Source organism: Cupressus sempervirens, chromosome 8, assembly GCF_028749045.1.
Source record: "Cupressus sempervirens isolate cs-2001-9-10 chromosome 8, ASM2874904v1, whole genome shotgun sequence".
NCBI classification, from domain to species: Eukaryota; Viridiplantae; Streptophyta; class Pinopsida; order Cupressales; family Cupressaceae; genus Cupressus; species Cupressus sempervirens.
In genome coordinates, this window is record NC_143125.1 from 580,217,262 (window position 1) to 580,289,350 (window position 72,089).

Sequence of the window (72,089 nt, forward strand, 5' to 3'; positions counted from 1 at the left end):
AAATCACCTACTGTAATAAATGTATTGACTGTTAGGGTTGCACTATCAGAGGAAGTCTGGCAATTGTTGATCTCTAAGCCTAAGTTTCTTATTAGTGTCTAACACTTAGTCATTTCCAAGGAAATATTGGATGGTCGTCATTACAACCAAGCCATCTAGGGAAGGCTGAGATGAAAATGACTTGTTTATATCTTATCATAAGCTGAGCAAGTCAGAGGTTGTCGATCACCCTAGTAGAGACCAAGTTAGCATACATGCTAAGTAACACAGAAAAAACTGAGAATTTTTAAAGTTAGTTAATGTCAAGTGAGTTAGTATATGCCAAGCATATAGAGGTTGAGTGGCAACATGAATCTTAGTTATGACAGTGTTAGAACATTCAAGTGTCGAGTAAACTAGTTTTGACATATGAGTTTGTAACTGCACAAAGACTTATGTAAATTATTTCAACCAAATTCTACACAACATTTAAATATTGTAGAGAGATTTAAGGAGAAGATCACGCATTTATTTAGAAGGCATTAGTGCCTAGAAAACTAGATTAACCAATCAGAAAATTAGGAGGGTAAAATGACAAAAGGATGGAATAAGGATTGTTGATTCTAAACTACAATTTTCTACGATTGTCTATTTAAGAAGGATTCTAAACCTAAATCATAATGAGAGAGTGGAAGCGAGTGTGAAGGAGTGAACAAGCCAAGTATAGAGTGGAGGAAGGATAAGTTTAAAATAATTTTAGACAAAAAAATTAGAGAAGTGAAGGATAGAACAAAGATATCAAATAAGGAGATAAGTGTGAGATATTTAAGAGAGGAGACCCATAAATAGCTTTTAGAGAAAACCGAAGGATCAAGTACTAAATCAATTTTAATAGATTGAGTCAAGGAAAATATCTTAATAAAGTGGTTCTAATAAAGCTTATTTAAATCTCCTAACAGAGACATTAATTTATTGTATGTGTAAAATCCTTTAACAAGGTACGATCTAATAGTCTTAAATGCTTTCAACAGAGAAAACCCCTCACAGGATAGATCATCAAAAGTGATCAAACTGTATCCCTAATAGAGGAACTTTGTTGTTGTAGTAGTAAAGATGTGGGTTTCATCCCCACCCTAGTTTTACCTTCAACTTGAAGTTTTTATTGGTTATCAATATCATTCTGTTATGCTTGGATAGATTTCATTTCAACATAACAAGTCTATGTTTATATGGTATGAGATATGAGATATGAGATGGATTAGGTATGAATACATAAATTATTTTATCAGTGAAAAGTTTTATAGATCTCGATTCACCCCCCTCTCAGTATCTCATTTCCCATTAAAATTTCCAACAGGGATTTGGCACTTCATAGAGATAGTGAGCGTAATAATGAGGATAACAACTCAAGAAAAAAAATTTCTTTAGTGGATCATCAAAAAAATTATGTTAATATTGATTTTTATAAATATTTTTCATAAATCTAGAAATAATTAATAGTATGATGTCATATTAGTATGTTAATAAATATAATTTGGTGTACCATTATTGGTCTTACTTAGCACTTGGAACACTTGATCAAAAAAACATATTGATGTGGAATTATATTTGAACATGTATACTAAAAATCAAATTTTATAAATAGAAAAATTCATAAGTGAATTGTTGTACAATATTGACTAGTGATTTGATGTATGCACATGATATTTTGGGAGAATAAAGTTAGAATTCTCTACCACCATACTTGCTGGAAGTCTATTGGGAAAGTAAGATACTGAGAGGGAGGAGGTTATCAAGATCTACAAAAGCTTTTCAACTCTTGAAACAAATCACAAATCAAATGCATTCACCTTTGACCCATCTTATATCTAGATCATAAACCATATAACCATGCAAATTGTAATGTTGAAATATATCTAACTATTCATCAAATCTATGAACTAAAAGTAAATGTGAACACATAGCACACAAGATTTGGTTACTCAAAAACCCTCCAAGGTGAAGGTAAAATTGGGGTGGGGGTGACACCCAAAAATATTTACTACTGTAGCAATAAAGTGTTCATGTTAAAACTACAAAGTTGGATCACTTCTAATGAATTACCCTATGAGGGGTTTTCCCTACTAAGAGCTTACAAGACTTATTTAGTTCACCTTAATTAAAGGATTTGAAACTTACAACTAAGTAAGCACTTTGTTAGGAGATTTACATAGGCTTGTTAGGACCACTCTGTTAAGAGATTTACCCTAATTCACTTGCTAGAATATATCAATACCTAATCCTTCAATTAGCACTCTGATGCTAGATTACATATCTTCTCTTTTTAGTTATGATCTAACCTCCTTGTCTAATATGTTATGTTCTATCCTTCATTTCTAGGTTACTTTGTCTAATCTCTACCTCTAATCATCAAACATAGTCTTCCTTCACTCATGTACACTTGTCTCTTTTCTCTCTCCTAATCCTTCTTGCACACACTTCTTCAATTTAGGACTTGTACCCTTCTTAAATAGCTAATTGATGAACCTCTAGATCAAGATCAACGATCTAGATTCATCTCTTTTGCCACTTAGTCCTTTCATTTTTTTGATTGGTTGATCACCTTGCATAGGGATTAACAATCTCTGACAAAACACATAAACAACTCCTTACCTATCTCTACAATCTTAATTTTTGTGTGTAGAAGTCAGCCAAAATAGTTTACATAAGTGTTTATGCCATCACAAACACATATGCCAAAACTAGTTTACTCAGCACTTGAATACCCTAACGCTCAGTCACAACTAATATTCATGTTGTCTCTGGCTTCTATATGCTTGATGCTAACAGTGTAACTCAACATGACCTATCTCTACTTTGCTTGGCATCTATTGACTTTACTTGACATAAACTGACACTCGTCCATACTGAGGTGCTCGACAACTTAAGAATTACTTGGCACACACTGTAATATAAACAAGTCCATAATCATTCAACCATCATTGGGTGGCTTGGCCATAGTGATGATTGACCAACACTACCTAGGAAATGATTAATTGTTTGACACTAATAGACAACATGACTTGAAGATCAACACATAATCACAATTATGCATGATTGTTCTATATAAAAATGATTTTCTCAATTCTTGTAAAAGTTCAGTTGCGAAATAGTAAAATGATTCCTTCTATCAAGTATATAGACTAACTAGCTAAGCTTGATTGACTCTTATTTTTAACACCAAAAAATGATAAACTGGTAAAATTAATTATTTGTTAATATACATGTTTAAATTTTGATTATATCATTAAATTTATATATTAGAAAAATGAATACAATGAAATAACTAAGTATGAGATGAAATAATTCAAAGTTGATATATTCTCTATATTGTGTATTATGTATTTTTTAAGGTTCATTACCATTGTTATAGTCCTTCAAAAATTTCAATCATTCCATCAATTGTTAGTTATAGCAAGCTTTAAGTTCAATCTTGTGCTTAATCTTAAACTCTTTGTTGAAGTTGATGAAAGTTCAACCTTACAACTCCCAAGAATCACTACATGCAAACACCTATTACAGAAAGAGAAGAGAAAAGTTATGGAGGCTTGAATTCAGATATCCGTAGAAGATGACATATTCTTGATGTGCAAAAAAGAATGGCAAATTGTATTGGATGAATGAATAGAATTACAACTATCATCTTTATAAGAGGAGAAAGGTAAAAAGTAAAATGTAAACCCCAAAGGGAATTATCATAAGTTGCATGATAATAATTAATAAAATAATTAATTTTTAAATGTCCAAAGTTTAACTTAAATTAACTAGAGATAACAAGTGACATTTTGATTTAATTGATAAGAAAATACTTTATTGCTCTAACACTCCTATAATGAAAATAGAAGATAAAGTAGAATGAATTGACTTTTGGAATGTTCATAGACAATTAAAATAGTATAGACCAACACTAATGGTGTTCGGTGACTTGAACATTAAATACTTTTGTCATGCATAGAAGCGGATGTATTAGTGCCATCTAAAGAGAAGATGATACAACATATATCTTTCTCCTCCTCATTCTACTCAACCATGGGTATGAATATTTTATTGAAAAAAACTTATGGAACATAATGAATACAATAATTTAAAATTAAAAAATTACCAATTTTCAATTGTCTTAAAAATATCCAATATATTGGAACAAACCACAAGAGTCAATACTTTTGAACAAACACTCTTAAATATCACACACCTAAGAGAAAATTAACTTGAAAAATATAAGTCAACTTTGACTATTTAACATTTTTAGTATAGGAATGAAGCTTAGTGTAAGAAGAGCCGTCTGCTTTGCGACACCAAAGTCTGGTTTGAGCATATAACTATTCTTATGTAGACCGCTTGTTGCAGGTGTAGAACAAGCCAAAACCTGGACGGCTGTTAACGAAAGAAGTAACCATGCAGATAACAATGATATAACCAGCCACGGCTTCGAACAGTGGGTTCTCAGAAACTGAGCCAACATGACTCTCCATTTGTTTCTGTAGTACTTGTTTGCATCTTCAATTGCTCCGTCTACAGGTTCATATTTGTTTTCCCACGTTGTTTTACTCATTGAGTTCCACATCTGGGCCACCTCAGCATCGCTACCCATATGACTATCAAGAATGCCGCGTTTCTTGAGAATGGCGACATCCCTCTCTGTATCAACCAATCTGTCCATCAGATATGTGTAGCGTGTGAGAGGCTTTTCCTCCGTCTGCAAATTAAGCTCAAAAGCCACAAGATTTCTCAATACTGCCTCTGTAGAATCATTGATTGTTATTTTGGGTAAGAAGAAAGTGGAGATTGTGCTCTGAAAGCTTATTTCGCTTAGGTCTCCTGATTGATACGGTGCAAACTTTATGCCCGCATCACTTAATACAGTTGCAGATGGAAAATTACCGGCTGCTGTAGCAGATAGCATCCACTTAATGAAACGCTCTACAGCTTTTTGTATAAAGACTATTTGTCTATTTGGAATTTTCAGTGATCTCCTATCTTTCTGTTGACTATTTGTCTGTTTTTCAGGTTGAACAAGATGATAGAGACAGTCCAGAACATGACTTCTTTCCTTCAGCTTCAATTGCGGTGGGCGATATTCCTCCGGACGTACGAAAGGATCGAAATGCACACATGCACCCTGTAGACAAGTGTTCAAGTTTCATAAGTGTATACGGACCTCTTTCTCTTCCAAAATTGAAATGAAATAGCCAAGATCTGACATTTTCCTGGGAGAGCGTTCCTTATGCAGTTGCACACTTAAATAATAACTCAAATTGTAATATTGCAATTGGGATTCAATTTTTTTTGTTGTGATAAAGTGAACGTGAACTAATGTTTTTGTTTCACAACTCAGTTGGTCTAGTGGTGGAGAATTTGTACTCTTGAAAGAGAGGTCACAAGTTCAAATCCCACTGGGGGGTAGGGTATGTACGCCTTGTTTGTAGTGCCAAGCACCTCTCGAAAAAGAGTACGAGGTAGTCCCATATCACTGTCACCATATGTAAACTCAAAAACTATGACATAGTGTCGTGGACTATAAAACCCACTTACTTTACTTACTTACCCGTTCTCAATTTCTTTTTTTTCCAAGCATCATATGTCTAAAGTTTTAGACTGATTATTTTTGAATTTATTTAACAAATAGAAAAAAAGTTTTTTCTGATTGAAGAAGGACTATTTTCCTAGAGTATAAATCATATTTTCTGAACTAAAAATTCTGAAAAAAAAATGCAAAAAATAAGAATGCAATGAATATTGTTGTCAGAATTTGTTTTAATATGTTCTACAAACTTCTGCCACATGTCGTTTGGTTCCCACCCAACCTTTCAACTACTCCTCGAACTTATTCAATTTCACTTTAGTTGAAAGCCATTCGCAGAGACCTAATCTAGCTTTTAGAACTTTTTTTCGTTCCTAAACTAATCTGAAATTGGATCTACATACAACAGATTAATTTGTTTTAGAAGAACAGTTCAGAGCTGTTGGAAGACCGAATATGGAAAAATTGGAGGGTTTTATGCTGGTTTCGAGCTCCTGGAGGCTTTTGAAAATAATTATAATTTGGATGTGACATTTATTTCTTTAACACAAGGATTTCTCGGTAAACTAAAATTCTTTAGCATCTACTCAAACATACCGTGACATTTATGATAGTTTATTCACTTAGTTCTCCGACATATGAGTTAGAGAGTCGGTTTAATTGTTTTTTCCGACATATGAGTTGGAGAGTCAGTTTAATTGCTTTTTGAGAATATGTTTTGAAATAATTGAAAATTGATTAAATTAACAAAATCTATAAATAAATATAGATTTAATTTATTGAATAAATTGTTATATCTAAATTCTAATTTCAATATATATATATATATATATAATTAATTAAACTATTAAAAAAAAAAATTTATAATAAATATCTTAAAATTTATAATGATAAATATATGTTAGATATTGTACAATTATATTATTAATTATACAAATAAATTCATATAGAAATTAAAGAATAAAATGGATATTTGTATGCATGTATAATTAAAATTTGATAAAATTAACAAATCTTATAAATAATAATAATTTAAATTTTTGAGTGTGAAAGATGGATATTAGATACAAACATTTTAACTTCTTTCTTATCTTTCACATAAGGCAGGGACTCCAACTCAACAAGAGCTCTTTTTTATTTTGTGTTGTTGTTGTCATATTGTAGGTGGCTTAAAATAATTGAATAAAAAAAGTGAGATGATCTACCTATATATTAAGTTATGTTTGCATGATTCTTATCTTTGCAGAATTAAGGAAAATATTTTATTCAATTATGGGCAGTCCTCATCATCAATAACAACTTTAAAGTTACAATTATTGGTGCAATATTGTTAAATATTGGACATACATCTTAACTACTAAAAAAGTCACATTGGACCTTCTAAAGAGGTCACCTATCCTAACATGACAACAAATTAAGTGCATCTAACCATAGAGTTTCCTTTAAGATTAAGCTATCCTAGCTCACTACATGATTGGCAAAATCTGCGACAAGTGTTGTGCATTATGAAAATGTGGTTCTTTTAGCTTATTAATTGATAAGTATGACTACTTATGAAAAATATTTGCTACTTATCAATTAGATGAGATAAAAGGACTCTACAATGAACACTTCGTAAGACACAACACTTGATGAAGATTGTAGTAGTTGGGTACCAAGATAAGAAGACAGACTCTTAGAAGAAATTTATTGGTTAAGCATGCTCCATTCATTTTGAATTCTTAAAGAACTACTATTCACAAAGCTTAGATCAGTAAATTCTTAAAAACTAGACAATTGAAGAAGAATAATAATAATATTACAATAAATTTATTACTTTTAATTTCATCTTTACATATAAAATTGCTTGCAGGAAAGGTAAAGCGCTTGCCTGTAACATAGCAGCCAGAGTGTCCCCTTCGTGGCTTCTTCCGTCGCCCTGTAGTATCTCTGAATCATTTTGGCTCCCCATTTGTGTTTCTGACCGCCTGTATGTCTTTGTGAGACGGGATGCGTCGACGAGCAGAAGCATTGGCACTTGATTTTCCAGCATGAGTATGTCCTTTCTAATGGCATACCAGAGCGGAGTGTTTCTTATGGACTCTAAAAGCAATATTGGACGGCGCTCATGATTTTTCCTGTAAGGCTGGTAAATAGACTCCAAAAACTGGAGAATGAAATGGGTATCGAGAGCAAGCATCCAAGACAACGTTTCCTGGTTGTGTGAAATACGTCTGTGATAGCAGACCCTGATTGGAACATCCAAGGACTTCATGTGCTCAGCAAGCGCATTTAGCAGTCCAGGCTGAGTCCTCTCCAGTGTATGCGCCATTTTCAGCTTGTAATCGTCTGTCTCCTCGTACTGCCGTAATTTTCTGTGGTGGTAAGGCCCAAGGGAAATTACTTGGGGAATGTATGCTTCGGGTTTTAACATCAAGAGAGGATGAGCTATGCCAAAGATACACGCACTAGAATCTGTTTCAGATGCTCCTTCATTTCTCTTCACGAGGTTGTCTTTAACATATATTATCCATGATGACCTCCCATCGTCGTCTTCACCTGCTCTAGCCATATCAGAATTTACTTGAGTCGCCAGTTGTGGCAAGCTCGGCAATTTTACTAATACACGCTCTCTTGAGGATCCATGCTGTAAATTGCCTGCACATATAACGAGAGTGGATTAATCTGATGGAAAATAGATGGAGGGTGAATTAAAATAGAACAAGAATTGCATCTAACAATTGTTATAAGCAATTTGTTCACCGTTTTTTTTGGGATTCGTGACAAAAGACAATCTTACTAGGTTTGAATTTTCGTACCTTTGGTAATACTGAGGAGGAGATTGCTAGAAATTTGTTCGGTGCTCCTTTTAGATTCATGAGAAGGGCTTACCCACCTCCTGTATAGAGTGGTTATATCGGACATTGACAGAACCGATCTTTTAGTGCAACGACAACTCCACTCTAACAATATTTGACAGAGCTTTATTTTTCTAGAAGTACATTACTACATTATGTTATAGAAGGAGGTTCATAATTTCTTGAGCTACTGCTTATATAACTGTTAGTCAAATGGTGTTGGCTATACTTTGACAAAATGCACTTCAAAGTCAAAATTTTAAAATAAAATAAAAATTCTATGGACAGCTCAAAATCAAATTTTCCAAAAAAAATCTTCAGATCTGTAAGAATGCAGCGATGTTTTTCCAAATTTCATAATGTTTTCTACTAATTATCATTCAAATCAATATAAATTCACTCTACAATTCTTGTAAAAATCTATTATTTTACATAATTTTTACAAAAGTCAAAATACATTTTGTTCTAGAGGATAAGAGTATCCTTTAATACATTTTTTCCTTCTATCATTGATTCTCAATATGTTTTGTTTGGAAGAATATATTTCCTTTAACATTATTTTATTTTGATTAACTCGATCTATTATAATATTATTCAAACTATTATATAATATGCAAGGTGATATTATAAGAATTGTAATATTTATTTTTATCATTATATAATTTTATTCAATATATTTATATATTTGTAATTTCATGCTAAAAATATATTAATATTAACAATTTATATTAGCAAAGCTGTCATAATAAATGAAATTGGAAGGTTATAAGTGAAGTGTCACCCAAATTCCAAGGTTATCATAATAAATGAAATTGAAAGGTTATAGGTGAAGTGTCACCCAAATTGATGTAAATCACTCCTTTTTATTTTGTTAACCAATTTTTTATTAAATAACATGTACAAGATATTTATAGTTATTCTTAAATTGATTGACATTATTTATTATTTTATTTGATCTCCAAGTGAAACTATTATGTGGCAAAAATAACCAATCAAATCTTAAATAAATAATTTCTTTTCATTCATTAAAAATGCACCATATATTAGAACTTTATAGATAGAAAAAGTAGTTGAAAAACAAATTAATATGATTTGACAACTAAAAATTAAAAATTAAAAGGTTGCATTTCAAACAATATGAATATGATTAATTGTAACAGATTTCCACAATCCATGCTATGAATATTTATGCTTCTAGTGAGATTGAGTGAAAGTTTAAAGCATCAACATTTTGGATCATACTACATGATCCATCATCAGGATGGGAGAGCTAAGAAAAAATATGAATATGAGTTATGATTTATGGATTAGATTGTGTCCAGGTTTTTTACCATCAACATTTCGGATCATACTACATGATCTATCATCGGATTTTTTGTTCTTCATCTTCATGTTCTTTGGCATCCTGATGATGGATCATGTAGTATGATTTGAAACGTTGATGGTAAAAAATTGCACACAATCTAATCTAGAAATCATAACTCATATTAATGGATTGTGGAAATCTTATAGATCCAATATGAATATTATAGTATCCTCCTATACAATTACCTCCTTTAGAAATTACCATATATGAAGTGCAACTAAATTAAATTTTAAAAACATTAGATGTTCAGCTCAATGACAAAGTTATAATATTGTATGCACCTAGATGGTGCTCACTTCAATTTTTTCTACAATTCAATAAAATAAGAATATTAATCCTTATGATGGACGTAATTGTAGGACATGCAGTTACAATCAGAAATTTAAAAAGCTAATATTATTAAGAATTATAGAAATCACATAGCTTAAATTGTATTACTAATAATAATTATAAAAATAATAGAAAGCTATTTTCAACTACACATGTTTAGTAAATACAAATAAATTTGAAACTATATATATATATATATATATATATATATATATATATATATATATATATATATATATATATATATATATATATATCCTTTTTCAAATAAAACTTATAGTGAAACCATATTAAGTAAATAAAGAAAAACTAATATTATGAACTATAGAAATCATATACTATTGTATTGTTTCTCCACATTAAAATAAAAATGATAGAACCTTTTTTTTTTTTTTGAAAAAAGAGGGGTAAAAATTTATTAAGACAGAAAGGAATACAACAAGGAGAGCTCAACAAGGAGCTGAGCTCCTGAGCAACAAGATCATCAAATTCTTGCACCATCTCAAAGGACAGTTGCCTCCTATCCCTAATATTCCAACCCGGATCATGACTAGAAGCCCATTTGGCTAAACAATTAGCAGCTCTGTTCCATTCACGAGGAATATACGTGAACCTAATGAACTGAAAAGAGGTAGAGAAGAGAATAATCTGCTTAACAATAGTGCCCAGCTGCCAACTAACATCCTCAAGCTCTTGCGAAGAAAGCATGTTCACCACCACACTTAACTATTCTTAATCACACTTGTTCAATAAATAAAAATAAATTCAATCTGATAGTAAATGTTTCTTGTTCAATTGTTTATATTTTTAGTATCAAACTGCACGAGTGATGCATCAACAAGAAGAAGAGAGTGCAAAAATAGTAATATAAAATAATACAAATTATATACCGTTTTAAAAGTAAAATGTATATTTAATCTTCAATTAACTATTGGAAACATTGATATTTAAGAAGGAAGAGTTCAAAAATAGTAAAATAAAATAATAATAATAATTATATACCTTTTTAAAAATAAAATGTAAAATTACTCCTCAAAAAACTATTGGAAACATTGATATTTAAAAAAAATGATAGGTATCCATTTAACCCAAACTGAATGGACTGGACAAGCCTAAATACATGTTCCATAGATTTTAAATACAAATTCAACCATATATCAAGCAATTCAAACCAACTCAAAAAATAAAAAAGCATAGTGAAACAAACCTGTGCAATTAGAGATCTTTTTTGGAGACTTTGCACAGAGATGGCATCTGCATAAGCCTTGTTTGGTTAAGAGAGAGCCCAGATGAAGAATCAGAAGTGTCCATTATCAAAAGACACGAACACCTTCCTTGGATTTTTCTTAACAACCTCTTCAGCGTTGTTACATCAACCATTCAAGGGTTGTTTTCATGTTCCTTGTAGAAATCCAATATGGGGCTCCAGCTCTTGAAAAGTAGATGCGCATTCTTTTTCATCACTTTGTAAATCCCCACAATAACACACTCACAAAACCAATATACACTTCCTTGGCCATCAAATATCAAACTATAAATTCTTCTTCATCTTTAGACTAATTGTCTGAATGCTAAAATGATCAACTGGATAGCAATATTAATGAACTCTTCTTTATGTGTACTCAAAAAGTTGCGAGTTATTTCTACAGTTATTTTTCAGGACACTTGGCCTTCTTGCTGTGAATGATATAAAAACTCCATCTACTTCGTTAGAGTTTTCTTACCCTCCAATAAATTCTCTTGGTTTCTTGGTAAGTGGTTCAAATTACTTCATTGCGTAGCTTATTTCAGCAGGTTGGGGCTTTATTGTTTTTCAATGGGGTGGTTATGTTTTTAAAACATACGTACTAGTACACAATTGCCCTCTAGCATTATGAATGCCAAATGATTCATCGGAAAATATGCATCCATGTTATCCACATTAGATCTAAAGTTGTTTCAAAGCCGACGTCCTATGACATATGTAATAATTTCTATTAAATATTATTATTTATTGGTCTAGTTCAGGTTAGTACATGAGGTTATTAACAATGTTATTTATGAGTCCCTGGTCAAGGCATGGGACTAGACTGAGTGAAAACATCAAACTTTCACTTATCCTATGATCATTGTGAATGATTTCTTTTCAAATAATTTTTCTAATTTTAATTCTTGTTTTGTGATTGGTTGTGATTGGTTGTGCCTTTTCCTGGTAGTCTTTTTCATTTTTCTACTGAGAAAATTAGGAAAAATTGGCAAATCTGAAAAATTAATATGCATTTGTGTTGGGTTGTTGTAAGAATTTGGTATATCTCTGATATTATGTAAGAATTTCCCTAAGGCAATAATTCAACACCAAGATCAAAAAGCTCAGTAGATAGCACAAGAGAGAAAAATGATGATGAAATGATGATCAAATGAGAATGGATATGAGATAATTGGATGAATGTATCATAGAAGTGCCTGTATATAAAGGCAACTAAAATGACTACGAGTCAGCAAAGAGATAAACATTACAACTAAGCACATGTCCACCAAGAGTGGATTATCCTCCATTGAGCACAAGAGTTTGTGTGATGATGAGAGGACAAGTTTACATAAGTGTATCTCATAAAGAGATGTCATAGACACCATGTGCTCAAATAAGTTGCTAAGTTTTGCATTGTCAACAAGACAACTTATATGACTATGCATATTCTTAAGTGTCTACATGACAACTAATATAAAAATGCATTATGTGTAATAATAATTAATTATTTACATTAACACCCCCCTTAAGTATAATTTAGGGTAATGCACTTAAACTCACAAAGCTAAATGCAAGATGCAATGTGGGTCCCAGCTACTAGGCCATGTTAGGTACCCATGTACAAATGCAATGCTTTACATATAATGTTATGCAATGCAATCTCTCTGAAAGCAGAGAAAAAGGGAAAACCTCATGGGAAAAACCTCCTCCAAAAAGAGAGATGAAGAAATACAAGATGCATTCAAGCATATATCTCCCATAAGAAAAAATACATGATGGTATCCCTACATATTGAATAATCTCCTGCAAGAATGTCATGAAGACAAAAAAGTATACAATACCTACAAATGACATTTGTCCCTTTAGGAAGAAGATATGCCAAGTATAGGTACAAGTATACTTCCCATTGTGGATAGGAAGATGGATGAGAAATCCATATGTAGTATGCTATGGATACTACCTTTGAAGTATGCTCATATGTTGACAAGTCCTTGATGAATTTAGATGTTACAAGCCAATCTAGTGGATGCCCAAAAAAAGGGTGGCAAACAAGGTAACATGTCCATGTATGAAAGTGAATCAAACCCCAAAGACAAGGAATCGTCCTTAGAGAAAGATATGGGAAGAGAAGCAATGTAGCCTCCCCTCAATGATGAATGCACACCCATAAAAGAAGCTCCATGATGACTGAAGAAGTTGTACCATGAAAACTAAATGATGTTCCTCCTTGTAGGAAGAAGTGGTGTCATTGGTCTAGTAGAGAATGCTCCCTAACTAGTAGGAAGAATCCTCAAAAGATATGATGTCTGAAGAAACTGGAATACAATCTCCAAAGACTGATATGTCTCATTTGCAATAAAAGAGTCCTCCTCCAATTGTTGAAAAGAAGTTTCCACAATCATGTCAATCTCAAAAGAAAGATCAAGTGGTTGAGAGTCAAAGTGTTCCCTCACAACAAGTGAAGAAGAATTCTCCTCAACAAAGAGAAGATGGATGTCATCAATAATGTCTCCCACATCTTCAATGTAAGACTCCACAAACAACACTGCAATGTCTGGAAGGAAGTCATCACATGCCACTGAAATAGGAAGACATGGTAATTCCTATTGCACTAAATCAAAAGCATCTATAGCTAGAACTAGATCCCTAGAAGCAGTAGGAGCATCAGGAGTTATGATCTCAACTAGAGTTGTAGGTACCACAGTTGGAGTGGCTGGAGGTAGAATGTCCTTTGGTAATGTAGGGACTCGTGGATCTCCATATGCTTCCCAAAGACACATCCAAATATCACGAGGACTACTTGCCTTACTAAGAGGAGCAAAATATTCCTTGCTCATATTGTTATACATAAAGCGAAGAAGAAGAGAAAGATGTCCCCAATTAGTATTAGGTGGAAATATCTTTGAATATAGATAAGGAAACACTTCCTTATGTTCTCTTCGATGATCAATCATCAAAACACTCCATTTTTTATAGTTCCTTTTTGTCAATTTGAGTCTTAAACCAAAGTGACACTTTTGATGAGACTCCATGAAATCAAATAATGTATGCACCCCCAAAATGCAAAAAAGAAATCAAAGAAACTCCCTTTAATGCATGATTTGGCACTTTATATTTAGTGTGATTACAATAGCCAATTGCCAATTTAGAGCCTAAGTGGACTTCTAATTTTTTCGGTTACAACAACAAATATGAAGCTATATTAGACTCAACAAGATAAGACACAAGACCTCTCAAGGATCTAATTAATTACAAGTGCCAATAGGCCAAAATGAGACCAAAATTTGAAAGTACTATGTTTACTCAAAATTACTCCAAACTGATACCAAATTTGGAAAGTAGATGAAAAAACATGCACTCTTAAAAAAATAGCACTTGAATATGTGTCCAGATGAGCCTGAACTAAGCCTTTGAAGTTGCGAAAATTGGGATTTGAGATTTGCAAAAAAATTTAGGAACATAGATCTCAAACATCCTATAGCAATGTGTAGATCATGAAATTCTACCCCCAAAAAAAAAAGAATTGCTCAAAAAAAGGAGTCTGTATAAGAGAAATATCGTTGTTTGAAAATCACCTCTATAATTATTTTTCGTAAATCGTCATCCTCGCACCTCCAAAAATCAATTGACTCTTGATTTCACCTCAAATGTCCAATTTTGATGAAACAAAAGTCGATTTAAGAGGTTTTTGACCTTCTAAATGTAATATCAATATTTGATTTGCACCAGCAAGCTCCACTCTTAACCTGCAAAAAAAATCTCCTCAATGGCTATGCAATGAAGCTCCCATGGCTCTGATACCATGTAAGAATTTGATATATCTCTAATACCATGTAAGAATTTGTCTAAGGAAATAATTCAACACCAAGATCGAGAAGCTCAGTAGATGGCACAAGAGAGACAAATGATGATCAAATGAGAATGGATATCAGATGATTGGATATGAGATAATTGGATGAATACATCATAGAAGTGCATGTATATAAAGGAAACTATAATGACTAGGAGTCAGCAAAGAGATAAACATCACAACTAAACACATGTCCACCAAGAGTGGATTATCCTCCATTGAGCACAAGAGTTTGTGCGATGATGAGAGGATAAGTTTATATAGGTGTATCTCATAAAGAGATGTTGTAGACACCATGTGCTCAAATAAGTTACTAACTCTTATGTTGTCAACAAGACAACTCATATGACTATGCATATTCCTAAGTGTCTACATGACAACTAATATAAAAATGCATTATCCTAAGTAAACTTAAATAAAGTGTAATAATAATTAATTATTTACACTAATAGTGCATATAAGTAGGTTGTTGTATATTAATTGGTGATTCCTCTAGAGGCACCTCAAAAGTTTTAATCCCCAAGACTTCTAAAAGCAGTCATGCAAGCGAAGACATAAAAAAATAAATTGTTCTCTATATTTTAAAATGTAGATTTGTTAAGAAATTTTCATTTTGTACTAGCAACTGGTGATTATCATTCTAGATCTATACTAATTTTGCCAGTGTGAATGGTGCCAAGACATTACTAAGAGATTTCTGACATTATTTTCATTAGGATTCTATGAACTGTTATCTTTGAAGCATTGCAAATTTAGATGCATCCAAAGACTTTTTTCATTAGTATGATTTTTGGCATTGATATTGTTTTGTATAGCACTTCTTCTCTAAAAATATGTTTTTGTTTTGGCTTACAAGCAGGTAGGGCAAGGGAGAGATTTTGGTATGATTTTTGTAAATAATCTGTATTGTAAAATATGATTCCTTCGATTTCTAAGGTTTTTCAAAATGCGTTCAGTGCATTTGTTCTGAAATTCTCAGATCTTATTTATTATGTTGAAGTTTCTTTTCTAGTGTCGACTATTTTTTTATTGTGCATAAGTTTTATGAATGCACATTGAAATGAAGCATCAGGAAATCCTAAGTTGGAGCATGAAATTCTTACTATTTTTTTTTAAAAATTTATTTATCACCCTCAAACTATATCTAAACACATATAGTCATTCCAGGAATGATGTTTAGGGATTTAATAAAATAAATTTTATTTTTCTTTCAGACACATTTTTATCTTGGTCAATTTAGTTGAATTCTATGCGATAACAAATTGATTAAGAGAAACTGTCAATATTTTAGATTCAATGGTTATTTGAGGGTTGATCTACTTGTATAGTCTTTTCTTTTTTATTCTATTAGTTTTCAGAATTTTTAATCCTTTCTTTTAGGATGGGACTATTATTTTCAAATAAATTTTTAATATTAGTATTTTGTCATCTTTTCTCTTTACGATAGTTGTCAGCATCCAAACTCTAGACCTTGTGGGTATTTTCTTCTTTTCTTTCCCTAAATTTTCATGTGATCCCTATATTACTCATCATGACATATGCAAGTTTATGATTTTTGTATAAATTTCCATGTTAGAATTTATTAAGCTACAAAAGATGCTAGGAAAAGTCATCAAACTCTTGTACTCTAGAATATTAGCCTTCACAAGCTCAAGCGCCCTTTCTTCCACCCCTTCCAACTCTTTGAGATGAGTATACTCACTATCATTTCAGTATTTTATTCATAGCTTGCCTCTTATAACACACATTTGGAAGAAGTGATATTATTATTTCAAAATATATATATAATAATATAGGGAAGGTATCTAGAATTTTGCTAATTGGAATTGCTTGATACGTCTTTCATAAATAGGTTATGTTATGATACTATGTCATGTACTACCATCTTTGGTTTAAGATTTACTAAATATTTTTAAATTATTAAATCATAAAAAATAATCCTGAATAAAGTTTCTCCCATTAAGACAAGCATCAGGAATGTTATAATCTAAAATATTAAAATCAAAGTATATAAAAATTAATATTTTAACATTTATCTCCTAATGTGTTGTACCCTTCTTTGATTTACTAAATTTTTTTTATCTCATATTTTTTCTATTTTTGTGCATTTCTATTGCTAATATCTAAAATGTCTATACCAACATTTTTATCTTGAAAAGTCTTCATTTTGGAATGTAATTAAATTGCCTATCCATAGCTTATATTGTAATACCTAAGGTCTTCAATGATGAGGTTGAAGTTTTAATAGCAACATTGCACACCATAAATCTGTAATAAATCCATGAATACTCATGATATGGCATTGAGCCTCAATTGGTAGGTTGATATATCCAAGATGAACATGCACCTCTAAAATTAGGACATTTTGAGCTTGTATGATTGACTTACTAAGTAGCAAGCCTCTAGAAATAACAACTTTGTACTAAGACAACCCTTATTCAAGAAAAAAAAGGAAATATTTTTGCACAATGTAAGGTTGCTCTTACACCCAAGATGTTATTGCATCAACATTTTTCTTAGAGAGACAAGTGATGTAATTGGACTTGCGAGAAACAACAGACTCTATCCACTCATTGAATGCTTTGGCAACTGACCTATCTATTTTTACCTAATTAAGAAAGTGCTAGTTTGTTGGGAAAGTATCATCTATTATGGATTTTACATTAGATCGAGATTCAGTGTCTCGATGTTATGAATTTCCTAAATATATTTCTCCATTAGTTGAATGGATTGTTTCATCTCCTTTTTCTCCTTCCAATCCTTCAAGATTATATTGGTGACTCTTGTGAGCCCAACATCAAATATTTTCATGTTTGTGGCTCTGCTCATAGGTCCAAGGATAGTCTTTTCTAAGGTATAATATTGGGGCATGATGTCATCTAGGCTCTTATCTGTGGTAGGTTTATACACATTGACCACCCAATTTCATGTTTTCTCATCAATCTCAAGAAAAGTATCTATTTTGGGCTTCTATCTCTTAGGGAATTTTCATAGACATTTCCCTAACATATCTTTAACTAAGACATTCATAGGAACTATGGTCCTTTTCTTATTGACAGACATATCAAACCAATTTATTATGGAAGGATTACTTTTGGATAAAGGTTTTTCAAAAATAGGGGAGGTTGCATTAGGCATTGAAACTAGAGTGTTATCTCCATCCAAGGCTTGTTAGGTCTTCTAATCAACTTCAATCAATTTATCAACAATGGAATCATCCATGACTTCAATATATATAGGTTCTTCACTAACACCTATTGTAGCAACTTGTTGAACCTTTCTCCTTTGAGTGTGTGAAGGGGTCCACCTTGTTGTAGGAATCTCTTCAACTATACTTTGAACCAAAGGTTTAGCTTCAAGTTCTGAGATGGGTGCACCTGCAAAAGAACATGTGATAATTTTGTTAGTGTGACAAACGGAAAGCATGGGCTTAGAACTAGTGGGACCTCTCAAGGAGCTTGAACCAACTTGATCCAGTTTCAACTTTCTTTTGTTTGCCAACCATTTTTCTATCCTTTCAATAATAGGAAATGTTCTAGCCTAAAGATCATCTTCTTCAGGATAATCCCAATCCAGCATAGGTATAGGAAAAGCTTCCACTTGTTGAGCATAAAAAGGGTCTACCACCTCTTCATTCTTGTGTTCTTCAACATCAAAGATATCAATATGTAGGTTGAACTCTTTTACCTATTTCAGAATGAAAGTAGATCACCATCTCTTCTTTACTTCATAACCTTCTTCATAATTAGCCTAGAAATTCTCTATTTGTGGTTCATTAATGAAAGTAGAGTATAGATCAAACTAAGATTATGTGAAGCCTTTACTATCAAATCTTGAGTGAGTGAAGTAGGTAGGCAAGTTAATTGTCTTCATTTTTTTGCTTGCAGGCCTAAAATGTCTTGAATGATTATGTACTTGTAATGACCAAGCTCAATTGGGAAGACATAAACAGATTCCTTTATGGCTTTATATTTTTTTATCTACCTACAAATTTCAATCAAAATATAATGGTCTAGGCAATATCAGGTTAATTTCAAATATTTTCCTTCATAATGACCAACTCTCACCTATGTAAGCTTAGTAAACTAAGTGAAAAATCTTCCATAAATGGTAACAAGTTGAGCTGCCTCATCTATCAATCTCCAATTATCTTTGCCTTGAAGTTTAAAAACTAGCTTGGTGAGGAAAGTGTTTTGTACTCTTTTAAAACCCTTTGGATTTTCATCTTTCTGCAACAAAGGAAAATATTCATATAAAGGCATACTATTTACCCAAATTTGATGTGGCAATCCTTTCCATTCCTGACAACATGCTAGAATGTAAAATAGGTAAGAAGACATGTAGAAGCCATAAATCTTGGATGCTTGTGACAACTCTTCATGTAATCTGTCTGCTATAATATTTTCCCAAGCAATGTACTTATTCCCACTCATGATGGTCTAGACAAAGGAATACATCCAGTTTATCCAAAGACTGCTTTCTCTTTGCCTTTAATTCTTTTAAGCAAGGTTATCATATCTCTGACTTCACAAATCATATGATCATGCATTAGAGGGTGAGAAAGACATGAACCACCCTTCTCAAGGTTGAGAAACCAATTCTTAGCAATGACATTATTGAGTTTACTGGTATCTTTAGCAAAGTGAGAATCAACTAGACCAAATGTCTAGTCTTCATACTCCTCTTAGGGTGGGACTCTCAAGGCACCCATCATTTTTACTTTATTTACATACACAAGCAACTCAAGTGTATGGGTTCTCATGCATCTTTTAGAAATGTTATGCCTATTCCTATAACATTCTATAACCAATTATAGACAAAAAAAATCTTCCAAGAATCCTATAGCTTGTACCAATCCGCTTAGAGACACCTTCTTTTGAATGGACCTAGATTTGGCTTTAGATAATCTTGAGACTAGTTTCTTAATGTCTTCATTAGCAAGGAATGTTTCTTTTAGCTCAGGCAAGAAAAAAATTAGGGTCGAGGCCTCTTTCTCTTTGGGTAATTTGGGATGGTAAGCAGCCATGGAAATTTTATAGGTTAGAATTTTACCCTAAGAGAAGACAAAAATAAAGTAGAACTAATAGGGAAATTTAACTGTAATGTAGGAATAAAATAAGAGTTGGTAGAAAAAGATAAAACTCAATAGAAGGAATGTGTTCGAAATCTCTTGCTAGACAAGACAAGCTATAGATCTTTAAATCTCTAAGAAGCCAAAATTCTTATCACATACAATTATAGAAAGATAGTGATGCAATGGAACCAATGGTGGGTTAAAAACAAGGTCCCCCAAATCCTCTTCACTAAAGGTATGAATACAATAAGTGTCCTTACAAATCCAATTTGCACAAAACACCTATCACAAGTTTTTAATAGGATGGTTATGGTTATCTTAATCTAAGCCACTCCTAGGAAATCTTAATCACAAGGAAAACCTATCACAAAGACAACTAACAACTAGTTGCTCCTTCAAGGCATTAAAAGGTACTTTTGATACATTCACTCCCTAAACTCACATAAGGACCAGGGGTGACTTTAAGACACACTCATAGTATATTTAGGTCCTAAAAAACATGAAACAATAATTTTAATAAAACTATGCAACATTTATCCAATGGTTGCTTCACAAACCCAAAATGAGGCTTGTAGCCCTTGATTCTAAAATCTTGACTTAATTCCAGAAAAATCCATACAAACCAAGGATTTGATTATTGGTTCAAATGCCCTTTTTTGGGTTTACATAACATACTAAAGCATTGGGATCTCAAAATGAGAATGATGTCAGTAAAACTTATGATCTCACTTAGAAGGATTAGCCAATTAGGCCTCCATTTACAAAGGAAGCACCCTAATCTCTGGAAAAAAAATCCAATCAAAAAATTGGAACATGATGGGGTTCACACAAAATAATTATAAATGAGATCCCATGCCTCGAATCCTTTTTTGTAGTGAGTTGTGGAAGTTGTTGCTATGCGTTCCTAGCATGCACATGGATCTTGCATGCCTAGGGCATCAAGTTTCTCCTTGGTTTTTGCATCTTTTTACATGAGACAAAAAGAATCATAAATTATATTATCCACACATGGATTCCACCTAGGGCCATTAATTTCCCATGGTGGAATCTCAAGGTATGAGTAGAAATGTGAGAAACCCTGGGTAGTTATAAGAAATTGTGGCAAAAATCAATAAAACTAAGATATCTAGAGTTAGGAGGCAAGTTAGAATCTCATTCCAAGTGCATTCGAAAGGTGATTCACCAAGATATCCAAAAATTTCACCAATCCATACCTATGTGATGGGTGTGTAGACTGCTTTGTTTTTGTACATTCTTTATACATTTTTGCCTTGTCTTAAGCCTGTCCTAACCCATATTATGCCATTAATTATTAAGGAATATAATGAATTTAATAAAGTCTTAAGGTTTGAAATATTTCTTGAAGAATGGGTGGTTAATGCATAAATATTGATACACCTTGATTCATTGGGCTATAGGAACTAAGGATGTGAGAGTATGAAGCCAACCGTCTAGTTGAAGGAGCAGTTTGGAAGTAGTAGTTTTGCTATATTATTTTAGGCAAGTAGTTCTGAATGACTAAACAGATTTGTTTTTGGCTATATGTTATCTTAGCTAGGTTGTTTTGTAAACTATTATGTGTGGCCAATGGCCAAAACAAATCATTATCTATGTTTAGGGAGTAGGCCACCGACCATTCTAGTTTAGTTATCAATATGGTTAAACATTTTAGACTATATAAGAAAATGTGAATCAAAAGACAAGAAATACATGATTTATGAAAATACTCTACTTATATTATCTTTGAAGTTTTAATATTAAGAGCGCGGTGTTTCAGTAGCAGCTGGTTTTTAGAATATCTCTCACCTTGTGAACTAGAGGAGGGCCCCCTCTCGGGAAACTTGGTGAGATTGCTATAGTTTGTTTTGTAAGTATTTCAGTATTATCGATTTCATGTGTTCTTTTCAGATTTGACTATGTGCATTGATAAGAAGTTTTCCATATATATGTTTGCTAATCAAATCTATACAAAGCTTGTTGACTGATCAACAATTCAATTGTCCAATGGAGTAATTGGTTGTGACAGCCTTATGAAGAAATTGTCTATTATATACCATTTTTCTGTTACTACATAAATCTATTACAGAATACTATTTGTTGCATTCTTCCTACCATATTCACCCATTTATTAAACCTTAGCACTCATAATACTGTTTGTTGCATTCTTCCTACCACATCCATTTAGTTATTGAACCATACTACTCATAATACTCACAACTTCCTATCGACATTTGTAATACTCTTTGTCACCACTTATCATACTTCCTACCGCACTCTATCTTTAGAACCATTTTGTTATAAACAACCTCCTACCGCCACTAAATCTTATGTCGCAATCTAAGCAGATTACAACTCTTAATTAAACCAACTTTTAATCAGATAAAAACTATGCAATAGCATTCATAAAGACATTGTGATTAATTGTTTAGAGGAGTGTGATTATTTTTTTAGAGGTGTGTTAATAGCATTCATAGCATTCATAAAGACATTATGTTTAATTGTTCAGAGGTTTGAACTTTAGATTATAATCCATTTGTAGAAGTAATCTTATATGTGTGGTGATTTGGATAGTTCAATTTATTAGCAAGTAGTAATTTGCATTCATGAACCTCTTGATTTATTATTTTCGCCCGTTGTGTAAACAACCATTATATCTCTCACGAGTTTATGAATCTTGGATTGACATTTTTAGGGTATTTCTGATTCAATCATATACCTTCAATTTGAACCTCATTTTTACCCAACACTATGTGTCACAATGAGTCCATACAATGAGTTGCAACATCAGATTTAGCAAAAAAACTTGATATTTTATTGATTTGAAAGAAAATTTACACATTCCATGCCTACCACCTGCCTAAAAGGGATATGTAGGATCTATCAATGGTTATAACAACCATTTAAACCAAATATGGTTGTTGGGAATTCAAACTACAAGTTTTGCAAAAAGTTGCTTGACAACTTTTTAGCAATTTTGCAACTTTTAGTGTAACTTTTCCTAAGGTAACCAAAATTGGTTTTAACCAATACAACATGGAAAAAAACATGTAAAAACATGAAAAATAAATCTATCCTAAGATTCTAGGCTACGTGAAACCTTTGACCATAGTTGACCAAGTGCTTATATGCCAATCTTGGAACTAGATCTTACAAGTGGGCCAACATGAATAACCAATCATTCCTAATTAAAATATAATGATTCATAAGACTTAAAAAGAGTCCTAACGTTGTATTTTTATTGGGGTTCCCCTATACTAGATAGATAGAAAGGTAAAAATGTTAAAGAAATACTCAAAAAATTGCAAAGGAAATTCCTATGGTCAGGCAAGAAGGAGAGAAAAAAATTGAACCTTGTCAATTGGGAGACTATTTGTAAACCCAAAGATAAGGGGGGTTTAGAATAAGAAGAATTATTGACTTAAAGAAATCCATACTCACTAAAATGGGGTGGAGATTATTGGAAAACAAGACTGGGTGGGGAAGAATCATGGGGCCTAAATATCTTGCCAACACCCAATTCAGGTATAATCTCCTCAATAATGACCTCCTGGGTGGCTCTAAGGTTTGGAATAACATCCTTAAAACTCGATCCGTTCTAAGGAAAAAGGTGAGATGGTTGGTGGGAAATGGTTAAAAAATTAGATTATGGGAGGACAACTAGCTAGGGGGGAACCATTGATCTACAACAAGTTGAGAAGTCTTTAGGAAGCTTTAAAAAGAATGATGGGGGAAGAGGTGGCTAACTATATCGATGCCCAAAGAAAATGGAAGCATTTATCCACTACTGGTATTCGTAACAGGGATGACCCTCTAGTTAAAGAGTTGGAGGAAATGACCAGTTACCACAAACTTCCCTTGCATGTTTAGCCTAATAAGGTGGTTTGGGATAAGAAGACTAATGGTTAGTTCTCAATTAAATCTTCCTACCTCCTTATATTTGATAAGGATTAGACCCCTATCAGCTAGAGAAAGATCTAGAATAGTCATTTGCTGTCGAAAGTTAATTTCTTCTGGTGGACGGTCATGCACGACAAGATCTTAACTATAGACAACCTAAGGAGGAGAGGCATATTGATTACTAATAGATGTTATCTCTATAAGGAGGAAGAGGAAAGCAATGTGGACCTATTTCTTGAGTGCCCCTATACTTTACAAGTATGGTCCTACATTTGGAAAAAATCCCTATTAATTTGGGTCATAAACAGAGGAATGGAACAATTTGTGGAGAATTAGAATTGCCCCTTCTACCAACCCTGGCTCAAAACTCTTTGGAATATCCTCCCCCACATGTTTTTTGGGGTGTCTAGAAGGAGAGGAATAATAGGATTTTCAAGAAGGAAGAAAGAGGGGAGGAGGTTGTGGGGGAGATATTGAGGAAGCTTGTTGTGGAGAATGTTATGGTGGCTAAGTTTAAAGCACCACATGGACCCTTAAGCATGAAGGATGGATCCCTCCCACCATGTCTACTATAAAGCTCAACTTTGATGGTGCGGCAAGAAATGGGTTGACGGCATCTAGTGGTATGATGCAAAATGCTAGGGGAGAACTGTTGTTAGCTTACTTGGGGAATTTGGGGCATGGAACCAATAACGTGGCTGAGGCCATTGCCTTACTTTGGGGTCTAAAATTTGTTATGGAGATGAGGTTTAGGAAGTTAAGCATAGAAGGTGCTTCTAGACTCATCATTGAATCTGTCCAAGGGTGAGCTAAACAAGTTTGGGCTATACATAACATCTTGGGGACATCTGGCGATTCCTGATGACCCTTGATCACTATGAGTTACAACACACTTGCAGGGAAGGCAATGTGGTGGTAGACTCTATGAAAGGCTTGGGATTTGATTCGGGTAGCCTCAAAAGATGGATGAGAACTAAAATGCTACCAAACTATATTAATTCCCTTATTAGTAGGAGGACCCCTCCAAATTATGCTTGATGAATATCCAAATTTGGAGAACTGGCAATTTTAGTGGCCTTTTTAGTTTTATTACTATGATGGTTAAGATTGCCTTAAATTTGACAAGACATTTCACAAGGACCAATTATGTGGATTTCATCATGCAAGGGCATGAAAAAAGGAAAGGCATTGATAACCTCGGCTTTAAAAAAAGAGCCATCATTTTTTCCTAGTATTGGCTGATTACAGAAAAAAGTTATCATTATTATTATGTCAAATCATTAAAGGATTATGTTCGGATCCTTTTCACTCCCCATAATGATGTTTTAAGACTACCAGAACATTTTAGATATTGCATTGTCATGAAGTTTAAGGAAGAAGCTACTTTGACCACTAGACACATTATTTTTAGCCTTGGGTCTACAAAAATTTGGGTGGTACTTTTCTTACAAATTAAAATTATTGAGCTTGTTGAAAGTGATATCACTAAGGAGAAGGATTCTATGGGCGGGGACCTTAATAGACTAGAGCCCACGAAGATGGAGGATTTCTCCAAAAGTTAGGCAACCTAGATAATGTTGAAGGAAGGTGGATTTCTCCCTTATGTACAGGTTATAGCTAATTATGATAAGAATTTTTCTCAACAATTCATTAGTAGTTGGAAAGATAGGAGGGTCACTATCAATGGTATCACTTTCCAGGTGAATGAGGAGACTATAGCTATGGTGATGGGCCTTGAAATAATTGATAGGAAGTGGTAGAAGATCACGAAGGTGATGGAAGAAGCTAGCATATCTAGCTTTTTCAGAGAAAATTAAACCCCAAACTGTATCATGATGGTTTTCAGAGGGATAGTTTATCAAAGCCATGGGATGATGTGTTCCTGGTCATAATGAAGTATCTCATCCTAGAACGTAGATATGGTGTGTGTTATTTCTACCATTTCTCTTTGCTTAATCACTTTCGTAATAGGGAATTAGTCTGCGTTCCCTTTTTTATGATGCACACCCTAGAAGAGATAGTTATGGATGTTAGTGGAAAAAAAAAGGAAGGGGCTAACTTTACTATTTTATACTAAGGGCTCATGTTTCATTTATTTTAGTTCCACCTAGCCCTATGCCCTCCTAGAGTGAGTGTCATTGATAATTTCTTCCCCACTGTTGACCCCCTTTGTATGGAGTTTGCTGGTGGTAGTTATGCCCCTACTCAACAACCCTCACCCAGCCAAACCCCAGTCAAGAGCAGGAAGAAAACCCTAGGTTCTAGAGTCGGTTTCCAATAAAAAAATAAAAACTTAAAAGAGGGTGGAGGTGGAGATTGGGGACTTGAATGAAGAGATCTATGGGAATAGAAGAATATTGGGTAGGCTTGCCAATTAAATCAAGGGTAGACTCAAACTGTTGAACTTGATGAAAGATCAACCCCACAATTCCCAAGAATCACCTGCATGCAAACACCTATCACAAAAAGAGAGAAGAAAAAGGTATGGAGGCTAGAATTCTCATATCCACAAATGAGACATTCTTGATGAGCAAAAAAAGAAATTCTTATCATCAAAAGTGAATGAATAAATTACAAAGAGATCAATCCTTATATAAGGAGATCAAAACCCTAATAAGGTAAAACCAAGGTTGCATGTTAATAATTAATAAAAGAATTAATTATTATATGCCTAAAGTTTAGCTTAAGTAGACTAGAGATAATAAGTGACTTAATAATAAAATCAAAATGATTTAATTAATAAGGCAATATCATATTAGTCTAACACCCCTCACCCCCCCTTAAGATAAACTTAGGGAATAGCCAAAAACCTAGAAACTACTGCTGAAAACATATTGGGTCTCAACAACAAGGCCTAATGAGGTACCCAAGAACAACCAAATCTTTGTAAAGAGGAGAAATAGAGAAAATCACATGGGAAAAACCCTACTCCAAAAAGAGATGAAAAGAATGTTCATAAGATGGGAACAAAAGATGATCATGAAGAACACCATTGAAGAATGTTACTATAAACACTGTCAAACTATTGATCTAAAGAACCTCCACTGTATAGAACATGGCAAGGTAGAGAAGAATAAGGCTGAAGAGCTAATCAATCAAAGATGGAATGTATCTTCATAGCTTCCAACAAAAGGAATAAAAGAATGTCAATATGGTAAATGATCCATCTCACCAAAATGCATAGGTATCCAACCACTATAATTGCCTAGTACATGGGATCAAATATTGAATACATAACTCACTCCATCAAATCAAGAAAGAAATAGAACCAAAATAACCCCCTATAATGCTGAGAGGTGGGACATGAACACTAAAACTGAATGTAATATCTCCTACAGAGCAAAGAACTAGGGACATCGAAAGTGCAAAAGAAGTACAAACACCTATAATGGCATGTGTGATTGACACATCATGAGGCTAATATTGTGGAAGGAACACTCACTTGAAAAAGGAAGATGGAAAATATGGCCAATATGAAACCCCCCAAGGCACTTTATAATGTAGTGCGAGTACAATAAAACACAAAAATGTCCAAGATCCTAAAATACTATAGAGTGACACTTTATTTCAGTGTGTTTGCAAAAATACTACAAAAGGATGTCAACAAAGATCAAAAAAGACATAAGGATGATACAATAGATAGTACAACCCATGAAAAAATATTTGAAACAACAAAATCAATCCCCAGACCAGAAACAACCAAGATATCCATCATAATGCAGAAAAACAAAAAAACTAAATGGGATGTGACTGGAGCAGAATCTGAAAAATAGAATGTCTCAAAATATGTCTCTTGGAGTGCAAAATAAAAATTTTGACTTTTATAGGAAAAATAGGCCACTAAACAATATCTAAAATCCAAATAAACTGCATCATCACAACGGGCTCAAAATTAGCTTTGCCACGCTTCTTTCAGATCAGAAAATGGAGTTTAGATGGGCAAGCTATGGCCAAAAAACCACATGTAGATCAAAAAAGCATTGGAAAAAAAAGAAATTACTACCTTGAGATTCCTACCAAAAATGTACCCACCAGTATCAGAAATTTCCTCAAGAAGTGTACTAGTTCTATACCAAAATATCTTGATTTGCATGCCCAAAAATCCCAATTTATGTGCCAAGCCAAAATTTACAAAATCATCATCTCAAGAAATGTGTGAAAAATGTTGATTAGCATGCCAAAATTTAGGAAATCACTGCCTCAGTAAACGTGCCCAATCTGGGAGTAATATATTTTAGCCTTAAATTCCAACTATCTCCTAATTGGACAAATTTTATATGAAAATAAGGGTTTTGGGGCACTCTGAGCTCAATAGTGATGTTCATTTGGGTTCAAAGTGCACCAGTAAATGGTAACCCCCCAAATTCAATACAAAAAGAATTTGAAAAATGACACCCTCTAAAAGAAAAAAAATATAGATTTAAAAGCCAATCCAAACTTCTGATAAATAGAACAGAGGCATGAATATCTTGAGCTCTAATACCATGTTGAAGTTTATGAAAATTCAATCCCACAACTCATAAGAATCACCTACATGCAAACACCTATCACAGAAAGAGAGAAGAAAAAACTATGAAGGTTGGAATTCCAAGATCGACAGATGAGACATTCTTGATGACCAAAAAGAGAAATTACTATTATCAAAAGTAAATGAATAAATTACAAAGAGTTCAATCCTTAAAAAATGAGATCAAAACCCTAATAGGGTAAAACCTAGGTTGCATGATAATAATTAATAAAAATAATTATTATTATATGCCTAAAGTTTAGCTTAAGTAAACTAGAGATAATAAGTGACTTAATAATTAAATCAAAATGATTTAATTAATAAGGCAATCTCTTATTACTCTAACACAAAAAAATGACTAGATGTTTACAAGAGGGTGAGGAGGAAGATACTAATTTGGAGGAGAGTGCTAAGATTTCAAGGGATTGTAAGGAGAAGTTGAAGGATGATATTGATAAAAAAGAAGAGGAGAAGTGGAATGACATTGTTGACGACATGTGGTTTTTGAGGTAGAGAACCCGACCAAGGACCCATCCCAAGACCCCACTCATATTTTTGTCACTTTCACCCTATTATCCGCTACTAACCAGGAAGACCCCAAATCTGATAAAGCATCCCCTAACACTATTTCTTCTACCATAAGGAATGATGGTATGTAAATCTTAAGGGCTCTCACTAACACTCTAAATGTGCAAGATAAGAGGAAGTCACTGGTGAATCGCAACAAGGCAATAAATTTAAGTAATGCAGAGGAGGTGGTTGTTACTCTTAAAGACTTCCAAGAACTGAAGGATTAGTGTCATGCACTGGAGGAAGGCTTCACCTTCTTTTCCAAGTTCACTCTAAAGGTGACCCGTGCGACTATGACCACCCTCTAGCTTTTGGCTCATGAGAAGGAGGAAGAGGGACCTTGGGAATGAAGATTTGAAGGTGCTCTATAATTTCCTTGTAGATGACTAGGCCAAAGTTCTTTTGGCTAGGAAAGGCAAGAAGAAGGTTTCCAGTTAGTGGCCTTCCCCCTGATGCTCCTCTATTCTTGTGGCAAGTATTTTTTTGAGTTCTTTGTTGGTTGTTTCTTTTTGTCCTGTTTTGATGGTTTTTTTTTTTTTCTATTGAATTGGGTATGGGTTGTGGGTGGTATGATGCACTAACCACCCACATGTCTTTTATTAATTTGTTAAACTTTGTTAGTGTTAAGTGCATGAACTTTAGTACTTTTATTTACTATTATGATGCTACTTCTATTTTTGATGTAAATTGTTAAGGGGTCTATTTGGTTGTCTGTTAGTAGTTTTGTCACTATTGTAAAGGGCCATCCCCCTTGTTTTTTATGCTTTTATATCAAAAAATATTATTTTTCTTTTTCTGTCTATTTTTTAAAAATTACTTGTGATCTCCACATTAGCTCATGTTGTGATCTTTATTTATTTAACTTTTGATTTTTCAAATTGATTTATATTTTAGTTTTTAAATTATTTTTAATATTAGTTTAGTTTTTTCTTTAATTATTACTTTTTAGTATCTATAATTTATTTAGTCAATAGATTATATATTTGTTAGAGACATTGGTATTTTTCATATTATTTTTTTGTATTTCTCTTATTAATTTTTCATAATAGATTTTTTGATGGGGTTTTTAAAATGATAAAAAAAATTTAATTTGATAAATTGAATTTAAATAAATAATATTTATTAATTCATTTAAAATATTTTAATAGATATGATTTTATTTAAATTAAAAATTATTAATAATCTAATTTGTTCACATAAGATTATATTTTAAATCTCCACTTTTAACTATTGTTTTTCTTTTCTTATTTATTTAAAAAATAATTACTTGTGATCTCCACATTAGCTCATGTTGTGCTCTCTATTTATTTAACTTTTATTTTTAAAAATTGATTTAGGTTTTAGTTTTAAAATTATTATTATTATTTTTTTATTAGTTTAGTTTTTTCTTTAAATATTATTGTTTAGTTTCTATAATTTATTTAATCAATAGAATATTTGTTAATGTAATTATTTTTCATATATTATTTATATATATCTCTTATTCATTTTTCATAGTAGATTTTTTAATAGAGTTCTTTTTAATGATTTTTTTTACATTTGATGATTTGAATTTAAATAAATAATATTTATTAATTCATTTAAAAGATTTTAGTAAATATTAACTTGAAAATTATTAATAATCTAATTTGTTCAAATAATATTATATCTTTTAGCTACTAGGCTATTTGTGGGAGCTTTTCTCTCGAAATTAATTTTTTTATCATAAAATTTGTCAGTAATTTTGATAAATTTTAATTTTTTGATATCTTATTTGCTTAGCCGACAAATATACTTGAATTGTAGTTATTACAATGACATTAGAATATATTAATATGATCAATATTCTAATTATAATTATCAAATTTATATAGATGTTTTATTTTATCATAGTTTCACATTATTTTCTAATTAATAATTTAAAACTATATGAAATCAAATAAATTTTAAGAATTAGACTTTATTTTTTTGACATATTATAAATGTGTGAAATTGTTTGAACTTTAGATTTTTATTTTTATTTATTTTAATATTCATTTTACTCTTTAAAAAATGCATCTCCTATCAGCACAATCATTGCATGCACAAAAGCATGCAACTGCTACTATTTAGAATTTTCTACTTGGTAAAGGTAAATGGGATTGCAAGTAGAAGGGGTTTAAATGGAGAAACTCCATAGTTAAGTGTGAGCTGAATAGTGGATGGGTGACCTCCCCTACTCATGATACATGGGTCAATGAGTTTGACTACAAAACTACACAGTTAATTACTTATTGAATGTCTAAAAATTTAAGAAATTAATTAATTTTTATATTAATTGAATTAAAGTTTCTTATAAATTAGAAATTATGAGATTTTTTAGGCTAATTTATAGATTATGTTATTTAAACATATTTTATCGTATGATTATTTAAATATTTTTTAGTTTATTTTGTAAACAATTACATCCAATATATTAAAATTGTTGAAAACATAAATATGAAGTCATAAAAATTATTTTAAAAAATATACACTTTATATTTTACAAGCTATATTTTTATTTTAAAAGTTAAAATAATTTATTTCCTTCTTATTCACCTTTCATACCTATTCTTTTTATTAAACATTATAATACAATTACTAGAGTATATTATCATTAAACATTTTTAAATTTTTTTTATAAAAACAAAGTTCTAATTCTCTTACATTCTACAATAATTTTCTAACCATGCATTCAACTAAATTAAATTTATTAAAAATATATAATAAAATAACAACTTATATTTCATAAAGTCAAAAAAAATACAATTAACTATAGCAACAATACCACAAGTATAGTTATATTATTCAATTGTATAGTTTTTGAGTTAAATTCATAATTAAACACAAGTAATATTGGTATGGATGATCTTAAGAAAAGTTGTGATGCTTATATGAACATCACCTAAATATACTGAGTACTAATTTTGAATCTCACAGCAATACCACACAAAGATTCAATAAAATATATTATTTATAATTTCAGAAATATTTTAATATTAATTTTAAGAACATCACATTTTTACTAAATTAATTTTACAATATTTTAATATTAATTTGAAGGACATACCATTCTTTACAAAATTAATTTATCATTTATTAGGTGAAAAAGCCAAAATATAAAAGTTTTTTATATTAAACCTTTTTGTAACATGCAATGATGTTTGATATATTAAATTATCAAATGTGTGTCATGTTTTATTCATGGAAAAGAACCTATGAGCTAAACATCCTTGATAAAATTTGGTAGGTATGGAAAAAGCAAAGAAATGTATACCCACTTCCCATGTAATTCTCTCCTTTTGCAAAATAAATGTAACCTTTTGTATTATTTTCCTTTCACCAAACTCAACCTTCTATTGGACAATTCTTTATTTTATTTTCTTATGATTTGGTGTATGGCTTAGAGTCAACGACACCTCATCCCTTATGATGTTGAAGCTTTGCACTCAAGAAGACTTGATCACTGGTAAGCTCTTTGTGAGCCATTCAATGTCACCAGTTACCAAAGGCCCATTGACATTTTCTACTTTTGATTTAAAACTTACAAATATTTTGAATATATTATAACTTTGAACTCTGAAAATAAATGTTTTAGCAAAATCAGTCATTGATGACCCAATGTCATTGCCTTTGGTTTTCATATGGCCGCTGCAACCACTGGTCACATCGCAATTTAATACAAGTATCCCATCTTTCTCAAAAAATTCACTTAGTTATAATTTGATGGAATTTCATGTCAATCTACTAATGTGCAACCTTATATTTCTCTCTTTCCTCACAAGTGCCACTTTTCTTACTCGTATTTTTAAAACCTATCCTAAAAAAGGAATCTTTGAAGAGTTTCATTTTCCATGCTTCTGATTATTTATGTATACTACAAAGATCTCAAGCATATCACTCCTCCTTGATAAGTGTCAACGTGGGTTTGTTTCATAATCCAAAATTTTAAACAAATAGTTTCTTATCATTTTAATGTTAATTTAATTAGACTCATGCATTGAAGAATCCAATGATTATAAATTAATTGTAGAGAATTGGTGTAGGAGATGATAGGAGGCATAAATGGGATAAACTCCACTTAAACCCACTAACACCCTACCAAGAGTACATACAGAAGCCAAACACTGTATTGTAGCAAAGAGACCATATAATTCATAGATTTATTAATTGATTACACAAGATAGATAGTAACCAACATGCCTAGTTGTGAGGCCTTCTGGGTTGCAGCCTTATACAAAGAATTATAACATCATATTACAAATGCACAATCTTTATTTTCTTCATGCTCCTTCCTACTTCTTCCTATCTTTCTCTACTATCCTACATCAAATCCAGGTGCTTATATAGCCAACTAGACCACAAGTTGGCCAATCAAGCATTTAATTATAATATAAGTCCATTCTTAGAGATGCAAACCATAACCCAATCAATGTGCATCATTTGTTCACATGCTCTAAAAGATAGGTTCAAACAAAAGTTAGGAGGCAACTCCCAACTGTGCAAGACACCATGCCATCATAGGAAATTGCACCAAGAGAAATAATACACCTCATAGGTTGAAAACAATAGGAAACAAAGATCAAAAATGACTTAGAACTTGAGAAATATAACACCTCAACATTTGTGCTCTTAGGGTGGACACTGAAAATAGGTTCTTAACAACTTGCTAACTATGCATAACACAAAAATTGAAGGTAGCAACAACTACATTGTGAACAACAAACAGGTATAGAAAGCAAAAACATTTTTTTAGGGTGATGCAAGATTGCTCATTGACCTAAGATGCTCCTACATCAAACATCTAAGGTAAGTAAGAATTGATGTCCAAACTAGGCAACCCTGATGCTTTGAGCTGAATCATAAAGATCCAACTCAGCTTGTGTTATCCATGAATTATCTTCATCTAGTTTATCTTTTCACTGAACAAGGTATTCCATGTTATCCCTTCCTCTGGTGCTCTTTATTATTCTTCTATCTAAAACTTTCTCAATGATGTCATCCTTCTTCTTAAGATAATCTGCATTATTTTTTAATTCCTTGTCTACCTCGAAGTACTAGAGGATGTTTGAAATATTGAATATAAGTGAACTATCCATGTCTCTAGATAATTCAACTTCAAAAGAATTTCCACTGTCAAATTTCCTCAAAATTTTGCAAGGATCAAACTTCTTTCATTTTAGCTTACTATAAGTACCAACTAAAAATATGTTCTTCTTCAAATGATCCATCACTTTATCTACAACTTCAAAATATTTATTTCTTCTCCCTTTGTCTTCTCTCTATTTATATCCAAGGTTACTATCCTCCAGATTCTTTCTCACTTCATCATGCAAAGTCTTCACAAAATCTACAATTTTTTCAGCTTCATCACTTCTCTTTACCTCAATTTTCAAGTCTCTTAATTCTATAGTTTCCTTAGGAATCATCCCATTAACAATCTCAAAAGGTGTCTTTTTAGTACTTCTATTCACAAAATTGTTATATGTGAACTTTTCTTGTGCTAAAATCAAATCCCAATTACCAGGCTTATTTCTAACTAAACATCTCAACAAGCTACCCAAAGTTCTATTCACTGCCTTAGTTTGTCCATCTATCTGTGGATGAAATGTAGATATGAACTTCAACTATGTATCCATTTTTCTCCAAAGTGTTCTCCAAAAAAGACCAGTAAACTTGGTATCTTTGTGTGAAACAATAGTTCTAGGCAACCCATGCACAATCTCACTATTTCCTTGAAGAATTGTTCATCCACATGTGTTGCATTAGATATCTTCTCATAGTGTATATAATGAGTCATTTTTTAATATCTATCCACTACAACCATAATAAGGATCATCACAAAGTATGCAAAGAAACATCAGATATTTCTTGTTTCAAGTATGCAACGAAACATCAATATGCACAAGATCACAAAATTTCAATCAATTGCAATCATAGTAATCTAAGATCCTCATATTCAAAATATTTCCATCTTGTGGAGTTTTTCTCCAAAAGAAGCAAGGTCAACTAAAAGCATGACACAAACAAGTAACATCATATCCTTTCATGTCAGAAGTAATCATAACTCATAAAAACAACAATCAATTCACAACCAACACATGCATACGTAGACAAAGCTTGCTTGACATACAGTTGTGTAACTTGGGGTCACAACTAAGCATAGTGAACTCAAGGCCCTAGTGTAGGACCAAGAGCTCTAATACCATATGTAAAGACTACCCCCATAAATCCAATACCACATCAGCAATCTCCACGAAAAATACAAAATTCAATGAGGGTCAAGGTCATTTGAATATTGACCAATCAACATTTGTTAACCTTAAAAGAAATATATATATATATATATATATATATATATATATATATATATATATATATATATATATATATATATATATATATATATATATATATATATATATATATATATATATAAAGGCAGGAGATAAAATGAAATGTTCTAAACAAACCACAAACTAGTCATTGGAATATAATCATGTACCAAACATGCCAACCAAGTTGTCAAAGCCTCCATAACTTGTCCAAGAACATAAGGGATTGAAAATATTACATAGGAGTGTTTTATCACCCTACCACAAATTTTTTAAGCTTCCCCAAAAGCTTTCCTGACATGAAAGATGCCCATCCCAGCAATGAGATAGTCTAAACAAGTAAAACTAAAAGAAGAGTAATGAAATTGTGTACATAAAAAATTTCATACGAGCAACATCAAGTATCCCATAAATGAATAATATTGTTATTTCAATTTCCAAAAAACATTTTAAGAATCGTTTTCTATTTCAGCACGTGAATATAAAATATTTAGTACATACCATGTGCATTATTCAATAACTATATTTTTGTTTATTACAAAGTTGATTTCTTATCAAATGATCTCTTTTAGCATGACTTCACAAGTTTAAAAAATCCTCAATAACAAAATATATCTTAAATAGAAAGAAACAAAAACAATGTAACCATTTCTATCCCTCCCCCATTATCCACTTTTTGGCACCCATCCCATAAGAAGAAAAAATACACTCATGCTAGAGGAATTCAATGAAACTAAATAAGATTCTTAAATAGCAAGGAATTCCCTATGCACTATCATGATATAGGCGTAGAAGGAATCGCAAGCTGGCTAGAATTATGCACATCTATTAAATAAGTCATACCACCCATAATTCTTTCTATACCATTAGGTCTAGTATAATAAAATATAATTAAAATTAATTCACTCACTAATCCAACGTTCAATCAGTAAGGGTCCATTCGGTAGCCGAAATATAGGTGGAATTGACATTGATAGATCTCTAAAATTTTCAAAACTATGTTTAGGTGCGTAAAATAAGAATTAAGAATAGGAATAGGTATGATAATTTTGCCCCAAACATAAGCATACACTATTCCACCAAAATAGTTGGAATGAGAATACATATTCCTATTCCAAAGTTTACTTTTTCACCATTTATAATTTTGTCTAGTCCGTAAATTTTGGGTGCCCAAGTATTGTTGCTCATCCATGGGAACTATATTGTCTACCAGGATTTCGCTCTTCATCTGCCATTATTTTGCAAAGTGCTCGTTATTTCTGAAGACCTTTACATCGTTTGCATCATTGGTTATCTCATTTATCTGCATGGTTTAGAACAACTACGAGTAGGTGCAAACATTTGAGTCAATCGATTGCGGTAGGAGGGAGCAAGGCCTATCAAAATTCTACTCGACTACTAACTTTCTCCTCCCTTCAAAATATAGAAAGGCAACTAATGAGGCCATAGCCCTCCCGCTATCCCCTGTAGCACATCGAGGATGTTGGTTTATCGGATAGAGGTATTTCATTGATAAAAGAAGGTTGGAGTTGTTTGTAGCTCTGCTAACTCTATCTTTGAAGCAATATGAGAGGATTTGAACCATCAAATTTGTGCTTATCAATTTTGGGATAGAAATTACATATAACCGAAGCTGGCTCGTTGCTTTAGGGATCTTCTTGTGAGAAGCATTTCTTCACCAAGAACTCCAATTTTTCTTGTATTTTACCTAATTGTGTCCCTTGATTCTTTGAAGTGTACAACTATTGTATGCTACTACCAATCTGTGTCACCTAGGCTTTCAGAACTCAGGTCTTATTACAACGATCATCAATTTGGTTTTCCCATTTTAGTGATTGCTCTTTTTTAATTTCTTTGATGAACCAAATAGAGAGAGGAATACATATTCCTATTTTCTATTTCCAAATTAAAAAACCTAGAATATATATTCCTATTCTTGTATTCCTAATCCCGCAGCCAAATGGACCCTAGATTATAAGGAAATTAATGTCAGCAGACATTTATTAACAAGAAGATTAAAAGAAGTATTCTCATCCATTTTTCTTAATCAGATAAATTCAATACAAAATGAATACAACTGTACAAGTCATGCAACATCTAATCATTTTATAGCTATGTGAATGATTATTTCCTAAAACCATCATTTAAGGAGATAAATAATTCCTTACAGAACACACCAGAAAAATAAACAAGAAGGATCAGTTTGATGTAACCTACAGAACTATCCTCTACCTAATGGGTTTACCTTATTATTTACATAAGCATAGTATTTGTGTTTAATTCTTCCATTGTAACATATCAGGTCTATAATTTCATGTACTCTAGCAGCAATTAGATGAGGATAAATTTTCAATTCTCATACAAAGGCAGAAAGGTGTCAAATTTCTTGAACAATTTAGTTTATCAAACAATGTTTTAGGTATTCCCTCTTTTAGGCCTCATATCATGTAATTTACCATGATTCTTGTCTTAGTTTTAAGGAACAAAATCTACATCTTTATTATGTTCATTAAAATCAATAACATGTACAAAAGAAATGTGCATTCTAACCATAATGAATTGGGGATATGCCTCAGTTAGCTAGGTAATAAAACATTCAGTGTTTGGCTAGTAACTAAATGCGAATAGGCATTTTCATTTAGTAGAATATATTGGAAATATAGAACAATAGGAACAAAACAAGGAAAGAAAGAACTTCCAATTTTTTTATTGAATAATAGATGCCAATTTATACAATAGCTTGACTCAACAACATTCTTAAATGACTACTAATTAGATTGACAACAAACTACTTCATGATCGACAACACACACATAAACTTGACACTACTGAAACTTATGGACACCTAACTCAACACATCTACAATAAGAACTTGATTCAAACTAAAACTCTTTGACTCAATCCTAAACTAAACTTGTGTTGCCAACAACTCAACAAGGCTTGCCACATGTGCAGCAATTATTATTAACTACCGTTGGAACATTAACTCCAATTGACAACTAAAGGAAACATTTTTTAAAAATTATACTTTGAAAATATGGCATAGAGGAGTAAGACTTTCTCATAGTTATGTAGCTATCATCCAGCTTCAAAACACCACTGGACACACCATCTCCACATTAAAAATGTCTCATAAATGATGCCAAGCTTCTAGACTTTCAGATCTTGCTGAACTATTGGACACACCATCTCCACATGGAATGCCTCATAACCCTCATAAAGGTATGGCTTCTCCGATCCTATAGCACCTCAAACTATTTGAGCATTCATCTAGCCGAGCTACTACATTCTTTCCTATTTTCAAAGCATTGATCTCTTCAAAATCAAACAAATTTTTCAATGAAAACATAATCATCTGATGGTTCTTCTCCTAGCCTCATCTTCTTAACAACTTCTTCTCTAATAGACAGAACTTGATAGAAAGATAGCTCTGCAACCATATTGGAAATATAGAACAGCATAAACAAAATAGAGAAAGAAAGAACTTCTAGTCTTTTTTATTGAAGAATAGATGTCAATTTATACAATAGCTTGACTCGACAACATTCCTAAATGACTACTAATTAGATTGACAACAAATTACTTCATGATCGACAACACACACAAACTTGACACTACTGAAACTTATGGACACCTAACTCAACACATCTACAATAAGAACTTGATTCAAACTAAAACTCTTTGACTCAATCCTAAACTAAACTTGTGTTTCCAACAAATCAACAAGGCTTACCACATGTGCAACAATTATTATTAACTACCGTTGGAACATTAACTCCAACAGAATATTTAGCTTGAATTTCTGTGCTATAATAAAAATGTAACCACGTATTCCTCTGCTATACTCCTTGATGCTATTGGCACAAAACAAGAGGAAAAGAGTAGCTCAAAAGTTTTGTTAACCAAGTATTAGCAATCAAGAATTGGTTTAAGCTATATGACCATTATGGAATCCTTCTAAGTACAACTATTGGTCTTACTTTTTTGGGAGCATTTAGAACACCTCAACAAATAAGCCTAATGTGGCATAATATGTGAACATGCCAATTTAGAACTAAAATTTATAAGTAGAAAAATTGATGAGTAAATTGTTATACATAATTGAGAGTGATTTGATATAAGAAATACAAAAGTTAGAATTCTAGATAGCCCCAGATCTATTCTATATAGAAATGATATTTTTAAATTCTTGTAAAAGTTCAGTTGCCAAACAACCAAATAATTCTCTGTGTTGACTACCTGAGCCTGTATAGCTTATTTTGTGTTTTTCTAGTCCTTCGGAAACTTCAATCATTCCCTCAATTGTTAGTCATAGTGAGCTTTAAAGTTCAATCCAGTGCTCAGTTTTAAACTCCTATCATGGCGATAGAAGATGAAGTGGAATGAATTGGTTGTTGGAATGTTCACAGACAAATAAAAGAGTATGGACCAACACTGTTGGTATTCATTGAGTTGCAGATGAACTAGTTTTGTCCTGCATAGAAGCAGATATATTGGTTCCATCTAGCAGAGAGGATGATGCAAGATATATCTTTCTCCTCCTCGTGTTACGCATAAAACTAGTTAGAAACAACTGAAGCAGAAGTCTACAAGTGGACGTGCCGGAGTGGTTATCGGGCATGACTAGAAATCATGTGGGCTCTGCCCGCGCAGGTTCGAATCCTGCCGTCCACGCTCTGTTATCAATTTGAAATTTTGTGGCATGTCGCGATCCGCTGGCTGTGTTCCATGGCCATCTTCTTGTTGAATACATGAAACCATGAGCTCACATTGCAAAGAATTGGACAGGTTCGCCATGGATACAGCGCCAGAGAATTCTCATGCTTGGTTCTACTAAAAACCTAAGCTGCAATATTTTGTTGAGATCGTAAAGAAGTTTGGTTGAATGATGAATATTTAGTATTTAATGCCAGAAATTGAACTTCTACTTCATCAAAACACACCTTCATTGATGGTAAACAATTGAATTATCTTTGAGGAAATGCCCATGCCATGGCCAGGTATAATACAAAATAACCCTTTAATAGATGTAAGCCATGATGCCTATGCGACTACAATCTCTCAAAACTAATAGATTCTTTTCTGTTTCATTCCAGTCACTTTAAAATGTTTAAAGATTAGAAACCAAATGCATAATACCTCCTTTTAAATTATTTTTTCTGAAGCTGTTGTTACTATTCTTATACAAAATACTCTGTTACAGCAGTTATCTGTTCTTCCTCTAAAACAATTTAAACATCATATATTAAAAAAGAAATTAAACTTGTAAAAATTAGTCAATTTTGACTATTTAACACAATAGTATAAAAATCGAACTTCAGTGTGTCCTAAAAAGAACTCTCCATTTCAAACTCCCCAAACGCATTTGCTTCACAGCCACCCAATAATAAGTGTTGCAACTAACATTAGAAAAAACGAAGAGATAAAGAGAACCTAAAAGATTTGCAGCAGATTTTAATATTGAGCGAGGATTACAATAAATTTTAACAATGCCCACCAGGTGGTTTTGATTTATAACAAAATGCACCCTGTAAGTTCAATTTTAAGTTTAGCACTTCAATGGTTAGCATATTTTAGGGAAAAAGCGTCAAAGAGATGTGGAGTGTAATAGTGGGGATATTAGTTGAGTAAAATGAGTTTTTTTAATGGAGTATAAAAGAATTATGTGAATATTGATTTATATAAAGATTTTCATAAATTTAGAATATAAGTAATTATATGGTGTTATATCAGCATATTAAATTATTAGCCTTATTATTTTTGAGATTATTAGGAACATTTTAATCAAAAAATACACTAATGCAGTATCATATTTGAACATGTGGATTTAAAACTCACTTTTATAACTAGGAAACTTGATAAGTAAATTGCTATACAAAATTGATAGCGATTTGAAATATGTGTGCAAGTAGGTAACTCAAAATATCTTTGATGATACTTTGTGCAAATGTTAAAAGACTGGATGCAACAAAACATCAAGTGGATGGAATATCCATTTTAATATATATCCTTCAAACAATAAAGAAATAAAGGTACTCATTATGGAGAAATTCTATAAGAAGATTTGGGGAACTGGGCTTGGAAGGACTAAGACTTATTATATTAGTGAGTTCAATCCTACTTGTAACCAACTCCAAAAGGCATACATAGAGGCCAATATTTTTTGGAGAGTTGAAACTATTATTGCTCTGATTAAAACCCTCACCAGCTTAGATGTGAGACTGAAACATGGAAGAGGCCAAAAGAGCCTAGGGAAGAGAGAATTCGCACATTTTGTAATTTTGGAAAGGTGGAAACCGAATAAGAATGTGATGCATACAAAGAGAATAGTGTCAAATTCATGGATACTATATTTGGCGGCTCTTGGTATGATCTATTCAACAAGGAGAACATTGAACGGTTGGGTGGCTCATCATCAAACTTGCACAATAAGAAAACCAAATTACTAAAATCAGTTTAGTGTTTAGGCTATCCCATAGGCTAATTTTATCCTCATGGACATTAAAATCTCATCTATCTATCTATCTATGCGCATGAAATTTTGGGAGACACAAAGCTAGTGTTCCACTACTAGACTCTATCCTCTATGGTTCATAACTATACAACCTCAATTTATGTAATATAAAAGAAATTAAGTTTCTTTTGATTCATGTGAAAGTTCAATTGTCAAATAGTAATATGATTCCCGTGTTAAGGATATAAACTAATTAATTGAAACTAATTGTCTCTTATATGTGAAATTGAAAGATGAGAAATTGATATAATTGGTTAATTATTTACATACATATTTAAATTTTAATTATATTATTAAATTTAAACATAAGAGAAATGAAAAGAATGGAATATCCAAAAAAAACAATAGAATGTCAATGGACCATTGCTCTACTCGTGAAGTTGAATGGTTCACAAAAAGTCAGGCCAGGGATCAAGTCTATCGTATTGGTGGGTGATTTTGACGGTTGGGGATAAATATTTACGCCGTAGGTGTTCCCTATTTGAATGTGAGGAGCTCAATTTGACATCCAACGGTTGATAGCCATTGAGAGCAAATGACTACCATTGGAATGCTTTGAACCGTAGATGTCAAAAATAAAGGATATGGATGGACTTGTGCGGGGTTTGGAGCTACCGTGGAAGGCACTAGGCACACATTGTATTCATCCACAAAGAGACAGATGGGACAAGTCAGCCTGCGAGGATTTCCAAACGTATGCACTAAGCAACTGACAGGCATCAGCTAATTGACAACTAAGACGAGATATTTTGGGGAATGTAAAGATAAATCTTTTTGGCACTGGAGTCAATAAACACGTGGCAGGACACAGTTATTACAAAGAACTTATCGCAAATTTCACCATTACCATTTATTGTGGATGTTGCGCGTATTGGGAGTGGAGGAATTAATGCAAGCATTGGATGACTTTTCAGGCATGAGATATTCACATTAGGCATTTCCTGTCGACTATATTGCGAACAGCTTAAACATCACACACTAATGCTTTATTCCTAGAGTAAAAGTGTTAAATAGTCAAAGTTTGACTTACTTTTCCAAGCTTAATTTCTCGGTTAGTGATGTTTAAGGCTGGCCACTATATTAATTCAATTGGTAGAGGATTTTGTCGCTTGCTGAGTTTCCATTGCGCTTTTCAATGTAATTTTTACACCTGATTTTGAAATCAATGGTTGAAAATAAGTAAAAACCTTTATTAGATCCAAGATGACTGAGTATTTATTGGCGATCAGTTTCTTTCTGGAAAGTCAATCAACTCGCCATTCCATGAGGACTATGACTGTGATTGATGTAGATTTCCCTATACAGCTATCGTGTTGTTTTATACCAAAAACAAATTGAATGACATTTTCCACATCCCTAATTTCGCTTACGCATGGAAGCCATTACTCATTCCGATCACATTTCAGCCGAAGACTCGGGAGAAGTTCTATTTATGATGCAGAGAACAACGATTGGAAAGAAGCAGCTAAAGATCATGTTGAATCACGTTAAGGGGGGCGGTAGAGATGATGCTCACCGCTAGGCCCACATCAGCCACCTCGCCACGGTCAGCGTTTTGAGGTTAAGCCCAGCCGCTACTAACACATCAAGTTATTGCAGTCTGACCGACAGATATTAATGTATACCTGCAACGTCTTTCAGACCGCCTTTAAATAGATCCGAGCACCCATACATTATTGTAGGACTATACATTGGAAACGCACGATACGTAGAGAATAAAGTCTACTGCAACAGTTGTTTACTATAAGGTTTTCTCCTTTCTGCCATCTATTTCTTCCCCTTCATTTTTTGTTATTTTGTAATCGGGATTCGCCATAGTTTGCTTAGTTTTGCTTGGAATGTTTTATGCTTATGATTAAGTTTATCCAACATTTGGTAAAATCATTGTGATGAAGGTTCGTCTTGCTATATTCAAGCTAAGAGCTTTTAAAGAATTTTTGCCAAATTATTATGTTCATATCCTATGCTTGTACCATCTTTGAGACCATATTTCTCTAACGGATCCTGCTAAGCAGTTAGGCGTTGTCTATTCAACTTTAAAAATATTCATGCTTTGTTCTAATCCTTCCACATACATATAGGAAAGGAAAGGAAAGGTGGTTTGATGAAAATTAGCTTTACATGCCGTTGGATTTGCAAGAAAGCTTGTAAACCCTTTTCACTAAACCATCTCATACACTCTACGAAATAACATTCTATGGATAATATTCACTAAGTTTCGAACAATCTCAGTGCACCTATTTTATTTTATATTTTGAGTGTATGTCTGACAGAGCATTGAAATTTTATAATTCTCTTACAAAATCCAGTCTATAAACCTGTTTCGAATGTTCACATGGTTGCGCACACAAATAGAAAAGAGGCTTGCAAAACACATAAAATCTCACTTCAACTATGCCATCATATCAGGGCAAAAGCTTCTGATTCCAAGAAATCAATTAAGTAGGGACCTTATGATTTACATCAACCTGAAATATTCTAAACCATGCAACAAAGCCAATTTAGGCAAATCACAGTATCAGTCAATACATAAAAATCCATCTACGCTTGAAAACACTTCAATGGTAGTCATTTCATCTTTTCAATTTCCCACCGTTAGATGTAAAATTTAGCACCTCCCTTTCATATGGGGAACGCAAAGTTCTTGTCGTGGGAATTGAATTGCGTCAATGAGCAGCCATTAGGGTGTGATGCGCTGTCCAACAAAGTTCTATGTACTGTTTTGATGCTGACTAAATTCTATCAATTCTAATGCAGGTTAATTGTTTTAAAGGAAATTTCAACAATGAAATGACCAATCAAATCAGCCTACGGTTAAAACTTAAAGTATTAATAGTTTTAGATTTAGTACATTAATAAATTCTCGTTGATTAAAATAAAATTATGATAATTAATATGTATATTAAGGTTAATTTTAATTATTATTTAATTTAAATTTATTTTTCATTAGTTTATATTTTAATGTTCTTACTTAATTTATGATATAAGTATTATTATTTTTTTGCTATTTCTCAATTTCCTAGTTATTTATTCATTATAGATAGTGAAGCAAAAATTATTCACAAATAAATAGCCAATGGATAGGATTTACATAATGGGTAGTATAGTGGTATAAATTGTTATCTCTCTCTCTCTCTCTATTCATTAGATGTTAGAAATTAGTGGTCCAAAATTTTTGAGAGTTATGGATGACCATTAAAACTTCTATGGCCATATTTTTTTTTTCAACCATTTTTACGCAATCATTCATTCTTCCTAATATGTATGGCTTGTCTTTCTTAATTATCTTTTGTGTTACTATGTTTTTTTCCAAAGTATCTAAGGTTTCTTTTATTTTGATTTTGTGTTTTATTTGATGCCTTAAATATACGCACACTTGATGAACCAAATTTATTAATTTTACCTTTAAAAAATGAATAGAGACTAAAATATTGGTACATTTGAAGTTTTTTTTTTAAAATTCTTTTATAGATAGGTGACATTATTTATTTAATATAATTTATAAATAGTTTGAGTTATATATAACTTTTATCTCTATCATTGTACCTCTTTCTATAACTATATTTTCCTCTAAATCTCTCCCTTGCCATATTTCAAATATAACAAAATCTTGCTAATAAACAATGTAAATAAACAAAATACATTTTTTTGGGTTAGAAAATTTGCATACAAAAATATACACAAATAGAAGAGCATTTAAACATTGATTGGAATCCCTTGCTTATAAATAGAACAAATACAATTAGTCATTAGAAAATCCCCATGTATGAATTGAAGATAGCAAAAATCAATGTAAAGTAGAAGAACATTCCATGTACAATCCACTTTGAACTCATACAAAATTTATGCTCACTCCTCTCAGGAAATGGCAACAATTGCAAATAGGAAATAAATCATCCAAATTTCAAGTGGGGATTCAACAAAGAGTATCAACAACCCCTTGCATGGACTTGCAGTAACTACTTCCATAGGAGAAGCAAGTAGCTCTACAAAAAGGCCAAAATGTTTAGCAAGTAATGTACATAGCTTATCTTCAACTGTTTCAAGTAGCTGCCATGACATTTTGAATAACTTCAAACCAAATTGTCTCTCTTTGCCTCATGTGGAAGAAATGGATGTGATACAACTTTTGAATGGTTGCACTAAGTTGGAGGGGTTGTGCACTTTCATTAGGGATATCTACTATGACCAACACTATGAAAATGGTGATACAGTCTCAATAGTTGACGCGTATGAGAGGCAATTGAATAAAATGTGGTCTTTTCTCTTACTTTCATACTATGTAACCCGAAGATCATTTCCTTTATCGACTTTTATAATGTAGTTATCCAGGTTTCAATTTTCAACATATGTAACCTCGGAATAGATATGAAAGCACATGTTTCGTACATGAAATAAAAATAAATACAATTATATAGAAAATTGTAATGTAGTTAACCAGGTTTCAATTTTCAAAATATGTATCCTAAGAATAGACATGAAAGTACATGTTTAGTACATGAAATAAAAATAAATACAATTATATAGAAAATTGCTTCTAGCAATGAAATTGGTAGTAGGCTAGATAATTTTAGTATGAGTTAGATACAAGGAAATAATGTAAACATATGCAATTGTACAAAAAAATAATGCAAGCCTATTTCCTTTTCTCACGTGTGATTAAAGGAGTTGGAAAAAAAAAAGTTATGTATTACAATATGTTATTTTCATAACAAAACATCTACCTTAGTAAGATACATCTAATTCTCCTCGATCATGTATTTTAAGAACAAAAATTTTGATCTCTATATAGCCTAATCAAATCATATCAACTTATTTGCAGGCTCTTGTATTCCTTTTTCACTTAATCTCATGATGGTGGCTTTAACTAGCGATGGACTAGCTAAGATTCTTGCAAGCTCATCTATTATTGATCCATACTTATAAGTTACATCTTTACACTCTATTCATCAACCTAATTCTACAATTACCAAATATCGAGTTCAACTCTCAAATGGTACACACACTCATTCGGCTCTTCTTCTAGACAAGTACACAGATTTAATCATTGAACAAGGTTTAGAAATGGGCACAATTATTTATGTCAAAGATTATTCATGCAATTTGGTCAACAACTTCATGTATGCCATTTCTTTCCCCCTACCATTGATTTTTTTCGATGTGTCATGTTAATGTCTATGCTAAAGTATGAACTCCTTTCTTCACAAGGCACTCTTTCTTGAAAATATTGAGGTAGTCTCAAAAAAGGCAACCATAGTTGGATCCCCAGTTCCACTCCTCCAAATAGCTAACTACCATCAGCCTCCAACTTCAGAAGATGCGTCAGCGCCCTCCCAAAATGCAAAATATTATGTGCAAAACATGGCTTCATTCCTACCACACCCCATTAAATCATTGACTCCATACCATAGACATTGGCCCATTAAGGGTAGAGTTTTAGAGAAAACTTCAATCCATGAATACAAAACTGAAAGTAGTGATGGAAAGGTTTTTGGGTTTGAATTCATTGACAAAGAAAGCTCTGAAATCCAAGTTACTTGCTTTAATGAAGTAGTAGATGAGTTCTGCAATGTTATTCAACCTGGTTATCGATACAAGATATCGGGTGGTCACATCAAAGTAATACAAAATATAGTAGCTCACCAAACCCATATGAAATACACCTCATACGCACATCAACGGTATCTCCATCCACTTGTTTAGGCTCTATAATACCAAACCATAGCTTCCACTTTAGGAGAATAGATTCACTAGACACATTTCCTATTAACTCTCTTGTAGATGTCATTGGTATACTTGTATCTTTCACACCTGCATCAACCATACAAAAGAAAAATAATATTTCAACCAAAAAATGTACAGCCACAATCAAAGATATGTCAAATCGTACCATAGAAGTAATGCTATGGGGTCGTCATTGTGAGGCCGAAGGGGAGAAAATATTTGATTTGTTCCTACAGCCAACCCCAACTATTATTTTAATCAAATCTTCACGTTTATTTTCATGGAACGAAAAAAACTTGATACTACCTTCTCAACTTCTGTTAAAATCAATCCAAACCTTCCTAAAGCCTTTGCATTACAACTTTGGTATGCAAGTGCAGGAAATGACCGCCATTCCATACCCTTGTCAAAAGGCCATGTTCGCCAACACACCTTTAATAATCCAATAAAAATATGTTCTACTGAAAAACAAGGGAGTCCAACCACACAACCTATTTGTGTAGAAGCTACTATTACCAAATTGCACCTGGATAACTTTTACTACCTTTCTTGTCCACTAGTAGTGGACAAGAAGAAATGTAAGAAAAAAATTGTTCATACTTCAACCAACAAATTTCGGTGCCCTAAATGTTGCACAGAGTTATCTACCTTTGATTATAGCTATATCCTCGAGATGGACTTACAAGGTGAGACAGATGACTTGCTAAATACTACTGCATTTGAAGGACCAACAAACGATTTGGTAGGGATACTAGCAAAAGACTTGCAACTTCTTCTAGTAGAACCTGATGCTGCAATGAACATATTGGAGAACATCATCAATAAACAATTTCCCTTCGAACTTAGCATTAGCATGAATCACTTTGGAGGAGAAGAAAAAAAAAAGCATTTTTGTCATAGCGCTACGGCGTGCATAGTGTTTGCAAATACAGATCTCTAATTATAGCAACACATTCTTGTTTTGTTGTTTCTACTATAATTCTATATTTAGTTGTTTTTCACCAGTGTATAGAAACACATGTACTAAGATTCTCTCTCATTTCGTACTACTATGTATTTACTTTTCACTTCCCAATTAATATACAAGTCTACCCTATGGGTTCCTTCATATTTTATATTTGTTGTTTAGTGGACAACTGTCACCACATATTATATACATTTCTAAACATCTATTTAACTATTTCAATATCTCAAAAATGCTTATTCATACCATATACACACTTCGCTATCCAACTATGATTATTGAGCACAAAGTATAGTACATTACATATTGTAATTGATGATGTTCTTGCACAATTTAAACCTTGAGAAAGATAACAAAATGTTTCGTACTTATGTTTCATCTTGTGCACAACATATTTAAATAGATGAGAACAATAGATTTATTAGTTTTTGTATTTCATTTGATGGTATGACTATTTAAATTCCCTTGCAAGTACAGAAGTTTCTTTATATATGGAATAGTGAAATACAAAATCTACTGTAGCCATTCTCTCCGCCCATATATCTATCCCCTTACCATACTCTCTTGTTCAATGATATACCTTCAATATTTTAAACTTATCTTTGTTTCAAACCGAGTGCATGTTTTCCTATTAAAATGGAAAATAGGATGGACACACACTAGCCATTATATTTTATTTTCCCTACCTTGACACTATCAAACTTCCTAATGCCAATAACGCTAATTGCAAGAATACTTGGTCTCTCTTTTTGGGTATATAATTAGAGATGGACATATGCAATGCTGCAATTCAAGAGAAATGTGCTCGAAGTAGTCAAAAGAGACGAGCAAGGTACCAAGCAACAAAGGACACAATCAACAAGAAAAGACGAGTCGCTACAAATTTTTTGATAGAGCACCCAGTTCTACTAGACCTACTTGCCCCATGCCATACCATGTACAAGAATGCAATATACAGTTACAAAATGCTACTCAACTAAACCAACAAGAAAAAGCAAAGTTGTCGCATTTCACTAAGAATTATTACAAAGCTAAAGATAATTTTTATAACAAATTGGATAACCTTTCCAAAATTTCTACATGCTTGGTCTGCATGGAAAGCTACCCAAGAATATGAATAAAGAAATCAAATGGATCGACCACTTGCTATAGATGCACATCAGAAAGGAACGACAATCGATTCTCAGAATGGAATAATATGAACCCTGGTGAACAACCACATTGTTTACAAATACTCAGTCAAGTTGAGGAGATGTTGATAGCAAGAATAAGCCCTATCCTTCAAGTTACTTATGCAAGAGGTGGGCAACTAAAATATAGTGGTCATACTATATGTTTTCCTCAAGATATTTCTACTATCGCAACACTTTTGCCGAGGACCATAGATGCCTTGGACATAATTATTGTCAACAAAGAAAACATAGACCATAAACAATACAGTTTCATGGTAAGTAGAGCTCGTGTCTATGCAGCACTAAACTATAAAATATCCAATGATCCTTATTACAAAGATGTACAGGTAGATGGTTTTGCACTGGCATCCTTGCCCACTCAGTCCACTGACATTTCAAACATTCTGTACTCAACAACTCTAACTCCACTCCAAAATCAAAGCTTGTTTATTGAGAGTGAATCAACAATAGAAGATCCAATAGAGGAGATCATGCACAACACTTCATTTGTGCCAGACCTACCCACTACATGTAGAGAAATGGAAGAAGTTAGATCTTTGCTACAATTAGGAGAAGGACAACCAAGTCCAATCATACAATGGCCAAACATTTCTACATCTTCCATCAATGAATACACAACTAAAGGATTGTTTGCAATGATGTTCCCATGTCTATTTCCACAAGAGAAGGCCACGTTCAAACAATATTGTATTAAAGATGTCAAGCTACATGAATATGTTAGCCACCTTATCCGATACCATGATAACAAGTTTGGCCAGGACCCTCAGTTTAGGTACTTCATACTTAATATTCTAATGTGACATTGAAGCCAGGCCACATCATCAGTATTCGTTTGCAAGCAACTTGATGGTTCCATGCCAGCATCAATTGAGGACCTGCGCCAAAGATTAAAGGACTTTCCTGATGACAAGCTTGCCAACTAGCTCATGCATTTCAGCTCAACAATTCATGGCACACGCCCATTCTGGAGTTAGCAAAGAGGAGAGCTTATTGACATCATTGTTCAAATAGGTTGTCCAACTCTCTTTTTCACTCTTAGTGCAGCAGACACCAAATGGCCAAACTTGCACATGACCATGCCATCCACTACACCAACACACCCTAGTGCAGCAACTACATGGAGGATACAAAACATTATTCAAAATCCACATCTTGTTGCATTGTACATGCACCATAGATTTACAACATTTCGTGAGGAAGTCTTAGACAAGCTTCTCCATGCAACAGATCAGTGGTATAGGTAAAGCTCTACTACACTTCTAACTTGATTAAATTTTTTAGGGCCTTGTAGTTACTAACAACATTATATACTATCGGGTATGAATGGCAACATAGGGGATCTGCACATATCCATGGGTTCATATGGTTACGCCAAGCACTAGACATTAGCAACTTACAATGGGATGAGAACCAATCCATACAAAATGCACTTGATTTCATCGATAGATATGTATCTGCATGGAACCCTCGAAGTCTACATTTGTGCAACCAAAAAATACACCAATCACTTCTTGATGACCCTTGCTTGTTGGATACAACAATAATCAACAACACAAGCCCACTAATAGACTACATAGAATTAGTAAACCATGTCCAACGTCACACTAAATGTACCCTACAAACATGCCTTCGGATGAAAGGTTCTACTCCTGCATGTCGATACAAAGCCCCTTGGAGTACACAAGAAATTTCATCACTTTCTTTGGCCACAAATGGTCAGCCAACCCACACCCCTGCTCGTAATGATGACCATCTAAACCTACATAGTCCAAAAATCCTATCCATTTGGAGGGCCAATGTAGATTTCCAACCCATCCTTTCAATTGATGCAATACTCAAATACATTGCAAAATATGCAGCAAAGGCTGAGAACAATTCAGAAACGTATCACTCCATGTTGACCCGAATCTCAACCAAACTAAACTCTGCAAAGCCAGCCTTAATTGCTTTTCAAAAAATGCTTATGGAAAACCTTGTCGATCGAGATATTGGTGTCCAAGAAACAAGCCATCTCTCGCTAAAATTATCACTCTCCATTTGTAGTAGGACATTTGTATCTTTAAATGTCAATCAACAAATCCTCCAACGTGTACCAATTGAACCCCTCAAAGAGCCAACATACCCAAACAAAATTGAGGCTTACATCTCACGACCTATACATTTAGAGAATACTTCACTTATCAAAGTAACTTAAAAATGGACCTTCAAGAATAGTCAAAAACAAATGCAATGGAAAAAATGTGCCAGTAATGCAATTGTCTGTGTTAGCCCACGCTACATAGCTATCCTTGCAAAGGAAGACAAAAAATTATGTATCCTTTTGTTGGACTGAATTACTTCTATACAAACTATTTTGAAACATTTCGACAGATATAGGTGCATCAGCTGAACAAATTGAACACAATTGGGAAACTTATGTAGTACAATACAAACCTTGGCATGTAGGTAGAAATGTACAAGAACCAATACATGATGTTGCTAGCCCAAAAGATCATGAAAATATCATTCTAGATATTATCCCTAATGAATGGCAAGTCTTGGCAGGACTGTACCCAGGCTTGCCTATCCACTTAAATGACCTAGACATGCTAGGAAGCCATGATTTTGATTTGAACAATACTTGGGAAGATCAAGAATTGAGCACTCTCCAATGAAAAATTGCTACAACATTCATACAATCAAATCGCCTTACATTTCATGCCCCTCAAATACCTATTCCCCTACAACAACATGTTTTGTCAATAGCACAAAAGAAGGCACATGATATTATTGTAGTGCATCTATGTTCCAACACTCAACAATTACCTCTAAAGCTTATTGTTCAGGGAACAATAGGCACAGGAAAGTCACATCTCATAAAAAGTGTCAGATACACAATGGTCAACTCAATGCCACATGGGTAGTCACCAATGCTATTACTAGCACCTATAGGCATAGTAGCATTCAACATTCAAGCATCGACAATTCATTCTGCTCTCCGAATACCAATCAAGGAAATGGCACCTCTGTAGGGACAGACACTTGCTAGCTTCTAAGAGTGCATGTACTTCATTCGCTATATTCTAAAAGATGAAATGAGCTTTATTGGCCCAAAGCTACTAGAAAAAATAGACATGAGATTGCAACAAGCATTCCCTACTCAGAATCACAATCCCTTTGGGGGATGCTCTCTTGTTCTATTTGGTGACCTAGGACAACTACCACCAGTCAAAGACATACCTATGTATGCCTCTAGCTCCTATGGTGGCACACTATGGCATAGCTTCCAAACTATTGTTACATTAGACGAAATATTTTGACAGAGTGGAGACAATATTGTACAATTGCAGTTTTGTGAACTCCTATCAAACTTATGAAATGCAACACGAACAATGGAAGATTGGAGGCTTCTAATGTCAGGATCAGGCTCCACAATCAGCTCAGAAGAGAACACCCTCTTTTCGTCATCAATACATCTTTTCTCCACAAATCAACAGGTACTACTACATAACAAATGCATGCTACACTCATTGGAAAAACCAGTTGCCCTTTCTAATGCAAAGAAACTTAAAGGTTTACTATGTTCAAATCCAAATGAAGAACAACTTCAGTCAAGAATCCTCTTATGCGCTGACCAAAAGGTCATGCTCTGTGTAAACTTTTGGGTGAAAACTGGACTTGTCAATGGCGCACTTGGACAAGTCAAAAGAATTGTCTATAATGTTGGTGAAAAGCCACCTCAACTCCCTTTATTTGTAGTTGTTGACTTTCCAAACTACATTGGGCCACCCTTGGACCATAACAACCCACAAAATATTCCAATTCTACCAATAAGTCGTGGCATCCATAGACAAATATCTTTAAAAATGGAATGAGCCCTAACAATCGACAAGTCGCAAGGACTAACACTACAAAGAGTGACAATCGACATTGGGAAAACAGATCGGCAGGGGCTAACATTCACATCAATATCAAGAGTACGTAAAGTTACTGAACTCCACATTCTACCCACATTCACATTTGAAAGATATGCACGAATGCAAACAAACCCATTTGTTGCACGAAGGAAAGAAGAGAAGAAGCACCTTCAAACATTATCAAATACAAGTCCTCCAACAATATCAAATTTGAAACAACTACTATAGGTAAGCTTGAATTACTTTTTTGATACATACATTACAAATTAGAGTCTACAAATTCAAAGCTGATAAAATTTTTGTAATCTATGCAGGTATAAATGACATTGCATACACACACAAATAAAGGACCAGACACGGGATGGATTGTGAAATCAAAGGTCATTGAAGAGTCTTGCACATTAATATTTGCTACTTTCCCTCTCCCGCCTAATTATCTATGTGCTTGTTGATTACCAAACATATTGTATTAAATGTGAAGAACAAATAAAATGTCTTCTTTGTATTAGTTGAGCAAAAAAAATTACACCAAAATACAGCGTACCTATTGCACACTAAGGTGCGATTGCTAATTATTTCCTGGATAGAAGTAGATGTATTATGCCATTACAGGATGATTCAACATATATCTTTCTCGTCATCTTAGAAATCTTTAATGAAAATCAACAGGTGAACGAGCCGGAGTGGTTATCGGGCATGACTATAAATCATGTGGGCTCTGCCTGCACAGGTTCGAAACCTGTCGTCCGTGCTCGGCTGCTATATATCGAACTATTTCTTTTCTAGATCAAAAAGTGAGCTCCAAGACTTTTTAGCAGGTAATGATCCGCTGGCATTAAGGTTTCTTTGACCGAATCAATATCGATAAGAAGACCTTTTACATATATTGATGATTGTATACGGGGGAACTTTCCTTCAGTTTGTTTTGTTAATAAGACAGTAGAACCATTTGGTTTTTTCAACTATATCCTATATTGTCTATTGAAAATGTATGGATAAGATTGTATCTGCTTCCTCTGGACTTTTGGAACAATTCTTGGCTAAAGAAAACAGATCTACTCATGTTATGTAGATGTGAAAAAATGTTTGCAAGGAGTGCTTAAAAGTTAAAAGTCACATATTAAGTCTTCATTTCTAAGGGTGTGAAATAGTTAGAATTAACTTATCTTTTCAAATATAATTTTTCTATTAAGTCTTCATTTGTGAAATAGTCGAAGTTGACTCATCTTTCTTTTCAAATATAATTTTTCTATTAAGTCTTCATTTGTGAAATAGTCGAAATTGACTCATCTTTCCAAGTTTATTTCTCTATTAATGTTTAAGATAACCAGACTACTAATGAGGCTAATTGATCGATTTGATAGAAATTCCATTATGAAGAAGTCTTATCAAAGTGTTTTAAATGCAATAAATTAGATCATCTCCTTATTTTGAAGAATTGAATTGAAAAAATGTGGAAATATAACAAAGAAGGATGTATAGATGAACACTTGGAGAATTGTAGCTGATTCAAATTGTACGCTAACAACACTCCCTTTGAATACTCACTCCCTTATCAATATCGATGGAGCATAACGATGTTCAAGAATAATGAAAAAGGGATTTTCGTGCGACTCTGTTTGAGTTGTCCTTGAGGTTTCCTGCCCACAAATAATGATGGTTAAACTTTAATAGAGCTATTTACATCCATTTGATTTCACATAATTTTCTCCATCAGAGTTCTATCTAGAAACCCTTTTGCTAGTTGCATTTGCCAGTTGCAAATGTAAGCTGAAATCCATAAATGCATTGGCATTGAAACGACATTTGTTGGAAATCCAAACCTTTTGAGAGAGAGTTATCAAGCTTAGTTTATTAAAGACTACTCACTAGTTGTCCATGTTTCTATGGTCGTTATGTCTATTGTTATGGATTCTCTCAATTAGTTGATCATTTTTAGCTTTCTTAATTGCTGATTGGTCCATTTGTGCAAAAAGTAGTATTTTTTGGCAGAGCAGCTATTGGTGGGTCAACATAACGGATTTTGGGTGAGTGTTTTAAAATGACACTTTTAGACAACCTTGAACTCTACCAATTCTACAGAGTCCTATAAATGCAGAAAAAAAATGTTAGCTGTAAGCTCTTCACTCACAATAGGTTCACCCAAAAAATTGACAAATTTCAACATACAGATTAAGAGTTCTAATTGTCCAAAGTTAACCTAAGCACTATTGAGGCGTCTTCCTAACTATTGCTTAATGACAACTTAGTGTGTTCCATGTTTCAATGGTCATGCAGTTTGAATAAATTGAAGTATGGGTATATTTGAAAATCTGAAATAGGTAAAATATTATTATCTAGATTTTTTATTTGATTTAACCTAACCATTTTTTAAAAAAAAAATTGGAATCATAAAATTATAATTTCATTAAACATAGAAAATTTGAAAGAATGAAAAGTTTATAAATAATTATTGATTAATTATACAAATATATCTTACCATCAATTATACTTTGATTGATTCATTTGATGTATATATAACTATTAAACTTAAATAATTATTTGATTAAATCATATTTTAAAAATATTTAAATTTACAAGAGAATCAACTTCAATTATTTTTTGAAGACTTTACAATGCTAAAATAATTATTTAATCAAATTATATATTTTTTAAAATTACTTTTATCAAATAAATCAACTTCAATTATATATTTCAGATTTTGGCATGGAATAAAAAAAATCAATATCCAATTGTTCTTTACTAATTATATATTACTTGTGTTTGTGTATGAATGATAAACACTAGCAATGGGAATGCCTTTTTTAACTAATTACTTGCCTACATTTTAAAAAAAGGTAACTTAATAAAGAACAACTTGTATTGGTGTAAATTTGAAATAAGTAGGATCTATAAGCCAATAAATTTCATATTTTCTAATGAATTTTGGTCACTCTATCTACGTAACTCTTCATCTTAGAACTACAAGAAAAGATAACTCTTATTTAGTTTTTACAATAAATTAACACTATTGAAACCATTACACTTACAAAATCTCAGTTGTATATATATAATTGTATGCATTTAGTTTTCTTTATTATTAATACTTATTATGTTAGTACTAGTGTAGTTTCTAAATCATAAATATATTATTTTCTAGTTTGAAGCTTACATAAGCACTTATTTCATCTTTATTTGTCTACTTCTCAAAAGTATCATCTAATTCAATGGATTTTTCTTTTTTGTTTAATACAATTTTACTTTTCAATTTTATTTATAAGAGTTATAATTTAAAATGAGGACCTTATTTTAATAGAATGCTAAAAAGTAAGCAACAATAATTAGTATACATAGAGGAGTGAACTTGCCTTTATGTATTACTACACAATTTTTTAATTTAAAAAATGATCAAAATTGTTCTCTAAGATTTACTACCTATTGAAATATTTTTTAATTTCAAACATTTCTAAAATCACATAGGTAGTGCTAACACGTGCCAAAACTTACTTCATTGACTATTACAAATAATCATCAATTTCTTTTTAATATATTTAGCGTTATAGTGGAGTTGTATGAATTGATTTAACTAAACATTGGAGATTTTAAAACACCATGTAACATATTTATAATTATATTAACATGACAATAAAAAGAACTCATAAATATATAAAATTAATCTAATAAAAATGATCCCACTATTTTATATTATTCTCTATTATCCTATATTGCTTTCTAATAGATTTATGCACCTTACAAAATGAACCAAGTATAGAATGTAGAATGCAATTCCAAATTATATCTCTTTAAATCTAAATTCCATATCGTTACATTTATATTACAAATTACAAATTATTTTTAATTATTTGAATATGAAATAATTTATAAAAATAAAATAGAGATCTTTATAATTTATAAAAATAAAATAGAGATCTTTTAAAAAAAATTAAATTGAATATTAGTATAATTTATGTTGAAATTTAATCTACAATAATATGAAAAATATTAGTCAAATTATATTAAATATTATCATTACTACCATATAAATTAGTTTTCTTAGCAATTACTAAATATAATCTACTAATTATGCAAATACAAACTAGTATTGACACTTGTTATTCAATTAAAAATTGCACTTCTTCCTATAAATTTCAATTGAGTTTCACATTTAATTCCATATTCATTATTATGATTTATTGTCAACAACTTTATTATGTTTTCTTTTTCATATTTATGCTTAAGATTTAGTACCGAAATTTCTTATTGTTATATTTAATTTTAAATTGGTACAAATTTACAAATAAATTATTTTCCAAATACTTAATATTTTACATAAGTTTGAAATTATATTAGAAAAAGTATTTTAAAATATTATCTTTATTTTTATTATCTTTTATTGTAAAATTTAAATAATTATTGGTAAATAGATTTGTCACTGTGATAGCTACTTCTTAAACTGACCATGTTCGCCCTGTGAACAATGACAACCATGCCAACAATTGGAGAGATTGAAACTGACCATTACTAGATTACAATCTTCCTCTACATTTGAGAGGGGCATCTCCCTTGTATGATAATTGTATTTGATTTTTCAACATAAATGAATTAAAACTTTGAAAGATAGAGAGAAAGCTATTGATGACGAATGCACCACATGACTTTACAACTTTCTTGAATTAACATAAACTGATAATAAAGATGATCAAGAACTACATTAAAAAATGATCTATATTACCATGTTGATTCATAATTCATAAACATTCACACAATACTCTGAAAACATTCACTACAGAAAGAATCAACAGTTTTATGCTGCAACAATCTAGATTTTGGAAAGAAAAAAACCCAAACACATTTCTCATTTTATTTTCTTGCACCAAGAACATAACAGATATTTTCAATTTCAAAGACAAACTTTGTACATACTTTCCAAAATTTGTAATGTCATCAAAATTTTAGCATAAGTGTTCCTTTATTCCAGAATTCAAAAAGTCCTCCCTTTACAAAGCTAAGATGATCACTTATATAGACATTGAGGTTAAGAATTGCTCCTTTGTGGTTAATAACTACTTCTCAAATACATGAATTGGGTGAGGTAAATTAACCTCTACAATATTAACCCCAAAATGATAGAAGTTGCTAATTACATAGATAGAAGATTAAAACCATTACATCACATTAAGGATAAGGCATTTTAGAGAGCCTTATTATGGCTTCAAAATCTGTGTGGATAGGAATGATGGTGTAAGCCATTGCACATTTTCTCCAAGACATCGAACCTCATTATCAAATACCTTGAAGCTTTCATCTAATCATGGAACAATGATGATCATATGTTTGGAAGGGTTGGCTTTCCAAATGTTCTCTACCCATGTGAAATATGTGGCTGATTCTAGGAAGACATTGTCAATTTTCCAAAATAATGAGCTTGAGCTTCATCTCTATCACAAATATTCAAGAGGCACTTTATCAAACAGTTTGAGTGCATGCCCTTGAGCTCAATCAAATGCATTGTGTGAATGAACTCTCAACATATCAAGATATTGAGGTGATGGTTTGGTATTGATCTTTGACTATGTAAAAGGGAATGTGATGGCTCCCTCCAAACTTTTTGGTGATCATTTCATAAGACTCTCATCAAATACCACTTCTTTAATCATGGTCTATTACAAAACTTTACATGTACCTCTCTGGAGTCCATTGATATTACTGCCTCTGTGCACTCATATTTCCATGTTCATCTTTGTAAGCACATCCATTTTTCTATCCATTACACATTGATAGATATACATACCTTATTCCACAAGTTGATGGTAATTGATAAGGTTTTTGTGTTTGGCATTAAACCTATCATCTTATGCATATCTGACAATGCTTGCAGTCCATTAGAAGACATGCTTTGACCTGGGGATTTGATTGGATTTGAGATTCCCATTTTCTTTGAGGCACTTTGTAAGATGATTTGTAGGCCATTCCACAAGATAACTCTTTCATTGATGATCTCACAATCTAGAAAGTCTGAGGAGTATTTGATCCAAACATCTAAGTATGTCATTTACTTTCCCACAGTTAACTGAGACACCCATCCTTTCCCTATCTTGGCACTTTCCTTTGAGATGATCCAATACTCAATTCTCATTTTTATCACTTGGAGAAGGAGGTTAATAACCGTATTCAAAATACATGTTTTGAACTCCAATCTTAACTTCTTCATTTTTTTGGATGAGAGGTTAAGGCTAATGATTGGGTGCAAAATATGTGTTTTGAAAATTAATCTTAACCCTTTTTTTATCAAATTGGAACACATGTTTTGGACCCTAAACCTTAACCTTTTTAGATGAGGTTAATGGTTAATGATTTATTTGAAAACATGTATTTTGGAAACTTATCTTAACCTTTTTGATGGAGAGGTTAAGATTTTAAAATGAATCATGTATTTTGGGATGCTTCATTAACCTTTGATAGCTTAAGACTTAGGAACCAAAGCTAGACGAACCTAGAAACAACATGAATGCATCAAGATTAGGAAATTATTAAAAATGCAATGGATAATTGGTCCTTTCAATGCTTGAAGTTTGATACATTCAAACTTGTTTTGACTCAAAACAAAGATGAAATTTTTGCAATTTGGTGAATACAAGAACCATGTGACAACAATAATATAATAAAATTAATTATATATAGCAACACAGAGCTACAGTTCCTGCAAGGCTTGAGGTATCCTCATTTTGTCTTTTTGGTGTTTGTTTGTGAAGTTCATGTTCAAAGAAAAATTGAACTCACCAATTAGGGGAGACGACTCAGTGGATGCTCAGGCTAACTTGGAGGGAAGCGTCTACCCAGCCAACAGAATAGACATTATTCTACTATTAAAATTTACATTAAAATTACAAAAAAGTTGTTTTAGAATTTATAAATAATTAATAAATTGCAATTCCATCAGCTGGATAGCCATTTTGAACTTGGAGCACCTAGAATTCTTAATCTGTAATTCAAAATTTGTCAATTTTTCGATAAACTTTAGTAGGCCAGTGAAGAGCTTAAAGCTAACCTTTCAGTTTTTTTGTATCTACGAAGCTCTCTGTAGATGGTAGAGTGTGAGGTAGTCTAAAGGAGTCATTTTAAAATGTTCGCTTGGAACCTGTTATGTTCACCCCAATACTCGCTTACCAAAAATAATAGTAGTTTTTACACAAATGGACCATCAGTACATGTGCTATTATATTTTGAAAATTTTATGAATTCAAATGAGATCTATAACAATAGATGTAGCGATCATTAGAATATGTACAGTTGCTGAGTCGTCTCCCCTATACTACTTCGCAGCCAACAGACAATAACTGTTTCAACTGTCAGTTGAAGAAAGGAGGAGATAAAAGGATCCCAGAAAGATTTTATAGTTAATTCTGACAAGTCATCAATATTACAATAAACTCCAATGTACCAACCAGTGGTTTTTATTTGTAAGAAAATGCATTCCGAACATTCTACTTAAAAAAGATATGTACAAGAGAAATAAGTAATACGGAACAAATTATGTTTCTTGTCATTCTCCTGCAAGCTCAGTTGGCACACAGCAAAATGGTTCCTTCTGTTGACAATGTGGATTAACCAGCTGCTGTTGAACAAGCATGAGAGAGAGTTGCGCAGGTTCGAATCCTGCCGTCCACGTTTTGTTGTCACGCTGGTCGTTACTCTCTATAATATGAGCGATTCTTTACAGTTTTCTGTCAGGTAACCTAAATAAGGTTCGGTCTTGGATCAGGTAATGTTAATAAGAAAGCAGAACCATGTAGTCTTTGAGTATTGGTCATCTTTAATTGCCTGCTTTAGACTTATGGTTGAGAAGTTGTTTGATTTAGATTATAGTCGAAGTGTAGCTCTACTCGGTGGTTATTATTTGTATGTGATCCTATTCTCTTTCCTTCTTCTTACATGTTAGATTGATTGATACATGTTGATAATGATGTTACATTTAAATGATGATAATTTCAGATTAGGTTGTAAATAAAGTTCGACAGATTGGTTGGTTACTTGTTATACTTAAATTCAAATGTTATTTATCATGGAGAAAAAATCATGTTTCCACTTTGGCTGACATTACCTTGGCATATATTGTTTCAATATGTGATAGGATTTATTATTTATTATATTTTAAATTAATATTGAAATTGATTGGTTTTGACTCTTGTGTAATCTAGTGTGTCTTTTCAATTCGACTTTACTATCTTTTATGAAAATTTGCTTATGTGGCGTTGTTAAGGAAATGCATTCTTTACGGGTAACTTGATTTTGTCAAAGTCTTTGTTTGTGTCCAAAATGATAAAGTAGACTTAGAATTTGGGAATTCTAATTTTGCCCAAAAATGAGGTTATCACTCTTCCATCCAAATGGCCACCCTTAAACATCACACAATAAGGAAGAAATTAAGCTTGAAAAAATAAGTCAACTTTGACTATTTAACACTTTTTGCTTAGGAATCAAGCCTTAGTGTGTGATGTTTAAGCCATTCACATATGAAATTGGAAATTGACTTCAAGGTTTTATTTTATGAGGATTGGAAAGAAATGAAATTGTATTAATTTTTGAAGTCAATTGTAAGGGGACCAACTACAATTTTAGGAATGCGGTGTTATAGGGTCAAATCCCCCCTTGGATGTCTAGCCTTGGAATGCTTCATACCCTCAAATTTTCTCACAACAATCTCACTGGCTCCATTCTGCTACAACTCTTTGGGCTCTCTCAAATCATTTTTTGAATTTGTCACACAACAATTTCGTGGGGGGTTTTTTGGTGGGTTACATCAATTTCACCAGTTTGGTGGCATTGAATCTTGCGGCCAAGAATTTAAGTGGCCCTCTTCCTAGTTTACTGAAGATCTTGAGCCTGCAAAAAATGTTTTTGTCTTTCAATGCATTTTCCAGGAGCTTGCTACCTTAGTTGGCCGAGATGCCAAGGCTCAATACATTGCAGTTGGCTTTCAATCAATTTTTTGGGCCTCTAGCTCAAGGTATATCAAAGATGAACTTTTTGTTGTAGTTGGACTTGAGGGCGAATGATGCAAGAGCATCCTAGGCTTGTTGGAAATCTTGCATGTTGGTGTAATATGGCCTTGGAGTTAGGGAACTTAGTCAAAGGAAGAGGTGTGGCTCAGTCCTTACTGAGTAGTTTTTGGATGCAGTGTTAATCGAGGTGCTCAATTAGAGTAGCATTACTCGGTTATCTTCTGGTGGTACTCGATTGTTCAAGGAACTTGTCATACACTAGGAGCTCAGTTTGTACTACATGACTTAGTTGTGCTTAGTTGCAGTGTTGGCCGAGTAGCTCGATCAATAAGGATACTTGGTTGATGAAGGGATTTGGTCACTTGGTAGTTGGTGGAGCTTGACAATGCTTGTGGTTTGTTGATGCTCGAAGGTTATTTGTGACACTTAGTTTCTATGTTGCCCAAGTTGTTTGGGAGTAGATTACTATTGGGAGCCAACCTTGGAATTTAATTTTGTTTTATTTATTTAATTTCTATTATAAGCCAACTTGTGGCTTAAATGTGCATTTAATGCAAGGGTTTATTTAAATTATAACATACTAGGCTGACCTATGACTTAGTTGGGTATAAGTTGGGGGTCTTGTGGAGTGTTTTGTCATAATCATGCAGCTTAAAGAAGAGGATGTGGTAGATGAGCGAACATTGAAGAGCTAGAAGTTGAGGTTTGGGAAATAAGGAGGTTGCTTGGTGGGCTTGCGAGCACAAGTTTAGATTTTCCTTGAGGTTTCTACCAAAGTGTAGATCTGGACTAGCTAGGGTTTGAATTAGATCTTGAAAGAAATTGTAGAACTATTACTTATTTTGTATTTGGCCATAACTGGGAAAGCTTTACAGCCCGACACATTGCATGTAATCAATTATTTTTTATGAATCAAGTATTGTGAATTGGTATCAAAACTTGCATTGTTGTTTTATTTCCATTGTGTGGTTATTTGTTGGGGGGTAGGACATCTCCTTTGGGATTCTCCTACCTTGTACTACATCAGATGACATCAAAGAGAAGGTTTTCCTAAACGTGTAGACAAATCATCGAAGCTGAGGCAATTTGCACCAAGACTAAGGGTGAAGATTATTCGATTAAAGGGTGGATCTAGTTGATTTGTGGTGGAGGGTTTGTGAAACATCTTAGAAGATGCCTCTAAGACAATTGGACCCTAGGGCAATTGAAGATCTCTGTGATGTTGTGGAAGCAAGGATCTTAGAGAAGATTAAAGAAAAATTAAAATCTGAGATGGCACTGATGAAGAGTGATATGATCACTAAGATCATAAGTGCTATAGGTGGTGTTTCTCGGCATGAAAGTACTAAAGATGGTTATGAGAAAGTTGTTGAAGACTTTGAGGTTATCAGATCAAGTGGTGAGGATAAAAATGATCATGTGGAGAGACCTATGGGAAATAGGGTTGGTTAGTTTGCTAGGCCTAGATCTCGGTTAAAGCTGAAGCATAAAATGAGGTTTCTAATTTATTTGGCACTTTGAATCCTAAAGATTTGATTGATTGGATTGGTGATTTGGAAGAATACTTTGAGTTAGAGGATATTGAAGATCCACTCAAAGTGAGGTTGGCATAGGCTAAGCTAAAGGGACATGTTGCTTTTTGGTGGAAGGAATTACAACAAGATAGAGAAGAGGAAGGTGAAATAAAGATCACTAGATGGAGATTGATTGTGACTAAACTGAAAGCTAAGTTCATTCCTACAAATTATGAACTTGAGCTAAAGAGATTGTAGAATCTAAAGCAAGAATATATGACTGTGAAAGATTATAGAGAGGAGTTTTACAAGATGACTATTTAGTCTAGATATAGAGAGTTGTCTAAGGAGAAGGTGGCTAGATATATTAACGTTAGAGATTCAATATTCAGGATAAGGTTGGTATGCTGAGTATTTATTTGGTTGAGGATTCTTATCAGTATGCTTTGAGAGCATAAGAGAAGTTGAAGAGGAAAAATCAAGGTAGTTCCCTAGGGAAGAAGAAGCAAGACTACTTGGCAAAGGCTAAACCGAGTAAAGAAGATGAACTAAAACCTTTTGATCAGAAGAGAAGGATAGGTAGAGGTGAGTTTAAGGGTACTTGTTTTAGATGTCATGAAGAAGGACATAGAGCTTATGAATGTCCTAAGGTTGGTGACAAAATAATTGTTGTTGTAAATGAGGCGGAAAACTATATTAGTGAACCTAAACAAGGAGAGAATTTACTGTCTCGATGAGTATTGGTTGGCTAGAGGACACCAAAATCTTTTCAGAGGAGTAATTTTTTTAGGACTTGTTGTAAGTCTGGTGGTAAAGTCTACAATGTGATTGTGGATAGTGGTAGTACTGACAACCTTGTTGTTGTGGACATGTTCAAAGACTTGGTTTGAAGAGAGTGAGACATTCTTGTCCTTGTAGGATTAGTTGGTTGCAAAATAAACATGCTTTATAAGTAAGGGAGTAGTGTCTTGTTGATTTTCAGATTAGGCAGTATAAGGATTGAGTGTTGTGTGATATTATTGACATGAGTAGTTGACATATGTTACTTGGTAGACCTGGTAGTATGATTGCAGGGTTATGCATGATTGTGTCAAGAATGTGATTACTATTGAGAAGGGTGGTAGGAAGCATTCCTTGATTCCTTTGCAGAATGAGGAACTCAGTAGGAGGAGCCTCAATATTGGTAGTCAAGTTGAGTTGAAGGATTCTAAAGGGGTTAGAGATTAGTGTGGAAAGCAGACATGTGGAACACTGATAATGGATGTGAAAAAGCCCAATAATGAAATTGGAGTACTCACCCTATTAATATTAATCGAGTATAATCAGGACCAAGAATAATGAAATGATGATTTTCACGTGACTCTATTCCAGTTGTCCTAGAGGTTTCCCACCTACAAATAATGATTATTGAACTTCAATAGAATTCCTTACCTCCATTTGATTTCCCTCAATTTTCTTCATCTAGAGTTTCATCTAGAAATCCTCAGCAGTGGCAAATGCAAGCTGAAATCTTTAATTTCATTGGCAATCCAATGACAATTGTTAGAAATTGTAAGCTTTTGACAGAGAGATTGCCATCTCCTCCTTTTTGAAAACATGAAATGTTGGCCTCACACCACAATGATTCATTTAGCTAAAAGAAAAAGAAACAATATTTGTAAAATTAAAGAAGAAAAAACAGAACTATTAACATTTTATGTTGAGGCTATGATTGAATTTTACAATAAAAATGAAACTAATTAAAGAAAGTTTGACTGGTAGATGGAAATTACAAAACTTTCCAAACAATTTAAGGTTATAGAGGCAGAATAGAGTTATAGCCCGCTATAAAATGTTAGCGAAAATTTAACCTGAATCTCACCGGGACAAATTAATTAAAAAACAATCAAAATCTCACCTTGACAAATTATTTCGGACATTTTTTCAGTCAATAAAAATATTGAAAATTGCATATACAAAAGCAAATATGTTGATGTAACAGTTACTATACTTCTCATAATTTGTCAAAAGGCGTGCTTCTTTCAATTAAAAAAATTCTGCAAACCATAATCTCGAAGAGACACTGAATATTCATTTTTTCCTTTTTCTTTTTAACTGAGCGTTTACATCTGAAGGCATTGAGAATTTCAATATCCAAGCAAACAACAATCAAGAAGATTTCACAAACTATCATTCAATTATATCTAATGACGAAAAAGCTCCAATATTTTTTGTGGTCAGATAGTAAAAGAGTTCGATTGAATGACGAATAGTTACTTCCAGAAATTCAATACAGTCTATACACTCTACTTAATGTAAGGAGTATAAGGACTTTTTTAGGAGCATATTAAAAGAATCATATGAATAGTTATTATTTATTATCAAAAGATTATTATTATATTTAACGTAAAATCGAAACCATCCCGTCAATAGTGAGTTAAAGCAAGGTTGACCATAGTGTATCAATTCAAGATGAAATATGTTTATCTACTACATAATAACATTAGTATTAGTGCCATCTTGCAGATAAGACGATACAGCAGATTTCATTTTCTTCTCCTGGTGCAGAACAAGCATCACAGAAGAACTTTAGATGAGTTTGAAACGATAGCAGGCAAAATCAAAAGGTGGACGTGCCGGAGTGGTTATCGGGCATGACTAGAAATCATGTGGGCTCTGCCCGCGCAGGTTCGAATCCTGCCGTCCACGTGGATTTTAAAAATTTTTGAAGCCGCAATTATAAATCAAACTGCGATATTTTGCCATTTTGTCGCAGGTAACGATCCACGGGCTCAAAGTTTGGTCTGTAATGTAAAAACTTTTTTGTTTTTTTCCAATTTTCTTCTGCTGTCTATTTTAAATGTATGGACTTGATTGTATCCGCTTTCATTTGTATTAAGTTATGGTCTGTTTGGTTGCAGGCATAGGAATAGAGAATAGGAATACAATATTAGGAATAGGAATGACTATTCTAATAACATCTTTTCTTTTGGGATGGGTATAAATTCATTTTATAACCAAAATGAAAATATGTATTTCTATTCTCTATTTCAATTGACAAACTCTATTCCTATTACAGCAAACCAACATTTTTTAATGATTCCGACTATTTAACACATTTAGCTAAGGAATTAAGCTTAATGTGTGATGTTTAAGCCATCCCGTAATAAAGTGGTTCTTTGCTTCTTATTTTTAAGGATCGACTAGTACAAATGATAAAAGGATAACAATGTAGGAAGAATAAATGAGTAAGAGGATAATGGCTTTGTAATTACTCATGTCTCAATTATAAAGCAAAACAAAATCTTGTAAATATAATCATAACATATGAGAACAATAAATGAAAGCAAGGGTTGCACCGATAGTGACATAAATATTAAATGATGCCATTTTGTTGTTTATTGAAAGTTGGGTCGTAATGTTTATCTCCTCTCCTCTCAATTTATAATTTTTTAGTAATAATTTGAAGAGCATGGAAATTAGGGTTCAATATACATCAAGCACTTCTTTTATCACTATTCTCTCACTACCTCTTTATCGTATGCTTTGTTCTTCACCAATATCTTGAACTATCGACCTCTCCTCCCTCTCTACCTCTCATTTTCTCCTTTTCCCCTCTCTCACCAAGCTCTAGACCTTATATTTTCTAGACTTGGTAAAATTTCAATAATCACTAAGCTCTCTTTCCCCCCATTCTCCTTTAACAATCCCTACTTCTACTATAGACAATATATAATTCAATTAATAGATGGATTAGTAAATAGTATACAAGAGGGAAGGATGAGGTTGATTTAAGGAAAATTAAATAGATACATTTGTTTGTAGCTACAAAAGTAGAATTTGATTAGAATATAATCTTTGAGTTAATGGATCATGAGTTTTTTAATCAAATTGTGAGTGAATTGCAACTATTGATTACAAATTATCTACTGATTGTAAAAAGTTATTTTGTCTATGATTGTTTTTTAGTCCATTCGTTAAGGCAAGAGACTATAGTTTTTGAGCATTAGTTTCTTTATTGAGAATTGCTCAAGATGGAAAAATCGCGCCTTAAACTATAGCGCTAAAGAAGTTATAGAATTAAATGCGTACCAAAAATAAATATTAGTTTTTTCCTATTGGCTACTTCCATTTCTCCCCATAGTCTTTTCTATTTTTGTCTTAGAAATTTGAGAAAAAATACAGTAGTGGAGATGATAACATGTTAGTTTATATTTAATGTAGATATTTTGAAGGTTGGACATTTGGCACTTTCCACACATTTCAAGTTGCTCATGTGTACTTCCATGTTAAGCATGTGGTGGACTAAAATAATATGCATGCCTAATCTGTACTTCACACTGTGCCTGATTTGACCATTTTAATTCCCATCCAACACATTCCATTTTAAATTAGAAACACTATGTGACAGAGTATATTTCTCATCGAAGATCATTGTCTGGTACAAAAATTGATCCCAAATCCAAATATACAAAATTGTAGAGACCTAATTTATTTATAAATTTGTACTTCAGTTTGCATTTGGCTTTATGAGATGAACTATTTTTTGAATCAAATGACTTTGTTTTAGTTTAGAATAAAATCAAATGAAGTATTTCTTTGTTCAAATGCTTATGATTTAGATTAGTATATGATAAAATGAATCACACATTTTGTATTTGAAAAAATGATTTTGGATGAGAGAAGTAGCGAAGGTGCAAAGTATACTCCTTTTCCATTTGGCTTTCAAATCTTAACATTAGATTTATTCTACGATGTAATATGATGAATGAATCTTTTCAATAATATTTATTTAGAAATGTAATTTGATGAATAAATATTTTCATTGTATTAGCAAATTTTGGCTTTTATAAACATGAGGCAAAAGAAGATCACTTGATTGGAGAAGTAAAGCTAGGTTTTTTGTGACGTTGAGTTTGTTAGAATGGGGCCTCATAATGCTAAAGGAAAATGAATTTATGGGTTTATTTTCAATTAACATGTTTTTTCCTTTTCCTATTTGCTAAGAACTAGCTTTTCACTTTTTTGAAATGGATTTATACAGATGTTGTCATTGAGACAAAAGTGTAGCATATTGTATTTATTGTTTTCCTATTGAATAACTTTTAAAGCATTCGAAATAGGATTTCAACTTATAAATTTAAATTTAGGTGGATAAATATTTTTCTCACAATAACAAACAAGAGATCTGATGATATTACCATTCTCTTGCATCACTTTTTCATGACAATATTCCTTACTTCTTATTTAGATTTTCTCCCTTCCATTATAAATTAAGATTAAGTTGTCTTGCCACAATTGTGTTCAACATCATGCTTTGGTTTTAATTCAAGATATTCCATGTATAAGATTTCCACATGAAGTCACGAGTAAGGGGGAATCTAATATGATGTTATATTTATTAATGGTTTCTCATATTCAACATTCATATTAAGACGATCGATCTTGGTTGATTGATAGGCACACATAAACACATTCCTTCTTGATTGATTAGTAGGTAATTAGCTTAGGAGATACAATTAGATTTTCAATAATGGGTAGAGAGGATTTCTTAATAACAAATCCTCTAGCTGATTAACTTGATGGAAATTAGAACTTGGTAATTTTTTGCAACATAATGTTTTGTCTCTAGAAAGTAATGCAAAAATCATTAATGGCCAAATTTGATCTAAGCTTAATTCGATTTTTAAAAAATACTTTATGTATGAGAGTCGACCTTAACAAGATTACCAATCCTTTCATACATATATGGACAAGTTCACACCATTGACATGTTGTAGTTTGTTAATATAATATCCTCTTGCTCAATAAATTACATAACAAAATCAAACTCTTACCAGATTTACTTACATTCAAATGTATTCATACCTTCCATTTTATCAAAACCCAATCCTCTAATGTGTAATGAAAGCTTGAACTCTTTAAAAAAAAATTAGTTGAAACTCCAATTGTTGTTATCATAAAATAATAATAGAATATAGAGATTGTTATTTGAAATCATTATGTTTTGAGATTAAAGCAGTCACAAGTATGCAATAATAGATGCTATAGAACAAAGATGGTACTGAAGTTTTAACATTACTTAAAAATATACTTGAAAGAAATAACTTGCGTTGTCTTTGATATTAAAATTTTCTAATGCCAGTTATTAGTTTTATGATTTTATTTTAATGAACTACAGGAAGGATCACTTTGGAAATAAGTATTTCTTTACTCACTCAATTTTTTTTGCTATTGATCTCTGCAAGTAGTTCTTGTGTCTTGTGTCTGGTTAGGGGTTTGAACTTTTGTTGCTACATATTTGTCCTTGAAGAGTCAATTGTTTTGATAAATTACCACTGATTTTGTACATTACTTTTTTGTCATCTTGGTCAAACTTATCTAGCTAGTTCATATGATTACAAGAAATTCCATTTGTTCTTTTCATTGGAGGAGGAAAAAGTGTTTTAAAAAATGGACCTATTTTTTCTTAATTGATTATATTAAAATTTTAAGCAAATATTTCTATTAGGATCTTAATTAAGGCTAATTTGAAACAATAAGCTTTAAGTTTGGAAAGTGAATTCTGCCAATAATTTCATTATAGATCATGTGTGTCCCAAGGATAAGCATTTGTATTGTGATTTGACTCAATGATTAAAAAAAAACCTTCAATGCATGGGTTTTAGTAGACAATAAACTTTATTATTTACAAGCAACTTTAAGAAAGATTGGTTGTTTTACCTACACTCAATGCATAGCATGTTTCATCAGATGTGAGTACACAAAGCTTTGCATCTTATTGTATAGTGCTATCTTACTCTACTATGCTAGTTTATGAGCTATATAGTGCTTTCCCATTCACTTTTTGGTGTCACTCTACTAGTTTAGAGAATGAGAAATCATATAATTAGATTTCTAAAAATATGTGTGCAACTTTGTCTAGTCAAAGTAGTTTCTAGAAGTTTGAGTTGGCTAAGTTGGCTATAGTATTTTTCAAAAATTTGTAGATATTTGTCTTATCGGCTAATGCTAGATTTCTCTCAAATATTGTACACTTGGCTATTAAAAGACACTATGTATTCATTTGAAAACATGGTGAATGGAATACAATATATTTTTATTGTACAACAACACATTGTGTTTGGTGTTTTGTATTTTCATGCACCTCTGCTAATGATGACATTTTCATTAGGACACATTTATCTGAATGCACAATTTCTAAAGGTACCCTTGCTCTACACGACATTCCTTTTGGAAAACTATAATTACTTCAGCTGACACAACCTAAATCTAAACCTAATAATCTAGAAACATGCAATGACAGACGATTAATTCTATGTAGAAATTACTATTTCTAACACTAGTGCACCATGAATTTTTTTGACACATTGTCAAATCTACTATTGACCAAATCAAAATGATGTGCCAAGTTTCTCCTCTACTCAACCTTTGGAAATAGAGGAAATTCATAATATAGTTGTAGACTTTAGACACTGCAAGAAACACAATAGTTGTGGGTATGTTTTATTTTTATCTATGTGTGTCTGTATACTTCCTAGTTCATATAATCAATTTTAAGTAGGTCATTCAATTATTTTGAATTAACAACATCTAGTAATAGGTTTTCAGTTTATGAACATATATCTAGTCAATATTAGCCTATATTTGTCGTTAAAAAAACTACCTTTTTATTTGTGTGTACCCTAAAAAGGCACCTTATTATTTGTGAGTACACTATAAAACAATACACATTTTTTGATGGTGACAAATCTAGGATTTTGTGTTGATGGGACAAAACTATGCTTCATAAAT

At 32.5% G+C, this 72,089-nt stretch overlaps 2 non-coding genes and 1 pseudogene across 2 annotated transcripts; 2 read left to right on the forward strand and 1 right to left on the reverse strand.

The window, feature by feature from the left end:
• Positions 1 to 4,343: 4,343 nt before the first annotated feature.
• Positions 4,344 to 40,327, reverse strand: LOC149543750 (putative UPF0481 protein At3g02645; annotated as a pseudogene).
• TRNAS-AGA (transfer RNA serine (anticodon AGA)) lies at positions 40,123 to 40,204 on the forward strand. Its single transcript has one exon. It is a non-coding gene; the product is annotated as a tRNA-Ser (tRNA).
• Positions 40,328 to 66,922: 26,595 nt separating the features above from the next.
• TRNAS-AGA (transfer RNA serine (anticodon AGA)) lies at positions 66,923 to 67,004 on the forward strand. Its single transcript has one exon. It is a non-coding gene; the product is annotated as a tRNA-Ser (tRNA).
• The last annotated feature ends 5,085 nt before the right edge of the window (positions 67,005 to 72,089 follow it).